The sequence below is a fragment of the Cyanistes caeruleus genome, chromosome 1, assembly GCF_971803275.1.
Source record: "Cyanistes caeruleus chromosome 1, bCyaCae1.hap1.1, whole genome shotgun sequence".
Taxonomy (NCBI): Eukaryota; Metazoa; Chordata; class Aves; order Passeriformes; family Paridae; genus Cyanistes; species Cyanistes caeruleus.
Genome location: NC_141701.1, coordinates 44,741,954 through 44,814,042, shown reverse-complemented (window position 1 = coordinate 44,814,042; position 72,089 = coordinate 44,741,954). Strand labels below are relative to the sequence as shown.

At 35.6% G+C, this 72,089-nt stretch overlaps 1 long non-coding RNA gene across 2 annotated transcripts; it reads left to right on the top strand.

The window, feature by feature from the left end:
• Window positions 1-34,646: 34,646 nt before the first annotated feature.
• Window positions 34,647-58,094, top strand: LOC111925019 (uncharacterized). Of its 2 annotated transcripts, none has more exons than XR_015286938.1 (5): window positions 34,647-35,009; window positions 35,641-35,722; window positions 53,470-53,571; window positions 55,376-55,485; window positions 56,416-58,094. It is a non-coding gene; the product is annotated as an uncharacterized LOC111925019 (long non-coding RNA). The 2 variants fall into 2 exon arrangements; XR_015286937.1 differs by lacking the exon at window positions 56,416-58,094 and adding an exon at window positions 55,602-56,172.
• The last annotated feature ends 13,995 nt before the right edge of the window (window positions 58,095-72,089 follow it).

The window sequence follows — 72,089 nt, the reverse complement described above, 5'->3', positions numbered from 1 at the left end:
GTTTTCTAAACTTTCTTTTAGAGATCTGTGATTTCTAAAAAACAGTGTATATGAATTCCTGTTTTTTCTTTCTCCAGGTTTCCCCTAAATCCAAACAAATAATCATCCACTTCTTTATGTGTCTTGCACCTTCATAAAAGTTTGTGGGAATACAAAAGGCCTTTAATTTTTTATACAGTTATTATTTGCATTTTCATTCCTTGATGCTCTAAGAGTATTGGGTTCTTTATTTTGCTGAATATTACATTACATATACTTTATAACACCAGTACTTGAGTAATCTAACCTATAAAAAGGCAAATAACTTTTTTAATGTATATTATATTCCCATTGGGCATACTGAAATAAAGGTGGCTCTCTTTTTTAAATAATTTGCATAATTATTTTGAAATAATTTTCTGAGCTTAAGTACCTTTCTGTGTACTACTTTTCTCACATCTGTCTTCTTTAAGTGATTTGTATTCTTTACTTTCAATGAAAAATCTGGAAGATAATGAATATCAGCTCATCCTTTACTCTTGTTAAACACTTCAAAATATTCCCTCAGAAATTATTCTACTTCCATTAGTAGAAATTTTGAATCCTCAAGAGAGAAAGGATTATTGTTGCTTTCAAAGATTGCTGCTCTCTTACTTCCTGTAGTGACACTAGACTTGAAGACGAAAGCTTAGGAAAAATAATAAAATAGGAATAATGAACCACAAAGGAAAAAAAAAGAAATGACTGGGCCAAATAATGTGAGTAGGATAAAGCCTGTGGACCCACAAGATGCTGGATGAGGAGACTAGCTACTGGAGTGTGGTGGTGCTTCTCTCCCTTGCCTCAAGCTGCCTTATGATCTGAGAAATGCTTGTTATTCCTCAGCCTTTACGAATTGCACCTGGGCTGAGTTCCTCTAGAGCTTATCAGACACACAGCCTGCTCCCAGGGACTGGTGCTGTCTAACGAGCTCCTGGTTTTTAATGAACAGCCTTGGAGATTTATTTTTCTTTCCTGAATAGCAACCCAAATGAAACAACATTTTTATTATCAAACTTTCAAAGAAAGTTACTGATCTGCTTTGCGGCCAGGATGGAAAATCACTTTGACTGAAACCAAATCACTTGTGTCCCTTATAAGCAGCAGTCCTAAGTGAGATCCTTTGAGCTGTCCTGCACCACAGCAGGATGCAAACAGCAACCTCCCTCAGAGCAGGATGCCTCTGAGGGCTAGTGAGTTCTCAATTTGCTGCACTTGGGTGATCACTGCATGTTGATGATGGATCCTGAGCTGACACCTCCACTCCTCCACACTCAGCCCTTCACCTGTTAAGATGCAAAAGTGTCTAAAGTGAGCACTTCATGGAACTCAAAGGGAATTTCTCACCCCTACCCCAGCTCCCAAATAGATAGTTTCGGGCTAATTTTTATTTATTTATTTATTTATTTATTTTATTTTGGATTTTTGCTTGCTTTTTCTCCATGTGATTTACCATCTAACAAGTAGTAGAGTGAACCTTGACAGCAAACTTTGTTGTGCTTTCACTTTTACATTAAACCTGTTTTTTCTGATAACTTTGCTAGTGATTCTTTAAATGACCGTAAAGAATGCATTCACCACATGGTCCAGGTTTTATATTTATGTTTTGGATGTTTCCTTCTATATATTGGAGCATAAATGCCCTGTTAACAGAGAGGCTTTTTCAGTATTTTTCACTTTGTGATCCTGCTCAAGTCTTGTTTTTCTAATCTTTTAAAAGAGCGCTTTAAGTAGGAGATCTCAATGTTTTCTAGTAAACAACTTCATTCTTTAACATCTACTTCTGACCAGGGCAATTTATGTTTCGCCTGAGTGATATAAATCTATGAAAATTGCCTTTTTTGGATAGAGAGAATAGTATGTATGATTGCCACTGATGAGACATTATCAGAGCAGAAGATTCTCAAATTTCATAAAGTTACGGTGCTAGTGAAAAACATCACTAGCAGAGTGTGTATAAGATTTTTCTGGACCATGTTCATACTTGATATCTCCTCACCTATAATTTTCAGTTAAAAATGTATATTGTGGAGAGAAATCTAGGAAACAGCTCATATTCAGCTGTAGACATCATGACCTCTAAGACACTATTCATTTGGTAGGTTTTCTCTCTGAATAAGTACAAAAGGTAAAATAAATCATTATGATATTTCTCAAATATAGTGTAGAGTGAAAAATTATATTTCTGAGCTCCTCCTCATATGATACTATCCTGAGGTTTAATACAAGAATGTTCTAGTCCTGAAGTCAAATGTGAAAACATTCTGAACTCAAAGTGGTTAGAAGAACAGTGGGAATTCCTACATTGTTGTGCGATTTCAAAATACGGATTAAACAAAGGATAAGCAATGAAAAATGCAACAAGAAGTGTTCTTGGGGACAGCAGTGTGGCATGGATAAGCAAGAAAGCAGAAAAAAAATAATAAATTTAAAAGAAACATCAAAGTGTTAATATTTTAGAAATGTCTGTATTATGACTCTCAAGATCTAGCAGTAAAAGAACATCATCAACAGGAGACAGTCTAGGGTCCAGTTATTTTATCAGTCTTGGAAATTATAGTCTTATATAGGACTTTATAAAGAACAAGACTTGGTTAGGTTAATAGAGAAAATAATTGTTGCAGTTTCTGTCTGGGCTTTGTATATTCCAGTTCTGTGTCCCAGCAAGCACATCAAACTCCACCAACCCACTCCAATCATCTTCTAACCTGCTTCCTTGAAGCTTCCTCAGTTCTTCCACCAGACCTTTGGAGGAAATGTTGCAGGTTTTTCATCTTCACTCTCCCTGGCACACAAACAGGAGAAGGACTTGGAAAACAGGAAGAAGAGGAGAAAAGAGTTGCTACCATTTGCTTGCACAGTTCAGAAATTAAACAAAATTGCTCTAACATTTGGTACTATTCTTATTCTCTTCCTTTGCTATTTGCTTCCCAGAGGGAACTGGAAGGGCTTTATTAGGGGAAAAGGGCTCAGCCTGCTTTTTCATCAGCAGTTGTTGATTGCTGCTCACCAAAAATGTGTGACAAAAAATTAATCAAATGGTTCCTCCAGTCAGGATTAAGACACGCTGCGACATTTGGAGTATCTGTTAGTTGATGCTTATTTGTTTAAAACTGATGCAAATGTATTTACAAGGTTACAGAGAACCAATGAATCATCCACATAATCATAATTCTAGAACAATTTTCCAGAAAAAACATGTCCATACTTATAAGTTTACTTCTAGTCTAAATCCAAAGATTGATTCAAGAAAATGTGTATTTATGTTATTTGAAATATAGGTACTGAAGCGAACCGGAAATTAATGAAGATATAACAGGATTGAGGAAATTTTCATTCAGCCTCAGCATTTGCCCTTTTCAAGAAGGTATAGCCCCCATATTAGCTAGTGTTCTTCCCTCAGAACTAAAGAAATTTTCTTTTTTAGCACCTTTTGTGCATACTTTCTGAGACAGAAAACCAGAGGTAGCAATGTCCCAATAACTGCAGCTGTAGATTTCAGTAATAACTGCAGATTTCATTTCAGTAATATACCTAATTTTCATTGACATGGACATTTCTAAAACATTTCACATAGCACTTTTCCTGTTTCTTACAGCACTTAATTGCTAATTTGTTATTCTTTTCAAAAGAATACTTAAAACTTCAGGTGGTTTGATTTTCTTGTTTTGTTTTTCTTTAATTTTATAATAAATATCTTCTCAATTTACCTTTTTAATAATTTTATATTTCTCCAGACCTTTGAATGTATAACCTAGAGAAAATTATGTTTAGAGAAATCTGGCCTTACTGGATTTTAACTGAAAACACACTCAAGATATAGAAATTCATTCCCACCCTATTCTCAGCATCATAAACTGCACTGTTTCAGTGTGTTGTATTAACCCATTTTGTTAAAATGGGCTAGGATGGAGAGATGGCTTCATGGAAGCATGTAAAACAAACAACTTAAAAGAGGGAGTAATTCTCAAGACCCAAAAGCATTACAGTGAAAATCTTCTGGCACTGATAATAAAAATGTATGGGTTTTGTTTTGTTTTGGTTTTGTTTTTCTTTTTCTTTTTTGGTGATTTTTTTTTTTTGTGTTGGGGTGTTTTTTTTGCCTCCACCCTTGATGCAAAAAAGTTCCAACTATTTTCTCAGCTATCAAGTTTTCTTAGACCTTTTTACTCTTTCATGAGACATGAAAAGAGTAGTTTTTCATAGGTTTTTGTTTTTTGAAAAGCATGGGGTGGTGTGGGAGTGAGTGGGAGGAATTGTTTTGCTTCTGAGTCTTCTGATGGGGAAAATCGCTGAAAGATGAAGCTTTTAAGGGTATATTTACAATTTTCTTCTCATTTCAAAACAAAGACCATTGACAAGCTTGTCTTGGAGGTGTTTAATTGTAGTTTACTTGGTAATGACTTGGTAATTCTAAACTACTTTTTAAAAGAATGGTATTTATGTTTAGCAAGGAAGATCACCAGTCCTGCTAAGGTTCCAGAGATAATAAACCAATGTTATCTTCTAGACATCAACAGCTTGTTTCAGCCATAGTAATTATAAGGAATCTAGAAAATCTGTTATTTGATAAAAGATTTACTGAATTTTCTGTTACTCTTGAGCAGTTATAATCTTTATTTTTACACCTACTTAATATGAAGCATGACCACAAGCAAAAACTTGAATTCTGTTCTGTATTTTAACTCCTGTCTAGCTATTTATCACAAAACAAGAAAGAACAAATTATATCTTTGTGAATCCACCTCCTACTTTTTAGTGTTTCTCCTAGTCCTACAGGCAATTTAAACCTCACATATGCTGGTTACTTCCTTTCTATGTAAATCTTTTGTCTCTGCCTTTCAGAGGAATTCTACCTCTGAGAAACCAGTCCTTAAAGCAAGCATTGAGGTGTAAGGTATCTAGGTTAGCTTCAGGCACTGAACAGGGATTAACAAAGCGACAGCTCTTTGGCTTTTGGACTAATACAGGATCCCTGCAAACTATGTGTCTGAGAAATTTCTCTCGACTCTCTGCTTGTGCAACATAAATGTCTTGTTCAGCAAGACTCAGAAGTCCCATTGTCAGTGATGCTAAAATAGTTCCTTAGGTGGTCATAGTGCACTTTGTTTGCTCATCTTGCTCTAAATATATCAGAACACGTGAAGTAACTCCCTGTCTTTTTGCCCCACCATCCCAAAAAAAAACCAAAAACAAAAGCAGGAAGCAATTCCAGTGGGGGAAATTCTTGTGCAACCTCTTTTTTTCCATGGTGCCCAAGGGAAAAAAAAATATTTTTGCTCTCTTCTTTAAAAAATAATTCTCCCAATATTTTTTAGTCTATCTCTTGTCATATTTAAGAATCATCATCACTGAAAGCTCCAATACAGGCTTGACATGGAAGAACCTCCCAAAGGCCAGCTGGGGTATTTCTGACTAAATAACATGCATTTAATCTGCGTCTTTGCAACATGTATTCTCATGGCTGCTCTCTGTTAATTCTTCACTTTCACACTTTGTTGTATTTCTATCTGAGATTCTACCTGAATGACCTTTTAAAAGTCCAGCTAGTGAAAAATACAGTAGTTCATCAGCTGGAGAGCACAATTCCAGTACGCCTTCACACTAGAGCCATGTTGTTTGTCACACAGTGGTGCTTAACCTTTAAAACTCTGGGATACAGTATGGGGATTTCTTCTTGCCTTCTTTGGTTAGTTCCTAACTGATATTAGGCAGAGGCCAGCTGTGAAGTGCTGAATGAACAGCACAGTGATATAGTAAAGACAGTTCGAGGAGGCTGAGGGCCCTTTGTCAGTTATGTGACTTAGAAGGATATGATCTCCCCTGCAACTCCCTCCACTAATGGCAATGCTAACAATAAGCACTCTCAGCAAGGCATCAGAGTCTCTTAATTTTTACCTTCTCTCCAGGGTAATTGTGACTGAAGCTAGTGACCTCCCCAGCATGCTGCAAAACATGTCGTTTCAGTCAGAATTTTATAAAAAGTGTATAGGAGGGAAGAAGTACTTTAGTGGAGGTTAAATCACATTGGTGGAGGTTGTCAAAGTCACTGTTGTGTTAAATGCAGGTGCAAACCGCAGGCAAATGCCATCAGCCAAAACAAAAGGAATTTGTGAATCCAAATCAATTTGAGCCTAGATGGAGTGACTCTACCCAGTGCAGTTTTCAAAGCTGCAAGTAAGAAAAAAAGGCATAGAATATGTGAAAGCAGTTGTTGACGGGTGTTGTATAGGCAATCAGAAGTTGCTGTGCTGAGTTTGAGAGGAAGAACCTCATGTTTCAGGCAGAAACTGCTTCAAATTTCATTGTAAGGGGACATTTTTGTAAGGTTCCTCCTATATTCAGAAGTGATATCTGCACATCTTTTATAGATAAACATAATTGCAATAAGATATCTATTTTAATCATGCAATATTTGCTAACTAATTACTTCATTGTATTAAAAAGCTAGCAAAGAAAAGGATAAATTATTCAGTGAGTTCATCTTTCAGTCAAAGTTTGAGTTAAGTTACTTGGAAAAGCCTGGACACAAGTAATGGCTACATCCTCTCCCCTTTCCCTTCCCTCCTTTCACACCCCTCCCCTTCCCTCCCCTGTCCCACTTTTGAATAAAATTCATATATTTATTTTCAGCTGTGCTATCAAACTGTATCTTCCATTGCTAACCCGAGCTTTCTGAAAGAGCATCCTCAAAACTCTATTTCTGAAGGTTGAAATCAGTCCAATTATTTGCTTGCCAATAACATTTTTTAAATGATTATTATTATTTTGTGACCCAAATGACTTAGAGGCAAGAAATTGTTAATGCTTTTTCTATGTTCTCCTGTCACTGGGAGAAAAGCCAAGCACAGCTGCTCTGTTTTATCCTTTCCTACATTGGATAGCAATACTCTGCTTGGTGAGGAGGTCTTTGCTAGTGATCTGTAGAGCTGTAAGATTATTCTTAGTTTCTGGATACATCTCTGATACAAAGAACTCCTAATATAGTTTGATGTCCATTCAGATTAATTTTGAGGTATGTCTTTGTCAGTGCACTGTATCTCTAACAACACAGAGGCACTGCCAGACTATCAAATTAAGTTTAAATGTTTTTTAAATTCTTTATTCTGAAAAATAGAAAAGTTATAGAGATGGCTTTATCACTGTTGTTTAACATCTGAATATATTCTACAATGTAATTTTTTTTTTTTTTAATTAGAGATTATTAAAAAATATACATATAAATTTCACAACACAGTCTCCTCCTTCCATTGAGAGGAGAATCACCTCTATTACTGGGAAAACACACTAAGGATGCTGCTTCTGTATATTCAAACGCAGAAAAGAAATAATGAGGTCATTTAAGATGATAAATGTCACACTAAATGCATTAGACAGCACTCAGTTTTTATGTAGAGCATAAGCTTAGTCAATAATATCACCCACAGACACAAATTACACTATGTGACACCTGGACTTTTTAGATCTAGTACAACCAATTACTTGGAAGATTTGCACTGAGTCTTGCACACGGGTTTTCAGTTACAAGCTTTTGAAGACTGGAGATGAACACATAAATGAACGGATAAACCTTTCATATTCCTTACCACAGTACCTGTTTTGGGCTGCTAGTTGCTGAAGTAAACAAAGAAGTAATTTAAAACTGCAGAAGCAGATTTTCAACAGGTGCAACTTGGCCAAGGTTTGTTAATTTAGGTGCAATGTTGGTTCGCCCATTGCTTGCATGAGGACTAAATCCTTAGAGTCACTCACACTAATATGTAATCAGGATAGATCCAATAGGTCAACAGCCTTTAGGAGAGGGAGTTAATGCTGAAGACACACTCTCATGAGGTCCCAATAGCTTCAGGAGTGACATACTCAGCACAGAGCCTGTCAAAGCCAATATTCTGTGAGTCACTCACTGCATTGTCTGTCCAAATGTATGCCTTGATTTTCTTGTTTTTAAAACATTATATATCTCTACTCTTTCCAACACAGATTAACATTGTTGATAAAATACATACAATGTTTAATATTTTTAAAGAAGCACTTTAGTGGAGAATCACAAGGCTTTCACTGAACCTTTAGCTTACAGTTAAAGATGCTATCTAAAGAAAAATGGCCTACCAAAAATTCAGAACACATTCATTTTTTTCCTTTTAAAATATATTTAAATTATGAGACATTTTCCATCAAATTTAAATGACCTGGTTGAACTATTTTGTGATTTTTCTGAATTTACACAATGAGTACATTATGAAAAGGAAAAATATAATCAGTGAAACATTTAGTTTGGGTGTTCATACCACATGCATTGGAAACGACAGTGACACTTATCTCAAAGGTCTGAACACGGCCTAGGTCCTTGTCCTGCTTTCAGCTGGGATAAAATAAATTTTCTTAGTATAATGCTGATAGCACACTGATGTTTTAGCCGATGCCCAACAGTGCTGACTCTAAGCCAAGGACTTTTATATTATATATATAATCCATACTCTGCCAGCAGGCAGGTGCTGAGGAAACCAAGATGGAGCACATCCAGGCCAGCTGACCCAAACTGGCTTCCACAGCACAGAGCACCATGCTCAGTCTATGAACTGGGGCAGTTACCCTTCTTAGGGCCAGTCATTGCTGCGGGATGGACTGGGAATTGGTCAGCAGGTGGTGAGCAATTGTGTATCGCTGATGTTTCTTGGGTTTTATTCCTCTCTCTCTCTCTCTCTCTTTACCTCCTTTTCATTACAACTACTACTATTTTTGTTGTTATTATAATAATTATTATTATCATCATTAGTGTTTTTAGTTTTATTTTATTTTGCTTGGTTTCAATTCATAAATTGTTCTTATCTCAACCCTAAAGGTTTAAGTTTTTCTTTTAAATCTTCTTCCCTCCTGCAGGGCCGGGGGGGAAAATGAGCAGCATGATGTGCTGCTTAGTTTCTGGCTGAGGTTTGACTGTGACAACAGGTGAAGGCCTGTGTTTATTTTTTTTTCCCTTATTCTGCAAAATATTTTTAAAATATTTAACAGGCTCCCAAACTAGCAGCATTCAAGACAAAGAAGCCCTTATTGTGCCAAAGGAGTAAGTATAGAAGGCTAAATAAAGTTGCTCAGATTTCATGTCAGATTTGTAGTGTGTTCCTCTTCTGAAAGAGTAATTATTTCAGTAATTGTTTTAAACACTGTAGTGTCACTTAGATAAACTGAAATATTTTGAATAATCACCATATGATACCAGAGTACTTTATTTTAAGACTGGTTCTGTTCCCAGTTCCTAGAATAACAATGCCTCATTGACAGATTACTTTGGATATGTCCACACTGGGAAGCTGAACCAAGAATCTGCAGCTACTGTGATTAAATATATACACATTTGTTGTGATTTTACAGCCTAGCTCTTATCCTTTGCTCACATGCACTCTCTGTGTTTTGGTTAGTATGGTGTAATTGCCTTACATCAGAAGCTAAAGGGAAATTCCAAAAGAGACTTCTGATGGAAGATGATAAATGGATTTCCTGAAAATCTTCAGCAATTCGATAGAAATCATTTATGTAGTTAACGTGAAGTCTAGAATAGAGCATCTTTCCATGTTTGTCAGTACAAATTTCAAAGCAATGTTCCAAGATGCCTGAAATGGTTTCAGCTAAACAAGGGCTTCTGGTTTCCCACATCATCCACAGCAAGGAAGACTAATAGGTCACAGAGTCACTGAACCAATGTTTGCTAGTCCATTCCCTTAAGTTCTGTTTGCATAGCTTTAGAAAAAGGCTTTTATCAGGCTGCTTCTGGCCTTGGAGCTGCAAATTTTGAGGCCAAATTACTACGGGGAGAAAAGACATAAGCTTAATAACTCAGTGCCTCCAGCACATTTAGAACTTTATCTGCTTCATCACCCCACATGCAACCATTCCTCATATACAACCAAATTCAATCCTGGGAACAGCTCTTCACTGATACCTTAGATTACTTTCAAGCTAATGCTGTATTTTTTCCAGCCATAACATCCACTCTATCTCTTTCAGGTGTAAACAAAACTGTGTCTGTTTTTTCGCCTATTTAATCAAAGCAGTTTTTCCTTCTTTTCTTCTGAGTCTGGCTAAATTAACTGAAATGACCTGCAAGGTTGTTGCTATCTCCAGACTGGATCAGAGAATGTAGACATTGCACTACAATCTACCTTAATCCCATTACAGCCATGTCACTCCTAGGCCTTCATTGTGATTAGACAATTAGATACCAATGGCTTTCTAATGGATTTATTACAAGGCATTAGCTCATGAAAATTCTGCAGTGCTAGCTGCTTGCCTTTTCGTTATAATGAGAAATGAAACACTGTCATGGGAATCTGTTAATTTAATAGCTTCCATAACAATGTTAGGAGTGGTAGTGGAAGAAATTAAACATGATTTGCTGCCGAGGCTAACCTGCTCCATGAATTGGCCTTGTGGCTATTTGGAGAAGCATTTTACCTATTACATAAGCAAAGGTGACTGACCAAACTTTAAAATTAATGTGTTTTGTTGCACCCCACAAAAGAGTAGCTGAATGTTGTCAAAGTACCTGAAGGATTAGTCAGTAGTTTAGCAGGGACGGAAATAAAGGGAAGGTGTTAAGGCCTCTGAAAAATACTATCTAGAGTTTTACTTTTCAAGAGGAAATTTGTGGCATTTTACACCTGTGTGCAAGTCACTCCTGTTTTGTCACAACAGTCACACTTGCAAAAATGAGACCCAGGGTGGTATGGACTTTCCTCAGCACTTTCATCTGTTCAAGCTTAAATGTCTCACATCTTCTGTGGGACAGAGCACTCCAACAACTACCTTAAACAATCAACCAGGCGGTTGATTGATTAACAGTAAAATATTTACCTTAAAAAAATCCTAATTGTGATCTTGATTGCCATGATGTGTATCAGGGTACAAATGGTCTCAGAGTGGGAAGTGGGTAAAATCCTCCAAATGTAGTAATGGCTATTCACTGGCCCATTTTTTTATGAGACCAGTGGGCAGACGTATATCACAGTAGAACCAGTACTCATTTTTCACACTCGTTGGCAGGTGGAGAGGAGCCAAGGACTGAGTACGCCTCTGAGATTTTATTACCTAATATTTCCTCTTCCCTGATCCCTGTCAGGCAGCTGTGAGATTCCCTGGATGGCTGATATGTGTGAGCTTGAATGGCTGTGGTCATGACCACAGACATTTTGTGCATAAAGGGTTTCATACTCTAATCCTGTCTCTTGAGTGTTCTTCACAGGCATTTAAAAGAAAAAAGGATGATTTAATGTATATTAACATCTGAACCCAATTAGCTAAGCTAATGAGAAAGGTAAACAAACAAGATATCCAATAATTCATCCCTTCTCTGGATCTACAAAACTCTGACATTTGATGAAACATTGAGATTTCCCCATGATTTAAAAGTGATTGGTAATGAGGCAGATTATTTTAAAGCGAGGCATACTGACTCAAAGTGTTGAATCTTTGTTCTGGGTTTCACAGATGTAACTGCCTTGCTGTTTACTTTGTTGCAAGGATTTTGCCAGCATCCACTGCATTAAAAACTTGACTTCTCCAGCTCTCCTGGCCAGTTTCACAATTTACAATTTCGAGGAAATTGTAGTGCTCCAAGAAGGAGCTAACAATATTTTTTCCTTCTCTGTTTTTTTAAGTCTTTTCATCTCCAGCATATAAATTCCTGTAGACAATATCCCATCTCTTTGTTTTGATAACACAAAAATCCTGTAATATCAACAATTCAAGTAAAATCATATTTAAAAATATGTAATCTGTGTATACATATATTAGTGTATAAACAGTGTCTTAAAACTAATATTAACATTTAATCTACATGTCAAATTAAATGAAATAGGGTGATACATTTGAAATGAAATGTTTTGGCATTATCAGACTGAAACAAGAAGGATGAAATGATTCATTTTGACACTCTCCTGTGGAAAATTTCTTCAAAATTGAAATGTTCATGTAGAACAAATCAATTTCAACAAAACTGAATTTCTGGAGTTGTACGGTGTTCTGCTGAAATATTTTTGAGCAGCTGTAGGTGGAGCCTGTCTGTGTGTGTGTCTCTGTTTGTAAACTTACCTTTCAGTGAGGCAAAGGCTAGCAGGCATGTTAAATCCACCATTCACTTTGGAAACTGTTCATGAATTATGCAACTTCATCTGAAGCCAGAGTCACACTGTGACAAGACAGGGTCAGACCACAGCATGAAATATTTTGATATGTGTCCTCCACTAACAAGACTCCCACACAGAACTAGGACAAACATCCCTGCACCTAGAATGATATTAGTATTAGGAATTTTTCCTCCAGGAGGTATTTGGGCATCAAATGTGCCTGGCTATATAATCCAAATGGAGAATTTGGCATTTCCCAACAGCTTTACTAGAGCATTTATCTGGTACAGTCAAACATGAAAGAATTCTGTTATGTGATTCATTATCAATTTAATTTCATAATATGGTGGTGGTTCTTATTGTGGCACTTAGTTTGCATTGCAACACAAAAAGATATTTTCTGAATATAAACTTACCAAGATACAAAAGACATTGCAGGAATGACTTCATGTCCTAAGTCAGACAAAAATCACACTTGTAAACTGCAAAGGTAAAGATGAAGAGTGCATGTAGATCAAATAAAGAAAGCTGTGCCCATATTAAAGATGACCAACCCTAGCAGGAGGAGAAGCTGCAGCCCAGATATGGTTTGGCACCAGCATCCATCACCCTGTGGCACCAGGGTGGCAGCTGGGCTGGGACATGGACCCCACTGGCTGAGGGGCAGTGCAGAGCATGATGCTGTGGTCCTGAGTGCGGCCCCTGGCAGGTTCTGAAGGCAGGGAACATGCACTGCCTGGGGAGGAAGGATGCTGGAGTGCTGCTGGGGGCACAGGCTGCCCTTCAGAGAGGGTGTGGGTGTGCAGTGCCTGTGTGTGCCACCAGTACCACCCGGGACTCGCTGAAGATGGGCTTTAGAAATTCATAAGTGTTTGTTAATGGTTTGCATGTCTAGCATTGTGGTTTATCTGCTGAATTACATTGATCCTGAATGTGCAGTGTACTGATTGCTTGTTAAGTACGTGCCATTAATAATTCAAAAAACTGCTTTGGTTTAAATTACATGAGCAGTTTTTGTCTGTGACAGATATAAATTGGATAGTTTGAATCTAGGCAGCAGCTTTGAGACACAGTTTAAAATTTCCTGTACTTTCATTTATCCTCAAACCACCAAGGATTGATACAACTCTTCAATTTAACTATATTACAATGTGGCTATATTATTGAACAGATTATTGCTTGATTGAAGTTTGAGTTATGTTCTGCAGCTTATATGTATTGTTTCCATACCAATTAAAATTGTGATTTCAAATACCATTTTAGTTATAATGGATTCTGAGAGAAACCAAACCTTCCTTTTGATTAACAGTAAATCTTAATATACTGCTATTTTTTCTGACTTAGGAATTTTTTTGGTTTTATTCTGTAAATTTATTCTCTGCCTTCACTATCCAAGGTTTCTGTCCATGCAACATTAAAATAAAATTTAAAAAATGACAAAAAAAAAAAAAAAAGGTAAAAAAGAAAGGTGGCCTTTTTTAGCTAATCATGTTTGGTTTTTTTAATAAAAATAAGGCTTGATATCAAGATTCTTTCTGCTATTTTTGTATCTTAAGGGGGATCTTATAGTAAGTCTTATAGTAAGATTTAATATTTGCACATAGATGCTGACATAACAAGACATGACAAGTTCATATGAATGGTATAAAACTCAGTTTAATTTAATTTTTTTTTACTTTTATTTCTTGTTTTGGAGATTAAAAAGCCTGAAATGAAAGCAAGACAATATCAGTTTATTGTCTATGGCATTTTATGGTCAAATAAATGCCCTCTAGCTTTCCAAACTATTTGCCAACAACTGTCAACATCAAAAATAATGTCACAATGAGGGTAAATCAAGTTCTATGAATAAATAATGAAATGTATTTTCATTTTAAATTCAGTATCCCTATAAAACAGTGACAACAACAGCAACAAAACCCAGCAGCAATTTCTCTAAAGAGTAATAATAAAATAAAAAATATTTGGATTCAGAAGGGTATAAATCACGTCAGGAAGTACTCAACAGGACTTGTAAAAGATGAATAAATGGAAATTTAGAATTGTTCTATGCACTAATGAAGCAGCAAGTAATTATGGAACTTATTTGTGTTTAGACAGAGAGGCACAAGTAAAATGCTAGCTAGACTGAGTCAGCATAGCACTTACTCTTCTGTCTAGGTTTAGAACAAACAGTATTAATTTTTATAATGGTGTAGGAGAAAGGTGTTGATAAACTGCAATTTGAAAACTCCATGAAAGCTGCTGATGGACCTCCAAGTATGTTTTTTCCAGGGATAACAATGGAAATAAGGAGCTGCAGGTAGAAAAGACATAACTGGGGAAAAAGAATTTGACTGGAAAATGCTTTTTTTTTTTTCATTTGTTTTGGTATCAGCCATAACCATATGGAATAACATTTAGTGCAATGTATGTATACAGAATGAAACTCCTGTAGGTTTGTAATAACATGAATGTCTGCTAACAGACAGTAAATAATTGCTTGGTGATTCAACTCCTTAAGCAGTTTTATCAAGGTTGTTTAAGCCTTTCTTGTTAATTAACTTTAGCGGTAATGAGTCTACTTTTCCAAAGTCCTTCAAAATGTTTCTGCTGATTTGAGCTCTACAGCACAGATCTATCAGCCTACCAATAAAGTAAAATATTTTATTTTACTTTACTGGTAAACTATTTTATTTTATTTAATTTAATCAGTAAAATAAAATAAATCCTTTTTGGAAAGCAATGGAAATGAATATGAAATACAGAGTGCAGGTCTATCTACATCTGTTTGATGTCTGTTGATATTCATTGAATTATTGTTTTTCTAAAATGGCAGAGAAGGACATTTTTGCTGAGATAGACTGGGACTCCTTGGAAAAATATAATAAGCACACCTATGGATGGTTTGGAAAGCTTTTCAGTTCCAAATAATAAAACAATTAGAAATATTTTGAACTGATGCACTTCTGAGCTGCAACTAGTTTATGTGAATATTTCATATCAGAATATGTCTGTGAATTTGAAAACTGTCTTCCAGTTTATTCTTCCAGTATTTTCTTTAAATTAAGAGTTTCATGAAATCTATCTCTTTTCATGGAAAACTTCTGATTTTGGTGAATTGGGTTAACATTGTAGCAATGCAGAATTTGTTTGCAGCAGTCATGATCACATCATTCTGATTATACATACATTGCAAGTGTAAGGACCAACTGTCTTCCAGATCACATGTTTGTTATCAATGCCTTTTGGGATAAGGTCTTAAGAACTAGTTCTCAGAATACATTTTTTTATTTAGCACAGGGATAAAAAGTTTGAGTGAGGGTTTAGGACTTGTATGTTCAGGCAGGGAGACGAGAGGTTCAAACTAGGATGACAGCACATGGCTTTATTTGGTGAGAAACTGATGTGGGTGTAGAGTAAGAAGGTGAAAGAGGGGTACATAAGGAATATGAGGCCTTGGTATGAGCAAGTAAAAGGTTTTATTAAATTATGATAAATACTTTTTGCTTATGCTTTTATTTTCTTGAAAAGGTGAACATTTGCAAATCTATATTTAATCCCAGAAGTGTAACAGTTTTTCTCTTAATGGTGTTACGATTTGATCTTAAATACTAGGAGACTAAGTTTAAAATTGCTTTAGTGCAGATAAGTACCTTTAGAGATAATTTACAAAGACAGAAGAAAAAGCCATTGATGAGGTACCTCTGGGGAGTCCCAAAATCCATGGAAAAGGCGTTAGGCTCCAAATATGTAGGAACACCTCCAGCTGCTAGTAACAATGGTTAAAAAACCCCACTGTCACAGATAGTTATCCTTGCATTTAGTGCACAGCAGTGAAAAAAGCAAATCTATGCCTCAGTGGATCATTTTCTGTGAAATGCTATCAATTTCTTAATGAAATCTTTGTATTATGTACTACTAGAAAGCTTGAATCCTTAAAAGACAAGTATGTGAAACAAGAAAGAAAAAAAAAATACAAAACAAAAAACAAAACAAAACAAACCCAAAAAAACCCAAAGAAAAACCACCAGAAAAAAAAAAAAAAAAAAAAAAAAAAAAAGAAGGAAAAAAGAACTGATTTAATGTAGGGCTAAAAGTCAATAATATCTTGCAATGACATCAGGTATGAAGGTACAGGAAACATTATGTAATATAACTTTGAGACAAACATTGCTTAAACCTCAGGGATTTTTTGAAATGCTTATAAGTGAAAGAAGAAACTGATATCAATTAATAGGATAATAGAGCAAAACAATTTGCTTGTGATTTAGTACTAGCATTATTGAACCATTATGAATTGAAGAAATGACATCTAAAACACACACCAAAGGTGAGCTATGAGCCTTCTGAAAAGAAGATAATGAATATATGTTATTCTGATACAGCAGGTTTGATTCAGTGTAAGTACCACAACATGTACTCACAGCAAATTGCATGTTTCTTTTAAGAAACTGAAAGGGGTTGTTTAGTGCTTGAACACTGAAAAGATTCTAATATCTGCTATAGTATCCCTTAAAATGGTGTCCAGCTATTGTAATAGAAACTAAAGACATGCATGAAGGAGGCCCAAGAAAATTGCAAGCTTAGCAGTTCTGTGAAATACAGAAGAACACAACTAAAAATGCAGCCCTATTATCCAAACCACAGTGAGAGCAGGAGAAGGGAGAACAGAAGCAACCTAGAAAAACCCTGAAGGCAGTAAATAAAGAATATGAAGATTAATTTTAAAACAACACAGTCCATTTTTTAATTTTTACTTTAAAAAAGTTATGTTAGACAATATTAGATAATAATGATAAAAGAAAAAGGCAATTTGCTGAGCAGCAAGGTTTAGTGGGGTTATCTTGCACTTGGAAAGCTGCTCTAATTCTGCTGTATGAGATTTATTCTGGTCACTGGAATGGTTCAATACAAGTAGGGGAATTTCTATAGACTTAAACCATTCTTGTTATTAAATTCTCATCATTGAATCAATCCTGGTCTGGGTTTTAATGAACTTAAAAAAAACCAAGCAGAATATTTACTGCAAAACTATTAAACATTAAACATGTCACACTTGTTTTCTATGTTCATATGAAATCATCATGCATGGTTCAGACAATGAGGCTCTGATTACTTAGTAGCTACATTTGAATATTTTATTCTGTATTTTAACCCGATGCCGCATTTATAATAAAGTGTTGATCAGAGTAAAAATAAAATACATTTTTTCCAAATTCTGTTTTGAATAAGGGCAGAGTCTTGATCAAGGAAGAGTAGCTATGGTCTCCCATCATAATAAATGAAATGAGACTTGCCTTAAAAATCTTCAGCATCTGCTTATTAACAGACCCTTCATTAATATGGGTCACTGGCACTTTGCCAAATTTGTAAACCAACCTCCCTCCCTCTCTGCCTCCCTTGGCTTTTGCATATATTTTCATATATTATCTGATTGATGACCCTGTGCCATCAAGTGCCCTAATACCATAGAGATGTCTCCAAAGTGGCCAGCAATCAGACTTGTTCCTAGTGAAAAAGGTATTTTCACTGAGAAACTGGGTAGCTGAATGACGTTCATGCCTCCATATTGCTAAAATTTGGAGAGGTCTTGCATGGATTAATCTACAGGAGATGACTAATATCAGCGACAGTGACTAATATTAAAGTTAGTTCTTCCTGCTGCTTCTTATGGTAATATTTGCAGTACAATACCACTTTTTCTTCAATATTTTCTCCTTTTCAACAGGCATTTTCATCTTCTTAAGTGTTTATGCTAATAATCTCATAATGTACAATCACTTCAGTCTGGCAATTATCAAACTACAAAATGTTGCTTTACAGCAAACTGTACACAGATGATGTAGAAATGATTAATATCTCTAGTATTGTTCATTTGTTACTATGGAAATACTGTTCCTCTATAGAGCTATTAGTAAACATTGTATTAGTGATGCAGCCAATGACAGAGAAAGCCTTGGCAAACACCATGGTAAAATTAAGATGTATATTGTTAGAGATCTGCAGTTTCAGCATAAATACATAGAAATGCATTTATTTCCCTCTCCTTTCTATGCTAAAAATATCCAGTTCAAGTGCAGCCTATTTGGACATAAACTTTACAAGTCAGTCATTGAAATACCTTATATAAAGGCATTCTAAATCAAAAGAGATTGGGAAAAAATAAGAAACTTTACTATTTTTGTTATCCATGTAAGCAGAAGTTTATCTTCCCTACTAGATATACCTGTGGGTTTGGTTTTGTTCTGTTTGTTACCAGAGTTAACTGGTTCAGTTCTTCTGCATTTATGTGCTATAGGAAAATCCTTCTGTATTTATCCCAATATTTCTTTTCCCTGTATATAATAACTGCATGGTTAGGAGGGATAGAGAAATCTGGAACACCAAATAGTTCCTCTAAGGTTTCACTGTAAGCACATTTGTTATTTCTGATGTCTGAATTTTCCTCACCTAATGTTCTGAATGGGCAAATTATTTTTTCTTCTCTTTCTCTCTCTCTCTCTATATATATATTCAGTGTGAAAATATTTTTTTTTTGCTTTAATTCCCAAAGTCTTTTATGGCTTGGTACCTCCTTATTTGCACATAAACATGCTGGGACATCAATGTTTAGCCCATTCTTCCAGCTTCAGTCCATCAGGGTTGTCAAATATATATCTGTAATATTTTCCCAGAGCATAACATGTTCACACTGTTTATGAACATCATGAAAGCTACTTACTTCATTGCTCTCTTTCAATTCTCCTATAGGACACTTTTGCAGAGATGACCCAAACAAAACTCAGCATACATTGTGGTATTGCTGGGAGTGACTGCTGCCTATTCTGGTCTTCTGAGCATCTCATGTTATCCTCTGCGCCACATTGCCTCTTGCTCGTGTTTCACACATAGCCATCTTAAATACATGGAGAAACCTGGCTGGGGGTAAATGGGGATCAGCATGGGCTACTTTATGCACATAAGTGTATCAGCTCACCAAATACTTATTGTTTGTTTTGTTTTTCTGATTTGTTTTGTATTTTCTGACTTAGAGAAGACATAGCTTGTGTCTGGCTCCATAAACATCAATAGCAACTGATAATATATAGTGAGAAATTGATAAACATTTTAGAGAGATAAAGTTCCATTCTCTTCTGTAATTCCAAAAATACTGTGATTCTAAATAATGTGATTTCTATTTATAATCAAACATCTTCTTTATTAAGAATTGGAATAGAGTTATTATTCAAATAGAATTATTTGAAGATAAAATTTAGTTGCATCATGTGGCATTATGTATGTGGCTAGCCTGGACTCTTGTCACAGGGCAAATAAACAGAGGTTTTGTAGGCTTTGGAAACAAGATCTGTATTCTATGCTGTGATGGAGACATCTTTGCAAAACACATTAATTTATTTCTTCTGGAGAGGACTTGAAGATACGACTGGGCAAAAATTTGTCCATGACCTGCCAATATGCGCTGGCATCACAGAAAGAACCAAGTTCTGGGCAACACAAAAAGAAATATTATCAGCAAGTCAAAGGGAGTGATCATGATCACTCTACTCCTCCATTTTGAGACATCACCCTCAGTACTGTGTCAAGCTCTGGAAGACCTGGATGTGTTGGAACAAGTCCAGAAGAGAGCCGCAAAAATATTGAGAGAACTGGAGAACTTCTGCTTTGAAGAAAGCCTGAGAAAGATGAGATTGTTTGGCCTGGAGAATAGAAAACTCTGGGGAGAACATATTGGAGCCTTTCAATATATAACAGAGAATTGTCAGAAACAGGCAGAGAGGCTTTTTGCCAAGGCCTGTAGTGACTGGACAAAGGGCAGTGGATTTCAACTAAGAGAGAGGGTACGTTTAGAGTAGATATAAGGAAAAAATTCTTTTCTGTGAGGCAGGTGAGGCACAGGAACAGGTTGCCCAGGGAACCTGTGCATGCCCCATCCCTGGAAGAGTTCAAGGCCAGGCTGAATGGGGCTTTGAGCAACCTGGCCTAGTTGGGAAGTGTCCCTGCTCATGACAGGGAGTTGGAACTAGATGATCTTTAAAAGTCCTTCCCAATCAAAAGTATTCTATGATTCTATGATTTTTGGGGGTGGCTGAATGAGTAGGTGGGTAGTGTTCTATAAAATTTATGTTTGTATGAATGAACCATGGAAATACAGAGCTCTAATAGGTACTCAAAATTATTTTTATGTGTATGATTTCAGGCACATGTTTTTAAGTGTGAGATAATAAAAAATGCTCACTGCGACATTGACCTGGAAGAGCTCCATAAAATCACTTAATGGTCTACATCACAGCTTCAAATGATTCAGTTCATTAGAATTAATGAGGGGTGGTAGATCTGGAAAAGATTTCATATTGGATATGGTCATAGTCATTTGTTCTGTTCACTAAATAATTATGTTATCTCACTGGCATAAATCTTTCAATTTTAAATTTAATATAATTTTTAAGCTGCTTTTTTTAGAGTTTGTTTTGATAACCTTTGTTGGATGTAATATCCAAAATAGTTCACTCTGAGGAATAATATATAATTTAAAAAGGCATAAAAATACACTGTTCCAGTTCCCAAATTACACAATTTTAAAATGTTACATAATGCATAAACAGCTTTGATGAATCCATTTAGTCATTCTTATTGTATTATGATATCAACATTTCATTAACTTCAGGGTTGCTGTAGAACTTAGGGAGAGAAGTTAACTAATTTTTAAAAGTTTTACTTAGTAAAATAAAAACAAATCAACAAAAAATCTTCTTAGACCTAGCGTTATAAAGGAATATCTTCATACAAGGTGGTTTTGTACAATCAATGTTAATGCAAGAAAAACTGTCTAGATTCCTGTGGGAACCTGAAACACATTTCATCTGGCTCTATCATTATGGAAATTTTGACCACTGGCTCTTAATTAGGTGTTCTCATTTGCATGATGAAAGTTCATGAATTTGACTAGAGACCATTCATAGCTCTACTTTATTTAAGTTGCTTTGTGAAAAGTGATATATTGCACTGCAGTAAACAGGGGAAAAAAATCAAGACCTTGACACTTTTATTGCATATTTAACTTGCAAAAAGGACTTCCTCAGGGCTAGAGCAACCATAGCTAGAGGTAGCAGTTACCACTGTGCTCAGCTGAATTAAAGTCTTTATGAGAAAATCCACTGCTGGTCCTACCAGCTAAAATATTGAGAATGATCTCATGGTTGATGAGATAGTGGCAGTTGTGACCAGCCTGGGGTACTAAAGATAGAAGACTCAAAAGGGCAAGGATCTTTTGTAACAGTGCAGTTTTCAACTCTGATAGCTATGAAAGAAGGTGTTCAAATGATCACAGGTATTGCAAAAATTAGAGAGCCATGTCTCATTTTATTAAAACCAAACAGGAAATCATCTTCCTTTAATCTTGTCAGTGCTCAATTAAAAACCCATGTACACTGCAATGGAAACTCAGATGAGCTAAAATCAAAATTAGAATACAAAAATTAACTGTTTCTTAAAAAAAATCCTGCCACCTCAAAAGAAACCTTGAGGATGGTGATCTGAATGTGTTAGACTGAATACAGGTTACAAGTATTATCCACACTGAGATTACTGGTCTCTGACCTTATCCTGGGGCTAGCTGTGAAGCCTGACTGGATATTAGCATATGTAATGAGAAAATACATCATATCATTGACTTAATCAAAATATGATAATTAATCATTGCTGTATCTGCCTTTGGGAATAAATTTTTTCTAAATGTTAATTAGCCTACAAAAGTAACAAGTGAGCTTTTTAATCTCCTTTACCTCTTTATTAGCCTACCAGCTAAATACCTCAAGAGAGCTTCAACTTCTGCCTCCTCATTTTGACTCCATGTATTTTGCCCAAGTATCAGACAACTGGGTCTCTTTCTTGAAAAGTATGTATTGAACTCAGTGCTCTGTGAAGAACAAAAATTAAAAAATTATTGCAGAATCCAAAACCAGAGTTGATATTCTGCTTGAAAAGTATGTCAAAACTATATGATTTGTGTTTTAATTCAGTTTATGTCTCAGGTAAAATTATTTATTTAATGTTACAAATCTGATAAATTCTTGCAACTAATTTTTCACTCTTAAAATACTGTAATAAGCATTATTTAAATCACTCAGTGTGCTTCAGACTTGCTATCATGAAGCAGTAAAAACTAACCAACCAAATACACAGGCAAACAAAAATCCTGGAAAAAACAACCCCCAAAAAAGATAGGAAATGTGAGCTGGCTCAGTGGGGGTTCCTTGAAGTTCAGGCTGTGAATTACTTTGACAAAGTAGGGACAAGGGAGATAAAAATTAAAGATATGTTATTATTGTGAAATAAAATTGAGAATTTTCTAAATTTTATTTTTCAAAGGATAATGAAAAATTCTGTCCATGAAAAAAATTTCAGAAAGTAGCTCTAAGAAAATATCAGACTTCATATGTAGTTTCAGTCATTAAGGTAAATAGGTTCTCAGTTCTTTTTGGTTTTTTGTTTTTGTTTTTAAGAATGCCTCTCAAGAGGTTCATAAAAGTAGAGCTAAGAATCATGTTTTAGACAGATGAGGTTTACAAATATCATATCCAAATATGAATCCTGTTTTTCTTCCTTCAAATCTCCAGGTTCTTGAGGCACAGATTCCAGGCATTTCTTTCCAAGCTGCAAGATTCTTCTTCCAGTTCTTCCAGGACTGGCTATGTGACAAAAAGTTTCAGAAGCTCTCTCACCCTGTCATATTCAAGATCAGTCATTTCACACTGCCAGCAGGCCCTTTCTTAACACAGAACTAAAAGCGTTAGTAACACTTGCTTTTGCTAGAATCCCTTTTGGGCTGTGTGATAGGACCAGGAAATGTGTGTATGATGAGATGCATTCTTTTTGGAGATACAGTTGTCATTTAGAAAAATGTGAAAACTAAATATAAATAAAAGTATGACCCCCTCCTTCATATACATAATGTATATATTTATGCACACATGTAGATATATACACACACACACATATATATATACTTATACATATATATATATATATACACACACACACACTCATTTTTGTGCAATGCCTGTGTATGTTCATAAATAAAGCCTCTAAAGGAATGAAAGAGATATTACAGAATCACAGAATCACTAGATTGGAAGAAACCTTCAAGATCATCGAGTCCAACCCAGCCCAAACACCTCAACTAAATCATGGCACCAAGTGCCATATCCAGTCTCTTTTAAACACATCCAGGGATGGTGACTCCACCACCTCCCTGGGCAGATCATTCCAGTACTTTATCACTCTTTCATTAAAAATATTTTCCTGATATCCAGCCTATATTTCCCCTGGCACAGCTTGAGACTGTGTCCCTCTGCCTGCAGAAAGAGACTGACTCCCACCTGACTACAGCCGCCTTTCAGGGAGTTGTAGGGAGTGATAAGGTCACCTCTGAGTCTCCTTCTCTCCAGGTTAAACAACCCCAGCTCCCTCAGTCGTTCCTCACAGGGCTCGCAGCAAACCCATGCATTGGGCAACATTCCTATGGAAATATACCATTAATTATGATGAATTCTCTTGGTATTCATGGGGTTGCAATATGTAATCCCCTAGGAATTCTGTTGTAATTTAGCATTAATTAATTTCCACCTACAACAAAGCATTCTTTAAATTTGAAAAATGTAGTGCTTATTGCCCTTCTTGCTAACATTTCTGAGTTTTTCAAGTGTCTTTCTCCTTTTACCTCTAGTAGTCAGAAGGTCATTCTATGTATTTTTAGACAGCAATACACAAAACTAAGATCTCCCTACTACCAGTCAGACCCAAAAGTAATTTTAATGCATTATTTATCCCTTGAGTAATTTGCCACAACTAATCCTCACAAGCAGGTCTAATGCTGGATCCTCTGGGATATTCCTCATTTCTGATTAATATTAACTGTGAATGCACGTCTTAAAAAAAATACACCAGTGGGGTTCTGTTTTTAAGCCTCTTCAATGGGGAAACTCAGGATGCTGTTTCCCAGTACCAATGGAGCTGTGTCAGGTTTGTCAAACACATGAAGCCCTGTGTCACAGCTGGGAGAGTGCTCTGACCTCGGCCTCCCAGGTGGGCAGCAGAACAGTTCTGAAAGGTTTTGAACGTGGACTACACAGAGTGATGCCCACCTGGCACTCTTTGATCCCAGACCTGAAGCTGCTGCAATATCTATCCATACTTTGTGCATCAGGCATGTGGATAAATGCCTTGATTTACCCTCTAGTAAATCTGTATTTATGTGGTGGTAGTGTAATTGGAGTTCTCTCTCTGCAGAGGTGTGTCTTAGCCAGGTAAATCTATGATGATCAAACCTAACAGGGCTGCTACATTCTTTTCAGAGGGTGTTTCAAGTATTTCAAAGCTCAGTGAGATTTTATTGTCTCTTGAACATTACAGTAGGATTGCAACTACCATATTATGAACCCAAATAACTCAGTATTTTGGGATTCAGGAGATTGTCTTTTTTGAAGTGTTTTCATTTTTTTCTTTTCTTTCAGATGAAATGTATTTGAACTGTCACATTTTTCAGTCACATGAATGAGAAGAAAGAATTACACAGAGCTTTGCTCTTCTGACAGTACTCTTAAAACCTCCTTTATACTTCTTAAATGCTGTTATCAATGCTCCTTAAAAGAAACATCTTCCAGTTAGAAGGCTTAAAAAATACACATATTTTTTAAAACAACAGCCACTGATATTTTAGCAAAAAGACAAAGTGTTTATAGTACACCAGAGAACAATAAAATTTCAGTGGTAATAGAAACAAAAAATATAAACAAAATATGTTGCATTAAAAATACTAAATGTCAATTTGAAAAGTAACTAGAGGACATTACCAGCTGTTTTCCAAGATACATCCCTAGTCAGTTTGGTGGGACAACAACATAGTAACAATAATTTCAATAAGATTTTAATGCAAGTATTTAATGGAGACCCTATTATGGTACCATTTACGAAGTGCACTAATGATGGCAAGATGATTTCAATATCACTCTAAAGGGAATCCATTAAGAAGCCATTACAACATGAAGCTGAAAAAGCAAAATACTTTCAGGAGAAATCCATAGAGAGAGTGGGATGGTTCCATTACTGGTTCCAAAGTGATATGATGGCACTCCAAGGATCTCGCTACAAGTCTGTAGGGACCACACCAGCATGTAAAATGATGATATGCATGAGAAGCTTCTTTGCAGATAGACTTGTATTTCCATTTTAAAACTTAAAAATTTAAATAAATTTTGCTCTGAGATAGCAAAAAAAAAAGTCATCTTTAGAATCATGGCTTTTTTTCCTGCTTGCATTCCAAGAAATGTCCACTTGCCTTAGCCTTCAAAGACCTTCAAGCTTCCTTCCTTTTTAACTTTAATCTTGCTGTCATGTTTAAGAGAGAAACTGAGCTTAGTTCTATTTCTTTTAGGTCATGTTTTTTTTTGTCAGAAATGTATAGTTTACTTCAACACTCACCTACTGAGCTGAACATAGGAATAGTCTGAGGTCTTTACTATCATGCAATAGTCCCTTCAACTGACCTCACTGACAGGAACTGGCAAGACTGTAGGAGATTAACTAATTTGGGAAATATCCTACACCTATAGAGAAAGTTCTGAATTGAAATGGTTAAGTTTGGCTGTCTCTCTTCACTTTTAAGGCTGAATTCTCTTGTAGTTTCTTATGAAAGGTCCATGTTAGAATTTCTTGTGAAGGTGTTGATAGAACCCTTCATCAAGGGTGAAAAGTTCTACAAAAGTGTGCCAAACTTACCACAAAACATAGCTAAGTGTCCTTTTGTGACATATTAAGAATGACATAGTTTACTGGCTTCTTATGGAAAAGGTTCTGAAACTTTCCCCCTCCCTCTGCCCATTCTGCTAAATTATGGAATTGCAATCAGAATTGGGGCACGGGGAGGGGGTACACCTATGTGTATGATGTGTGGGTTTTTTGGTTTGGTTTAATTTTCCTAAGGTAAGCAGTCTGAATGGACGTTCATTTCCAGAATCATGGAAAAGTTTTGTTCAGATTTAGTGTTAAGTTTTATTTCTAGAATGCTGGTCTTCTATGAAAGTGAATTAATATATTTGTCTCAGCTCTGTAACATATACAGAAAGTTTCACTTGCCAAGCAGCATTCATCTTCCAAACCCTTTGTGGATATTAAAGTTTATAAATATAAATAATTAAGTATTTCAAATACAGCACGTCTGAGACCCCTTTTTACATGAGTGCTTGCCATTCAGAAGTCCGGATTTTTAGCAAACTCTTGTTCTCTTCTTCTACAGTGCAAATACAAGCATATTTCACTGCACATATACCAGAAAAACACATTTTTGAAAATCACAGAACACATGGGGGTAGATTAAACTACATGTCCTGTTCCTGCTAATGCTCTTTGTCTGACATCTTACTAATTAATGTGTTCAGCTCAACAGATCAAGGGCTTTTAGCTGAAGGATCTGTTATCACAGCATATTCCTCCCTTTTCTGGTTTTAACTAGCAAGTTTCTGCAGAATCTGTGGAGCTCTATCCAAGTCTGAAATGTGCTCTTTATCTTCTCAAGTTTCATGGGGTTTTTTTTGCCATTCTGTTAACTGTATTTCCTAATTTTAAAACTGAATCCAGAATTTTAGCTAAATTTCACAGCAGGTTAATAGTTTTAAAGTTGTAGAGTTTCTGTAAGTTTCAGCAACATAGAACACGTTAGAAGTAAGCAAAATAAAGTTATTAGCGCCCAGACAAGAGGAAGAACTATATATGAAATGCTCCTTTTTGTACTACTGCTGTATCCAATGACTTCTCTCTGCACTGACACTGCTTACAAGAGTGAAAGAATCTTGACTCAAAATTCAAAATATTTATGTTCAAGTATCATGAACTCACATCTTTGCTGCTTGCATATTGTATCTAAAGTATTTAGAGGAAACTTGGCTAGAGTATTTCTATACTGCCAAGGTAGTAGCGTAGGTGTATAAAGCATGAGTTGCTAACAGACCTGAATGTATTTAGAAAGGGAAGGTCAACTACAAGATGGTGTGAACTATTTCTGAACAGACAGTTTCTCCAGTCTGGAAACTTTCCAAACCACATAATTTTTTAACCAAGAATATGAAGAGCACTGGGCTACACTGCATTCTTTTTATGATTTCTAACCTTATAAGAGCTCAGACAGGCATAGCAAACTTTATTTTAGCTATGTTTCCTTGTTCGACTAAGAGGTCGAATAATTTTTCTAAGTGGAATAAATTGAAGTAATTCTCATCCCAGCTCTTCCATTTACTTTTGTGGTGTATATTTGGAATCTGTTTAGCAATCATTTATTGGCTGTTTACAACCCTTTGAAATGCTTGAAAGAGCTAATATTGCATGTTTGTTTTATACGCCATGTGGAACAGGCATGGAATCAAAGCACTGGTTGAACTTCAGTGCTGGCATTCCCAGCTTGCTCTACTCCAACCACCATGTCAGCAGTGCTCACAGAATCAAAAACAAGAGCAGAGCAGTCTGTAACACAGCCATGTGTTCTGTTGTTTCCACAACTGCAGGCTCTGCAGCCCACAGAGCTTGTGATGCTGTCCAAAGGATAGCAATTTGTTTGCAATTTGAAAAGGGGTTTTTTGACATGATGTACTTATTTGACACTATAATACAATAATAGAGGTGGGGTAGCATGGCTATTGCAAAATAAACTATCATTGGGAATAGTTTCTTGTCTGCAATTAATGCATGGAAACTGAAAACAGGAGAATTCCGACTGACAAAATGATTGCCTATATAGAGCTTGACAAGATGCATTTTAAGGGAGCAGTCACTTCCTTTCCAAGAATTCTTGAGATTCAAAATAAAGTGCTCTTCAAAAGAACTTGACTCATCTGGCTCTTTTGTGAGCACTGTAGATGCAAAGAGTTTTAAGGTGTCTGTATTTATGTCCTTTTGTATTTGCAGTGCATACTGCATAAAAATAAGTGATGCTATTTTCTCTGTGAGATCTGGGAGAAAAGCAGCCAACTTGTAGCTATAACAGGCAGCAGCAATAACCATCACTACTGGCAAACTCTGGCAGACATTTCTGCTGTCAGCAGGTCTTCTTAAAATAAAATCCGTTTTTGTTAAAAACTGTCTTTGCCCTCATGCCACTTTGATATCTCTGCTTTCCTCGCTGTCTTGGTTAAGACCACTGGGAGTGCAACTTAAGGAGTTCCAAATTTGATATGGATCCCTTGTGGAGGTACAACCAGAGTTCATATACATCTGATTCTTTCAATCCTCCTTTGTCTCAAGGGGAGTGTAAATATAAACCTACTTGGCCATCTCTATAGATTTTTGAGTTTTTATGATTTTTCTCAAGTCAAAATTGATAAAGATAGTTGTGCAGGCAAAAGAATAAACCATGCAATTTTAACTCAGAGAGCACAGAAGGTAGTAATCTTCAAGAGCTGTGACTTCTGACATTACCTAGAATAATCCAGAGAACAGCTGACAAAATTTTGTTGTAACTAAAACTAACTAAAACTAGGGAAATGGATGGCTAACCTTAAAAAGATAAGCACTGGAGTAATTGACAAAGGAGGAAGAGGACTAGATGGAAACAGTGACAATAAATTGCCACTTTTGCTGTCACCATTGCTATACAAAATAACAACTGGTGGTGCACTGCATTATCTCCGTCTTCAATTGTATCCTCTGATATGACCCAAAGTTCTTCTTTTATGATAGGTATTGCATCATAGAGTTTAGAAATTGCTATTAATCTTGTGTGGGGAAAAGGGAACACATCCAAGATATTATTGTTAGTCTAATAAGGTCTGAACAGTCTAACCAAATTGCCTACCATTGGTTATTAGTGTACTTGCAATAAAACTAACTCTTGTAGCTAATAATAATTTCAAGATTTCTACATGCAAGCATCTATAAGCTAATCTTTTATCCCAATGTTAATTAACCCTTTAAATGTCCCTCTAGACATCAAAGACAGCAGTTTCAAGGAAAGGTAGGATTTGAGCTACGGCATGTTATCAATATCCCAAGTTGTTTGCTGGGAGAAATATGACAGGGATTTCTTCTCCCTCATGATAGGGTCCATGCATGCTCACTGGCTCGCAAGGCTAAACTTTATTCTTGATCAGTAACTGGCCACTGTACTTTGGGGTCCCTGGTATCCTCAAGCATCTTTGCATTCCCTCACTGTGTTTTGTTCTAGGTTCATCAATAGCTTGCTATGCTCCCTATAGTTATATTATAGAAATATAATTTTTATTCCTGTCTAGTAACTAACAAGATATTGCAACACACAAGTGTCCAAAGTTAAAAAAAGTTCAGGCTGGAGAATCTTACCACTGCACAGCGTTTATCAAAAGAAAGATAAAAAGACCTCAGCTCCAGATAAGCCAAACAAGTCCTGACACCCTGCTACAGTAGTAAAAGCCTATGACCTTTTGCTAGCAATTAGAAAACTGTATTTATTGGATTTACCCTGGACTGTTCTAAATTTCAACCTGACCTTCCACTGGTCTGTATGATTCAGCTTGAGAAAATTTACTATAGTTCCTGGGAAAGATAGATCGCAGATATGAGAAGCTGTATCCAAAGACTGCAAGGGAATTAAAACACAGATAAAAAGTGAACAGCAAATTCCAAAAGTAAGGGTTGTATGGTATGTTTCTGTCTGTTGCATGATAAGGACACCTCTCTTGACACTTACATAAATAGGATCACATTCACTGTTGATATGACTCCAGAAATATTAGCACAGTCATAAAAGGAATTTATTTGGCTTAAAGACTTGTCTCACAGAGATAACTTGGTGTTTGTCAGTCCTAAAATTCTACCACTCACAGACACATGATAAACTTTCTGTTCTGTTATCATTAACATGACAATTGTTCTTCCTCTGCGTCATGGCTTTTGAATTCTTTTGCTGTGAGTACTCAAAGTCTAATGCTTCTTTCCTTGTGGGAAAATATATATAATTTCTACATGTTAAATATTTAGCTACCCCATAGAGATAAAAAAAAGGAAAAAAAAAAGTATTTCACAATATTTACAGACCTTCCAGATTTATTATCTTCAGTAATATAGAAACCCATATGGGACTCTACAAGATGTAGATATTTCTCAACTCTCTCTTCTACTTTTCTCTATAACATGGAAACATAAACAACTTCTCCAACAAAATAATCTCCAAATGCAAACTGACTTAATAAGAAAGAACTTTTTTTTGTCTCCTGTCTTGGGAAATGTCAGACTGCTGTGTGTCCAGTGGCATCAAAATTTGATATAGGATATCTTGAAACCATTTAAAAAGCTTACCTAATTACAGAATTGTTTCCAAAATATCCCCAGAAACTATGATTGATATTTTAAAAATTAATCATTTTTAAAAAATGGACATATGCCAGAAAGATGACAATGACATTTTAAAGAAATGTTGTATTTTCATTTACTAGTATTGTTTGAAGAGAAAAGAATACTAGTGTGTATCACGGACCTAAATGTCAAAAAGTCATCAATCAATTGCAGAGAAATTACTCATTTTTGTGGTCTCCTTAATCCTTAGATGTTTGGGCAGTAGAACAAAGACTTCAAAAGGAATAGCAGAAAAGTAATTCCAGTAATTTGGCACAATGAGTGACTGAATCATTGGACTGGGCTGACTTTCTGTGGCTCAAGGAATTTTCCAGATAACATTTTCTCTGAACACAGGTCTATGTGTGTGTTTCTGCTCACTGCACTTCTGTTCACAGGGTATGTCCTTTCATGTTAAAGGTTCCATTCAGATGTTTTTGCCACATTTTATGAAGGTGCCAGAGAGTCTGGGCAACATAACAGAAGCTGTTATACATTAGATCTCTTTTTTATTATATTTTTTTTTTATGTCTTAACAGAAACAAGGAGTAAGAGAATGCCTTGGTTATTTTTCATGAACAAGCCAATTTTGATCTCATGGAAGATAACTGTTTTGTAGTGTACGTATTTTTGTCTCATCTTTAAAATATTTTTACAAATAACTAAGAACTTATTGAACATTTATTGTTTTCTCCCAACAGTGTATACTGCGGTTCAGAGCAGGATGCTGTACAATACTGAAGCTTTCCACATGTCATTGTGAATAAAATATTTATATGTGTATAAAATATTTCTTCCTATGGTGAGAATTTACAAAAAGTATATGGATAGAAAATGAACTTATTGGTTGAAAAATAAAGTTAGCAAATTTCATAATAAAATCTGCCTGTCAAATTGAAATTATTATCCTTTACATACAATCAATTTTTAAATACATGAGCACAAGCTAGCATTTTTCCACGTAGACTGAACCTCTAAATTTTCAGGATCTTATCATCAGTACAAACCAGATCAGCTTCATTGACCTCCAAGTTTAATAGCATTTTAAATGTATCCCAGTATCTATTCCACTGTCTAGGATGGTTTAAGTACAGCATAGCATTGTTATACCTACATGAACTGGAAGAAACTATAAGCGTTGAGGTGGAATAGTTACCTGCTCCTTAAGGACCTCTATCATTGCAGACATGTTTCCTAAATACTTTTTTTTTGGTCATATTTTTCAAGTTTTTCAAGTTTTTTTCAATTGCAGGATTGGATCTGTTGCATTTAATTAAATGCTGCCCATTGAGCAGCAGTAATACAGAATATCTGTTTTTTAACTACCTGGTAAGAAATGATCCTTCTACACAGCCCCACTGATCCCATAGGAAGGCAGCAGCCCACCCATATTCACTATTTACACACAATTTAAGATTTTCAATGTGGCATAATCAGGCATTAAACTCCATGAACTGCTCAAACTGTCTAGGAGATAAAAGTTATTTCCTTCTCATTCCCTGTACAAGCACAAATATAGAGGCCTAGTTTAACATTAACTTGCAGATTAGGTTTTGCTTCTTGAAAGAGAAAGAAAAAAGTTGATTTTCTTGCTCTGCAGTAAAAAAAGAAAAGAAAACAAACACACAAACAAAAAGCAGGTGGGAAGCCTTCATTAAAGAAAACCACTGCAATTAATTAATGATCAAAAAGGGCAGTGCTGCCAGCCAAGCTTTTAACATGTAATTTTCTAGTATGTGAATACACTCTAAGATCCTTCCTTTGTGAACCAGAAATTGAGTGCTTAGTAGTGACATGCATCATCCTCCCAGACAATAAGCAGCATGTGGCTTCACAAGCTGGGGGTCACACCAGCTTGTAGTAACTGGATGTCAATTATTTTCCCTGGAAACAATGACTACCAGCAATATTAAGCTCCCAGGCTTTTGTGAGAACACAGAATGTTACCTTGTGAAGGTGTCAGCGATACTGCTTATTGCTACTGCAGATAATGTGTCTGTCTAATGCAGTAGGAACAATGCTTCTGTTCATCTGCCGCGTGTCTAACCTTCTCGGTTTGATCGACGGTCTTGTGTGGGTGGAGGAGCCAGGATTAGTGAATCATTCCTGATTAATTGTGATATCATCAGCAGCAATGTCTTAGGCTTAAAGCATTGGTTAGTGCTTGGTACTGAGAGGAGCAACATTACATAGGTAGGATCACAGGATGCAAATCTGTCTCCACTAAGACTGAGATTTATTGCTATTTCTTAAAGATCAAAGATATGGAGACACTATTTATGAGGTGAATCTAGTGGAGAAAAAAATGTTTTAGAAAAAGTTTTAAATGTTTTTCTACATATTTCTATTATCTCTGTAGTCTAAAAAATATTTTATCAGCCTAGTCCTAATTTTTCAAAAGCTTATGTTTATGAGGAAGCTGAAATGTTTCTATTTCCTTCCTTAATTATTTCCACCATCAAGGATATTTGCTGCACTGATCATTCTAGTTAATGGTGACTAATATATTGAGAGAAGGGATTGCTCTGGACCTTAGGTAATCTGAGTTCCCTTCTAATTTCATATTTTAAATTATACCAGTATTGAAATGCCAGTGGGAAGCAAGCATCTAAGTAGCCACTGAAAATTACTTAGCTTCTTATTACTTATTACTTTGGATAGAAACCTTTTAAGTATTGGTAATGTATTTTCTAGGGTTTTTTTGGTTTGTTTTTTTTTTGTGCTTAGACAGTAAAATCTTTAGAATACTCTGTTTCTTTCCCATCTTTACATATAGGAGAAAGGAATCTCCCATCTCACCTAGGGTAATGCAACAAATACAAAGAAGAAAGTGAGCAAAAATGGAATACTGCAGGATAGATTTGGTCTGCAAGTTTTTTTCAATTTCTACCCACCCCATTATAATCAAAAGAGTTATTTTCAGAGGAGTTTTCAGAACAGACCCAACAAGCTCTGAAACTTGTAATGAAAAAGACAAGTGGTAAACAGATGTTAAAGATGACTCAAGTTTCTGCACTCACTGAACCAGTAAGTAACTTGATTTTGTTGCTCTTTTGATAAGAGCAGGATTTCTGGACCATGCCTGTGTTTAATAAATACATACCTCTGTTTCTTTTTTCAGTTAATGAAAGTAACCTCTAGAGAATAAAACTTTTCCATTGGTAATTAGACCCCTTTTCAATAAACTTTTTGTGATATATAGAAGCTTATAGATAAATGTTTTATATTTGTGATCAGTTTTAATGGATTGTGCCTGTGTTTTCTCTAATTCCTTTCAGAGCAGTTAAACTCAGGAATAACTACTGGGGGCATTATTCTTTTGTAAATCCATTAATATTCCTCACCACCTATCTTTCTATGTTAATGTAATTTTCAGAAGGTTCATAATGTTGGCAATCCCAACATCTCCTAATCATTTTCTATTGCCTAAAATTTACATAGTTTTGCAGAGGAAATGGAGAGATGTGCTTCTGTGCATCAGGTGAATATAAATGCAGTAGTTTTGTTTTAGTAGAAAGTCCACTGAGTTATTAGGTGCTTTCTGCTTAGCTTTGACCAGCATTTGTAATGCCTGGATAAATGTAGACAGGAACAGCACCATTTATTCTACAGAGCAAGCATACTACCTATAATACCGTGATAACACAGATTTCTCTAATTTCTGGTCAATGTTATTCACACTTGAGAGGAAACTTTCCATTCTGTTTTAGGCTGTAGCTTAGATAGATAGATATGATGAAAATATTTCCACTGTCACAATATGATCATAGAGGCATTTTCATAGTGGACAAATAAAATTAATTAAATTGGTGGTTGTTGCATCAATGATTGCAATCAATTTGCAATGATTTGGATGCAAGGTGACAAAGACGTGAAACTTTCACAAGCCTGTGAGAGAATGTTTGTTAAAAAAGAATCTAGATTCTGGTGCCTTAGCAGGTCTGTGTGTGCATCAGTTATCCATGGAAGGAGGCACTGGCAACATGAACGAGCAGCTGCAGAGCAAAGGTAAACAGGATAAGGAAAACTGTGGAGAAAATCCTTTTTATTTACTGTCCTGGGGTGACTTTATGATACCGGTATCCCAAATCATCTGGTTTATGTTATATATTAAGTTCTGCACCTTTAAGACTGGCTTTGAGAGCAAGTGTGGAGGGAAGAAGAAGCTGCAGTTTGTGTTAAGGAAAAACATCACTCCCCCACATCCCGCTCCTGGACTGTGGTGTCTGCAGCATGGACAGACAGCGGGACAGATCTTCTCTCTGGCTTTTAGTTAGTTTTAGCTAGCTGAGGCAGAGGAGTTCCCTGGACCTTTGTCTTTTTTTCATCCTTTTTTTCTCTTGGATCTGTGCAAGCCTGCTCTGGACTGAACACCCAGCCAAACCCCAGGAGCTCAGGCCTGTGGCCCACCGGGGCCTGGGCCTCGGCACTTTCCAGCGTTGGAGGGACTGATAAGAACCTGAGCGAGCCGAGCTACACCACATGAAAAAAGACTTTTCTTCCTAGACTTACCATCCCATCGAACAGCAAGAGGTTTTATTATTTAATATTATTCAATTTCTGTTAAATAAACAGCTTTTTCCACTTCTCTCCAAGAAATTTTTTTTTTTTTTTTTTTCCCAGACCAGTTGGTGGGGAGGGGGCATTTCCCTGGGGAAATCCCCATTTGGAGTTTTCCTCCCTAATTTGCCCTAAACTAGGACATTTACTATCAAAAATTCAGTCCCAGGACAAGACCTGAATTTAGGGAATGATCCAAAACTTGCTGCCTGAACATCATTTTTGGTCATGTTAAATGGTTACTTGAAAGTAACTTAAATAAATAAATAAATAAATGGTGGAAAATATATTTGAACAATTTAAATAAATTCTTATCTCAGTAAATACACCATTTATATTTTTTTTGTAATCTCTACATTATTGTGACACCATTTCTGTAAGAAACAGGATAAAGGGGATTTAAGCACTTGTCTTTACATGCTTCTGAAGGTAGCTCTAAGAAGGCTAGAGAGAAAACTTGTTTTCTTCTACCATAAACTATAACACACTTTTTTAGTCAAGAATAACCTTACCTGGAACTCTGGGCAAAATCTCATGTCATGTTAATTTGCTAAATCAAATCTTCTACTTACAGCTTGCAAAATCAAATATTTTTTTCTTGCAGGTCCCAACTTTTAAAACACTTATAAGTAGGAAACCTCTTCTCCTTTCTCTTCCCCTTCAAGGAGTACTAAACGAGTTTCCAGGTAAAAATCATTTTGTTTTACAAGCTGATAATTTTTTATTCTATATTAGTTCTAATTATGTCTTAAAAACATAAGATTAATTTTGTCCTAATATATTTTATATTTATAAACTGTTACTTTTTACTTTTTTTTCCATGCTTGATATCATTACTAGAATTCTTAGTTAAAACTACACATTTATTACACTGCCCCTCAGATTCTAAGGGTTGTTTTGTATCTTTCCATGTATTCAAACACGACAGAAAATAAAGAAAAAACAAACTTGAAAAGTTTAGTGGAAAGTCTTCCAAATTCATAGCAAGAAATTTACAAAATACTTAAAAAGATGTAAAGAACAAATATGAAAATGTTCTAGATTGCCAAATCATGCACACAAGTTTCACACACAGATACACATCTGTTCACTAAAACTATTTAAAAGTAAAGAGAGGAATTTAAGCACACAAGTAAACCAGCTGAATAACATACCTATTTTACACTCATAACTGTGTAGACAAACATGGAGGATGTTCGTATTCAATGCTTCTCTAAGTGTTATAGTACTTTGCTATACAAGACTTAAAATATCTGGGTTTTTTCCCTAAAAATAAGTAGACAATAACATAGCAGTAACAGGGGCTAACCTTCAAAAATACTTAAAAATATTATTAAAGGATACAACTTTCAAATGATCAGCATGTTAAAGTAAACAATAACAAAAACTGTTTTTCCATGGTCCTATTACATTGGGGCCCTCCCTCTCTTCCTCTCCCTCCCTCTCTCTCTCTCTCTCTCTCTCTCTCTCTCGTTCTCTTGTTCTCCCTCTCTTTCTCTCACAATTGCTTCCCTGTGAGAATATATAAATTCCCTTCTCAAGGGTATATGACTTGCTAGTTTAAAGAATCCTAAGTAAATAATTCTAGGTCAGGAAAGACTATTATCTACTTTATGACAGTAGCTGATAACATTCCTCAAGCAAGAAATATAAAACATACAGTAATGCTTATCCATCTTTCAACATTGTGGCTTAGAAGCTTCTCAAGATATATGTGTTATCCTTTTGTTTAAAACTTTAAACAATTTCTACTTCATTACTGTGTTTAATTGCTCTTTATATTTATTTATAATTTGATGCTAGCTACTTCCTTTAGCTACAAGTCTCTTCCACAGTCTGACTTCAGTGTGGAAAAAGCATATTTTTTTGTTTTAAAGTGCTACATAGTGATTTCTTTGCTTTAATTTTAGTGCTTTCATTATCACAGATATTACACAATCACTTGGTTTCTGCACACCGCATGTGTAGTTATTTTCCCTTCACTGTTTCTTTTAAAAGTTGAGGTCTATTTTTCTTTACTCATGAAAAATGCATCTGTTCCCTCTGTAACTTTTTTGAGTTGTGGGGCCCAAGTTCTCACTCAGCAGTCAATGTAGATTTATTCAGTTTGCAATGATGCACAGTGTTTATTTCTCTATTCTTTTTGAATAATTCCTCCATTTTGTCTATTTTTGGGGTTAATGCTGTTCACAATGATTCTTATATCTCTTTCCTATTTAAATTAGATATCTTAAAGCATACCACCCTGTACATATGTTTAGAATTATTTTTCATCATGTATGTAATTTTGAAATTCATTCCTGAATACCATCTACCACTTTATCACTTAATGTCTTGATATCATGGTAATCTCTGTAGCTCTTTAGACCCAGCTCTTTTTATTGTCCTCTGGAATTTTGAATCACCACGAAACTTTGTCATCTTACTAATTACCTCCTTCTACATATTATTTTTCTATATGGTGAACAGCAAAAGTCCAGGCAATCCCTGTGATATGTCTGAAAAGTGATCATTTATTTACTCCTTTCTTCCCAAGAGCTTTATCTTTAAACCCACAAGTTCTTACTGTGTGATGTTGTCCAGTTTTCCACTGTTAAAATATGAAATACTTTTGGACACCTGTATAAAACTTTATTGTGTGAAAACTGACTCGGGATGATAACATATGACAGTGGGGAATTATTAATGTTTCTGCCTACCTAAAATATAAATATGTCTAAAAACCATAGTAAATACACAATATTTTTTCTTTGCCTTATGGGGTTTGATGAAATGCTGCAGTCCTGAGCATCTGTCTCCTTGAAAATTCTCTAGCCAGGAGGACACACTCTTGTCTTTACAGGGTAAAAGTTGAATTCTCAATATCTTTGCTGTTGTTTGCTCATATGTTTGTTCTGTTGTTCTTTCTTTTGCTGTCCTTTAAAATTTTCTGTGATCTGGAACTGACCCATTTACAGAAACAAAAATTCCTGTTTAAAGTGCTGCAGAATCCAGAAGGATGAATGCATCATTTTTTCATAGCAATTCTACTGGAAGAAGTCACACAGGATTGCCTCTACTTTTCCTTGAATAGTCAAAAATAACAAAATGTGGTCCTTGTTATAGATCAATCATGGTTAATCTTCTAAACAGCACTTGGGGTCTTATTCCTTCACACTGCATTCAGTATATTACTTATTGCTTATGCTGTGTTTATCTGCATTCTAAATCGTGTTTAATAAGAAAGATTCTTCCATTTCCCCAAAAGGCATTTAATTGAAGGTGACCAGCAGGTGCTTTGCATAAAATTTCATTAGCCTCTTAGATTGTTTTTGACACCTTTATGAAAGAATGCTTCATTACCATGCAAATGGTCATTGGCCCTGCTTCCAAGCTAATCACCATATAGCATAACATGCATATCACAATGTTATATTCTGTATGATTTATATGATTGCTTCAGCTAATTTCAGAGTTATAATGGCACACTTAAATAACTGTAGAATGGCAAGCATCTCATATAAGTCATATCCAATTATGCCATTAAGAGTATCCAGTACAATCCAGATAAGAGAAGAACCAAAGAAAATGTATTTGTTTGATACTCTTATCCTTCCTGATAAAGAAAATTATGATTTCTTTGCAGCTTTGAGATGATATGGAAACTCAATACAAGAACAAGTATTAGCTTTCATTTCTTTGGTTATCTCTCATGAATATGAATAAATGAAGGTCTATTTTGCATACAAGTTTGTAGCCCAATAATTTATACAATTTTCAAGAACTAAAATTTTGAAAATATTTGAAAATAAAATTTAAAAAAACACACTTTCTTTTGTTTTGTATTTTTTTCATGTTGCTGACTTCTTTAAATATCAGATTTTATTTTTTTTTTTTTCGTTTTTTGCTATAATTTCCAGCTTGTACATTAAGCAATAGAAAATTTCAACTCAATATCCACAGTCTGGTTGGGTTTTTTTTCCACTGCATGCACACATCTTATGTAATATTATAATTATTCTGAATGCTGATCTGAACATAGATTTTGAATATGGATTCAGGTAATTTCAAATAATACATGTTACATTTACAAGGAAATGCCGCAAAAGTAGTGTGATTTTTACTGAAAACCTTTCCTCTTGGTAGAACTTACTTAAAGAGACTATTTGAAGTTAAAGACTGGAAGTTTTTTGTTTGTTTTTTTTTAATAACTGGCATCCACTTTTTTTTTTCCCAGCAAAGCATGAGAATGTGCATGTTTTTGTGGCTTTTTCTTTTTGTAATTAAAATGCAGCTTGGATTTGCAGGTATCGCATATTAAGACCATTGAATGTTACAATCCTTTTTAGCAAGTACTTAAGTATTAATGCCTGGAAACTGACACTGAAGTTGCATGTAGGCAAAAAAAGCCACACTGACATGATTGTTACCCTTTCCAGCTTTATGGGTGTACATTTACTCACATTTACCTTTCTTTGGAAGAGGACTCTTGGCAGATTCATGGCTATGCATATCCTGGCCCTGCCTTAGTGACCCAGCAGGGTTTGAAGTGAGAGTAGCAGATTATTAGCATGAAACTAATTGAAAAGTTTCAGTGTTAGCAGTCTTTAAAGGCAGTGTTATCAAGCCTTTAAGCACCTATTAAATTAGCTAGTTGAAAATATTGCTGTCATAACAGTGATTCCTGCAACTACTCCTACTACAAACAATTTCTGACTTCAACAAGCAATGTCACTTTTTCTGAAATTCATATATTGTTATGATAAGAAATGAAATTATATGACTTATTTTGACATATTAATTACTCAATTACTGGCATAAATCTTGCTGTAGATCGTGGAAAAGAAGTCTCAAACCCAAGATTTAAGCTTCTGAATTTTTTGACATCTTAAAAAAATGCATCAAATCTCCAGCCTTTTTTTAATTAAGTTTAAATATTTATGTCTTTGAGTTGTTTACTTACTATAATAGTGAAGACTAGTTAGACAGTATGGAATAAGTGTAATTAATATAAATATCAGTAATACAAATACAACCTGATCTATATGAACTTCATTTTCCTTAATTAATTATTTATAAACTGACACTCTTTTTATACACACACACAATTTTTATTTTTTTACATATTTTTTTCTGAAGAACCACAGCATTGAGATATGGTTAAAAAAGAGGACAGTTTAAAAATTCCACAGTGTGCATCATAAAGCTCCAGCTACTGACCTTTTATATTATTAAGAAATAATATAATTTAAGGCATTTCTGCTCACCCAATGGATAACACAGAATATGAAGAATGAAGTCATTTTTCCTCATAGGTCATTTCAACTTTCTGTACTTCATAGGCAAATCTATAAATTCCATGAAAATATAACTGGGCACTGTCAGACTCCAAATATGTGTTTCTCATTTTAACATCTTCACCTGTTGAAGGCTACTAAAATATGGTACAGTTCTGTGTGAGTTTCAGTGAAAGATATTGATATATTTCAAGCAGTCTGTTATTCTGCTACTGATTTGTGTTATGTATAATAACACAAATAATAATAACATGTGCCATCCATATGACAGACCATGTTAAATGCATGGTATAATTTGTACAATGTTGGAAAAAGAACCCCTATGTGAAACAATGGATCTGTAGCATGAACTAACTGCAGAAGATAAAAAGATGACTGCAGCACTAGCATAGCAATTTGAATGCCAGCTGGAAGTCTAAAATAATACCTCAGTTGTATGTGCCAGTAGATCCTGATGGTAACTACGGCATGGTAGTTCACTATTAAATCAATGAAAGCAATATTGCTCCCTCCCAGTCTGTTTCTCCAGCCTCAATTTTCTGGCCTCAGACTTGCTTTTACTGAGCTTCAGGAAACCTGTTCACCTTAGAGAACCTATCTTACATAACTTCTGCTTGAACACCACTGCCCAAACCAAACACAACGTACAACTCTCACCTAGTGCTTTTCATGAGAAAAGGCTGCAGTGACATCTGTTACTGAAGCCTCTGTTTTGGTTTTCTCTGTTAGTTCTTGATAATGAAACTCTTAGTCAGTTTAGGCATGTCATATAGTATGGATCAACACTGTGCCTGGAATCAGATGATCAGGATAAGCACAGAAGTACAGATACGAGGTTAAATTTTATTAGTTTCCCTAATGTTTGTTTAAAACTCCTAGTTTCCACAAATATTCATTCCAACAAAATCATGAGTGGGAACAGTGCCAGAAATACAAATGAGGGCAATGTAGAGCCACAGTAATTGGTTTCAAGATGTGTGTATTTGCAGATTTTTTGAGAGTAGAATAAAGTTTCATTTTAATTGTAAGAAAAAATTAAATAATATTTGTATAACATATACCTTGCATCCTCCTCACTTGCCTGCAGAAACATCATGAGATATAAATGATACACAGTGCTTTTACTCAAACTTCTCTCTTTTTGAGGACCTTGAGGAATACAGTATTCCCAGAGTTAGGAGCATGAGAAAAGACAAAAACATTTCATATGGGCTTAACTAATCTGAGAAAAGCCAAAGTCTCATCTCCCTTCAAAACCAGCATAAAGCATCTCAGAAGTGTGTGTGAGAGGAGAAATCCCTCAGTACTGTACTTCTAAATCAGAGGATTCTGATAAGAAGTTCTAGTCTTATTAGCTATAATTTGACCTTAAACTTTTTTAGGATCACAGCAGCTGTACACAAACCACAAAGTTCTAGCTAAATGCTGCAATGTAGCCTTTGATATCTTTCTGTGTCATGATTAATTTAATCTATTAATTAATTAAGCATTTCCATATTTATAATTGAGTGGTTACGCATGGTTAATTATCACATTACTACTTAAGTACCATAAACTCCCTCATTGAAGATTTTTTGTCCTCTTTTTCCCTTTTTCAAATGCACTGTGTCTGTATGTAGCATTATTCATCAAATAAAAATAGTGAGATAAATATTTATGTCCCAATGTTCCTTAATTTAAATGACATTTTCTTTTATATGTTTAAATTTGCATTTACTGAATGACATTGAGTAGCCATTATTTCCTGATAAACAACACAGTAGTAGTCATGGTTGATGATGAATCCAACTTAATCCTTAATTGCTTTAAAGTTTGCAGAAAAGGTTACAACCTTAGAAGTTAGTCAAGATAACCAAATTTATAAAATTCATGATATGTCATATTTTCTATCACAACATTGCCTTTATCTATCTTGTATTTCCTAGGCTGCATTTCTCTTTTCTGGGCTGAGATTCACATTTGGTGGCTCGGCTGTGTATATCCACCCTATTGCCAGGCAATTTTTCCCAACATCAATCTGCCTTCTGTGTTTGCTGCTACCCACAGTTGCATCCAGCTGTTTATATGGCGAACTGGGGAATTGATCCAGCTGTAAAAGAACTCAAACATTTTTTTTCAGAGATAATTTAGGATAAATCAGTTCATCAATCCAATCCATTCTGTGGCTGTATAAACACTTGTGTCAGCACTGAGCAGGGGCTCCTGCAGCCGGAAAACCCAGGGAATGAGGTTGGGTTTGTGAAGCTTAGAGCACGGTGGGTGCTGAGGGATCATAGCCACAATGTCCAGTACCCACATTCAACAGCAGCATTTCTGAGATAAATAGTTAGCTCCTTCTGATGAAGGCCAGTTTTCATAATTAGGCTCCATACAGGCATTTTGCAAGGACCCATTTTGTTAGCTTTATTTACTGAAAGCTTAAGGCTTGCCTTTTTCTCCCAAATGAGAAACTGGTAGCTGCAAATCTCACAGGCCCAAGAAGTACCTGCTTTTCTTACATTTATTTATGAACCAACTTGTGCCCTGATCTTGCCTCTGGATCTGCTAGCTTGGGCTTCTGTGCCTGTCACTTAAATCAGTAGTTTCACAAAGGCCCAAAGGGCCATGACAGTAAATGAAGATGAGAAGAGCTTTAAGCAAGGCAGAGTTAGAGAAGTAAAAATACTGTCATAACTTCAGCATCTTATTTATTTTCAGCCATTGAAAATACTTTCCCATACTCACTTCTCTTTAGAATATATTCTGTTGAAATTAAAGATGATAATTTTAATGGTTGGTCTTTTTGTTATTCTGCCAAAGCAGCTGAATATCATGTTTGAATGCTAGATTTATGTTTCTGGAATAAACTTTTAGGAAATACATTTATTTGTTCCTTTCTAGTTTTGGAAGAAGCATAAATGCAGTCCTGTAGATTCATCTTTTGCTGAGAAATATCTAGCTTGTAGCCTTTACTGCTCATTGTCCATATTGCCTATCAACAGTTCAATTTCATTATGCTGTTTTTGAGCAAAACTGAACACCAGCTTGTCACAGTAATGCCTTCTGTAAGCAGTAAGGGAACTGGACTCAGCACTTCAGTGTCTTCCTTATGCAGCATCAAAGCAATAGCTCTGGAAAGCTGAATTAGAGTTGGTTGTTGAAGCAGAACACATTTCCCATTCTCTCTACATTATTCCTGTAAATGATATCTTTTACAGAGGCAGTGCTCTCTGGAAGAAAAATAGTATACTGTTCTTGTGTCTGGCTTATGTATTTGTAAAGCTACTCAGGCAGAAAGAGAAGCTGAATATTTCAGTATCTGTCTAGCTCTACTCCATGAATACAGGGGGAAAAAAACCTACTGAATGAAAGGTGCTACATTTCTTTCATATGTACTAGTGCAGATTTCTCAGATAACCTTCTAAGAAGAAGTGAAGGTGCAGCAGTTGTGTTTGAAAATACTTGCACATCTGGAAATGGTGAATCAAAACTCCTTGTTTGTTAACCCAAACTCTTTGCACTGCAGTTTTTTAAAGAATCAGGGTGCATGACTTTGCTGGAAAATACTTTCCCTGCAGATATGCAAAGTGCAATCTGAATAAATCAGCCAAAAGAACCCAGAAATATAAAAATGTAGAAAGTGCTCATTAATTTATATTTCAATAGCTATGTCTAAAACTGCAGAGTAAGTTGTTCACACTAAGTAACGATAACGGTAAATACATCATGCTATCTTCCAAAAGCTGAACCAGAAGAGCTAAGAGTAGAAAAGTTTTAACTTATTTGTAAAATCCAGCCATATAGAGGCAGGAGATATGACTTTTCTAATGCATTTTATATTAGATTCATATTTTGTGGATGTAGAAGAAAAATTGTGGGAGAGCCCAAGGTCCTCTCTGATGCTAAGCAGAGTGTTAGAACTAGCATTTATATACAGGATAGTTACTAAAGGTAGAATTTTGTCTTGACACAAACGGAGCTCTTTACTGTAGATAGCAACACAAATTTATCTAATAATTTCTCAGTGTACAGAGAAATGATGTCTTACAGGGAGAGAATGTTAACAGTCTAGCTGATTACTATTTTATGTATAGATCGTAATATACCCTAATGTTGTTACAACTTCTAACATGTCCTCAAAATACTGGCTATTTTGTAGATAACTTCAGGACCTGAAGTTAAATTGTTAACCAGAGTATTTGGAGTTTTCTAATCATGGAGCTCTTTAAATTACTCTTTGTTGGCAGGGGAAATAAGCTTGGGAGGATTGAGGTGTTTCTGTCTTTTGTGCTCTGCTGGCTCTGTAGCCATACCACAGGGACTGGTGCATTTCCTCAGCACAGCATGTTGCAGTGCAAGCTAACAAAAGAGATTCAAACTCCAGAACTGGAAGATGTATAAATGCATGGATGACTGTGATTGCTCTAAGTGAATAAGCCCTGCTAAAAGGCAGCTCTATTTAGCTGAGACACAGCACTGTGCTGATCCTGCCTGCACTTTTGGAAAATTCGTGTGTTCCGTACCCCAGTTCACTGTGCGTTTGTACCAAGTTGCTCAAAGTTCTCTAATGCAATGCTCTGAAGACTTATTTGTTATTGGAATACTCTAAAGAAATGTGCAAGAAGCTTGTTGAAAGGATCATATCCCTATCTGCAGATCCTATCGTGTTCCATGTAAATAATGGGAGTAACTACCTCAGAAAATGAGAAGCAATGTCTGCCTGAGAAATAAGAGATGCATTTTATGTTATTCACTCACTGAAGATTCAGGCAGCTACTGATAGGAATACCTGTGGTTACCTGTAGATTCAATTCTGTGAATATTTCCTTGAGTAGTTCCTTATGGTTAGACTTTGATTTAAATAAATAAATAAATAATCAGCAGTATCATTTGAAGTTCTCAATTTCTGAAAAAGATTGTTCCCTTTTAATAAAAATACACAAGATTAAAATAATACTAATACTAATACTAATACTAATACTAACACTAACACTAATACTAATAATCTCTCATTATCTTATGTTTATTTTTCACTTTATATAGAGAGTCCGCGTTTGTGACTTGGGAGCTGATGCCCTTGTCATGCATGTCTGTGTCCTAAATGGGTGTCAATGACACTCTGATTATTAGCAGTAAACATTTTACAGGCATTAGCATAAGAAATGCATTATACCACTATTCAAAGACTACACTGACACAAAATGAAGTTTATTAATTCTATTATCATCATCATTATTATAATTTTTATTATCTTTGTGATTATTATTGCTCAAAGGTTTGACAACTGAGCTTCAACATCTGATGTTTTCTTTCTGATTGCTTAGAAGACCTTTTTTCTACTACTCTCCACATTTCAAAACAATAAGTAATTTGGTATCTGTGTTTGAACTAATCATCATCCTTTTCAACTTGTGATAAATGGTTTATGGAGATTGTCGTGTCTTAGAGTCAGTTTTGTGATCTGTCTGATACCCAGTACATGTTGCAGTCCATCTTCAAAAATCAATAGATTTGGAACTTTACTGCTCTGGGACAGTACATGTTTACTTTGTGGTGAAGGATTGTGTGATTACATCAAGTTTCATCTTCTTTACCCCCATTTCCACTCCATTTTCTTTTTATTCCATGGTGGATAATTGGAAAAACAAACAGCAAAGGAAAGTGATTTTTTTAATTTATTTTTTTTTTTTTTTGTCAATAAGATAAATATTCTTGGGATCTGTGTCCCAAGAAAACTAAAAAAATTACTCCATAGAAGTGAAATCATCTCTTGGAATGTGACAGATTTTTTGAATATTTTATTATCCTTCCACCTAGTTTAAGCATAAATAAAACAAAAAAAAATTATGCCATAGTAAAACCCAAATAAATCTAGTTTTACCTCTTAAAAGACTGTTTTCTGACAGTTTTGGTCTGAACAATCTAATACTAGAGCACAGTTGTTACCCTTTTAAGTGCTCCTCCACTCTCCTTTCCCAGCACCTCATCAACCCAAATTAAACATTTAGGGTGATAACATTTGAATTTCTATTTATGTATGTATTACAGAGTAAAAACAAGTAAATCAATCAATCAATCAATCAATCAATCAACAAAGCTTCAGACATTCTCTTAACATAAATTTCCTTAGCATTTACCAAATAAAGGTGCTGAAAATACCATACTGAAGTGCATAAGCCAGCTTTGTACAATATGTTTATATAGTAAAGATGAGGTTTTTATGTACGTATATTAATATATATCTAGTCCATCTGGGTATCTAGACTTCATCCTTCTCTGAAATCCTGAAAGGTCACAAGGAGACAAGGTTGTACATAGGAGCTATAATTCTGAGGAACTGGTTACAAGAATTAAACTCTAATAATTGAGATATATAAATTTCAAACCAAGTAGTAAAATATTCTTTATTTTCTTTCTACCCTCCATTCCTGTGGTTTTCTTTAGCATTTTTTGCCTTGCATAATTATTAGGTGTTTTGTCTGTATTTAGACTACAGTTTTTAAACCACTCTAAAATAGTGATGATGCCAACTTTGCCGTATTCATTTAGGCAATTTATCATCCCAAAGTCATCTTGGTAGCTACTCTTTAGTTAACCTAAACTTAATCTGATCTCTGAGTAGATTTACAATGGAGTATTGCTCACAATTCAGCAGAATAAATCTTGTCCAGTACTTGTCACTAAATACTTCACATTCTTTACAATTTCAAAGGTCAAATTTCAGCATTTCTGGAGTTTGTTTTGTTTTGTTTGGGTTTTTTTAATTCAACTTTAGAATTCTTTTTCAATGTCTTACTTGTTAGCCCATTTATAAGAAACATTTAGTTATTACAGTTAAATACTGGGGTATTTTATATTTTTTAGTGGGTGAATGTTCAGCATCTTAGGGAAGAGAGAATATTTTTTAATGGCATAGTAGAATTTTCCTTCATCTCCAGATCTCCAGTGCTCATTTACACTACATGCCTGATAACTTCTCAACTTACCTGAAGGGTACTTCTGCTGAGTAGAGGCACTCCAAGGCAAAATCAATCTTCCTAATGGCAGAGAGAATTGTGCCACCTTAGTTGGTACTGCAGGTTATTTAGTATAAACATATGTGTTCCCATTAAAGGCCATCCGCATTCAACTAAAATGAGTCACTTGTGTAAGAAGTTTTGTTTATAAATCTGAGACTAATTTCCCTAGTCTATTCTGTATGTGCCGTGTGGTATAAAATTGTACAAATGTCAGTGTGCAGCCTCACAAAACATTTCTCTGAGAGGAGTATTATGCAGTATATTTCTCAGCAGAATTATAAATAAATAGAACACGGAAAATAAAATAAGTTTGAGGTGAAAACTTCCACTACTTATCTCTCAGTTAAAAATGCAAATATTTCTTCCGTAACAATAAGCCACTCACATGATGGTTATATTAATATGCAATTAATGCAAATTAAATTAATTATGTGCACAGATATTTAACCTGTTGGTTGGAAGGATCCATTCCCACTGGCTTTTATAGATGACTCTACATCTGTGACCACACACACAAGACTGTATGTACCGTGGTTGTCTTTGTCTGAAAGAACATTCTTGCACAACACAGTGGGATGGAGTCAGTCAGCTTTTTCAACTTTGTCGGAGGTCCCCTCTTTCAAGCTAGAGTCACTTTCATCTGTAATAGTCAGACAGGAGAGTTTTGCATTTCAGAAAATGTTTGGTCTATATTTTTGGTTGTCTTTCATGTACTAAAATCTGTGGAATTTTCCGCCTTCCTGAACCTGCCTGAGCATCTTTTGGTGCTCAGTGTTCACCTAGCTACAACTGTGCCATCACTACATGATGAGAAGGTTGGAGAAGGAAAGAGGAAGGGGATGGAGGGATTTATTTTCATACAGGCATGAAAATCTGGGCTTCCCACATCCACTTTCCTTCAGACCCCGCAATGTCCTTTGTGACCTGGCTGGAGCAGCAATGCCCCAGTGCCCATTCATGCTCTGGCTGCAGCACATACAGAGTTGTCCTCAGCTACAGTACTGGCACACAAATCATTGTTCTGTCTCCTCAGCTCATGAACTCCCCCTGACCTATTGGCATGAGACTGTCCTGGAAACTACCTCAGGACACTGCCTGACTCCTTGTATTATCAGCACTGCATGCACAGGTTTACCAGCATTAGCTTTGCTAGCCCAGGGCTAGGGCTTTGGCAGCAGCGACTGCACAGCCTGGAAGGAGTTTTCCTCTTCCTTTTCACCAGATCATTTCCTACTTGTATTTCTGGTGAAGGAGAGGAGATTCCCGTCGCACATGGGGGCTGTTTCTTGTTAAAATTTAACACATATGGGCTGTCCAGTATTTCCTAGCAGGGAAAGCCTGGGCTTGGACAGGTATCAACAGGGACTGAAAGGGGGCTGCCACGGAACTCAGTGGTATCTGGCATATGAGCTACAGTATTTCTCTGTGAGGCTGGCTAGCCAGTATGCTGTGTTTGATTTGAGCTGTCTGGCAAACTTGAATCTCTCAGTACTTGTGGTTACAAGTGCTGAAGTGTGATGTCAGATCATAGGCTCCGGATGAAAGCACCTCTCAGAAGCAAAACCACTGGGAAAGGGATTGTAAATATTATTTTACAATATTATTACAATATGAAAATACTATACAATAGCCTCTGCTGAGGGTATGAATATCATCTTTAGTGGGTTTCATAGAAGAGTTTTGGAGAACAGAAACCTTTAATTGTTGTGACAGCAGAGGCAGTGTAGAAAATGGAAACTTCTGGGCATACACACTTTGTAGTGAGGAGTTTTAATGGCATTGAAAGTTAGACTTGGTAGATAAACCAGGATCATGTACTAAAAGAAGGTGAAATGTGAAGATGAACTGTTGTAAACCTGTACCATCTTGGAATAAGTGTTGACTGCCCAGGAAAACTCCTGCAACTCTCAGTCCCAGCTTGAATGCACCCATGAAGTCTGTGGGTCAGCACAGTCAGGAGGTCCAGGGGGAGCAGCTAAGTCACTTTTGTTACCCCACTAGGTAAACCTTCAAACCTAGACTCATTAAGCCAATGAAAAAACTTGGCTTCTATGTGCTGATATAACTACTACAAGAAAAAAGTGCAGGAATATCCAGTGAAATCCTTCTTTATTTCTGGCACCTCTGTTTAAATCTGATCACATCCTACACAGATTTCCTTATATACTATCTATTCTGCAAGTTCATACTATTCCTGCAACTCATACAAAACTTAATATGACAGTATTTTAAATCAGTCTTGAAAGGCGAGTCAAATAAAGATAGGACATACCAGAATAAAGTTGTTAATTGTGGCACTCAAGGTTATGTAATCAGTAAAAAAATGAAATGTTTAAATTAGGGTTGTACTTTTGTTGTAAACCGTATGATATATTTTTTAATTACTTTGTCACACTATTTTTTTTTAAAATATGATTTTATCACTGAATAAAGAGGCCTTTTTTACAGATGAATCAGAGTAATATATTCAAGGCATTTTTTCCCCAGAGTAAGGTCATACTGTAAAGCCCCACTTAGTGAGTTTATTTAAAAGGGACTTAAAGTATCTGTTTTACTTGAGATAGTGCAAAGAAAAACTTGAAAAAATTTCTCAGGTGGTTGGAGAACCAAACTGTAATGGCAAACTTTAAAAGATCAGGAACTTGATCTTGATATTTCAGGAACTTGAAATGTAAAACAAACATTCAATCAAAATAAAGCATTTCACAAAACATTAATTTAGCAAACTCAACTCTTCCAACATTAAATTTCTCAGATTTCAAGAGGAAACTATGAGAAGGAAAGAACAGAAAAAAAAAGAGAGATAGGTATCACCCCTGGATCCAGAATTGTCTTAGCTACCATAAAATCCAAGGTAAATAGGAACAAACCATGTGACTTTTTGTGTAATGTTTTTGTATCTGCTCTGGTCTCCTGTGGTCAGTGCTTCCCTGCAGATGGGGCTTCTGATCATCTGGCCACTTTGGGGCTACACTGAGACTCCAGAGGCTGACTGTGGGGCATTGCTCCAGGTTTGCCAGTGACTGAGAGCTGCTCTGGAGGCTCCAAAGGGGACAGGGTGTGGGCCAGAACACCACCCCACTTTTACAGAACTTGCCTTGTCCCCTCACACACACACACTCACACATGTTCACTCTCTTTGGTTGTTTTGAGCCACTAATCACTTTCTCCAGTTGCTCATACACACAATTAAAGACCGTCATAAAGCATTTGTTGAAGATGCAACTTTGATTATGACATTTCTTTACTTTCTACTGTTAAATTAAAAGTTTCTAATGTACTCATAAAATAGCTTTTTCTGTGCACTTATTTTCCACTTTAGCTTTCTCTTTTTGTTTGGTTTACTTTATTATGTAGTCTAAATTAATTTAGTTTGCATAATTAGAATGCATACAAACCTATATCATCTTTAGAAATGGAGAATTTTCAGTTTAAATGTGCAATAATTAAGAGCAAATGGGACTGAGTATTTAAAATAGTGACAGCTCTGTATCATAATGTGTTAGTATGCAGTTGTTTGGTTATAGAGAACAAGAAAGGAAAGCTGGAAAGGTGCCAATAAAAACATACTGAGAATATTACTTTCATCTCAAAGATCAAAGGAACCCAGGATCTTCAGGAAGAATTCAGATTGAAAGTGATGAAATTAAAATGTACATTGCAGATGATAAGCAAAGTAATTGTTTAGCAATTTGTGGGAAGGTGGAGAGCTTTTGCGAGAGAGCAAATGAAGACATGAAGCCCAACCACATGTCTAGAGTCTGTCAGAGGTTATATCCTGAAATGAGGAAGGGTAACAGCCACTAGATATATGCTTCAACTGAAACCATACCCATATCAAAAATAAAGATACACTGTTGCATAACTGGCATAACTGGGGACATCTAATCTTACTAATGTCTCCATAATTAGTACAGACTGTAAAAACAAAGGAAAAAAGAGCACCGTTTGTATAATGAGTTAGACTGTTCAACCCTGACACTTGGCAAGAACTTAGCCAAATATTTCCACTGTGTACTCTCTCAGAAATAATTAATGCATAATAGAATGACTTATTTTTTAATGACACAGTTTGACCATTTCTAATATTTATTACACAACTTAGTCAAGAATGCCCATACACACAAGAGAAAGCCACAGTTTTTGCATTTTCTCCCAGTTTGTCCCAAATGAAACTGGAACAAGAAAACGCAATACAAGGGCCAGTAATCATCTCTCCCCCACAACATTATCACAGTGATAGTGATAATAAAAAGATGGAAATCCATCCTAAAATTTACAGGAAAGATTTCTAAAAGCAAGCCTTCTGCATGTGCTGGAAACAGAGGTTTAAAGTAAATCCAGGGCTCTGCATCAGCAAATGAAAATGCTGTACTTCTATTGACTTGGAAAGCTGCTCCTACTTATGCCAAAAGTTAATTTGTCTTCAAAGTGCAATTCAAAGGTTTGATCTCCCACTGTTGAATGAAGAAATGGAGTTTAAAGATTAAATTTATTTTCCCTTTACACTGATTTTTGTGTAGCTCACTAATTCTGAAGGATTTTTGGTTTGTTTATAACAGCATGAGCTTTTTTACATTACAGGATGTAATATTATAGCCCAAAAACTTCAGAGACTAGATGAATGACTTAATCTTAATAGTGGCTACTGTCCTCACAGTAAGAATACACATATTATTCATAAACTGCTCTCACCAGATAGTAATTTTGTTTGTGGTTTGTTTTAAATGAGCTGTTTAAAATTCTGTAATTAATTCGGTAAACATGACAAAAATGACAGATGGTTATGATAAAGGAACTTAATGCCTCATGGAAGCAAGTCAAACCACAATCACAAACAGATGTTTTCTGCAAAGCCAGATTGTTTGTGTGTGTGTGTGTATACACATTACACACATAGATATGTATATGGTAGAAATATGGATTTATATATGTACATTTATGTGCATGTCTATCTGTATGCGTAAATGTTACTTGAACACTTTCCCCACACTTAGTTCCTTAGTGCAGTAATGACCACATTCATTCCTGTAGTCACACAAAAGACTCCTATCAAGAACAATTCCTTGAATTTTCATTAGTTTAGGAATCATTTACAGATAGCACTTTTGGAATTGTTCATAAGTTAGAAATATATGGTTCTCATTTTCAGGACAAAAAAATCAAAGCAATAGTTTCAAAAATTGTTATAATGCTATATAAAATTGTTTTCTGAAATGCAGCTACTAGAGGACAACAGTGGAACTCAAGTTTAACATTAGCCAGTTTACAGACATAGGGTAACACTAACACAGAGTCAAGGAGGTGACAGTACCATGGGCAATTATGGTTTTCCAGCATAGTCAATTGAAGATCAAAGCACATACTTCATACTATACATAAATACACATTTTTAAATCTAATAATGATAATCTCACAGAGCAAACTTGACATGTAAAACACAACTAAAGAGCAATTGTGCATTTCACGACAATTTCTACTTTACTGGGCTGTAATCTCCAGTGTTAGTAATTTTCATTCAGACTTGAATTCTAACAAACCCCTTCCCTTGAAGGGGAATGCCATGACAGAAGCAGTCCTCAGTAGATGCTTGAGACCACCTAAGCGTGTCATGAACAAGCAACACAGGTGTTCAGGGACTGGTGATTTCATCATAGGCTTTGTCAGTGTCAAGAGGCTGAGAATATGATCTGGGTATACACTCTAGGCAAAATGCAGATCCATAATAGCAGCATGCTTGCCAGGCCTTCTGCTTACACACTGTTGGAAGGAAAGGGTTAAAACTGGAAGATTTGGAAAAGAGGAGGGAATAGTTTCACTCAAAGTGACCTTGCAACTGGGAATACTAAAAGTATTGGCGTGGGAAAACTCATTTATTATACCTAGAGCTGATCGTTCCCTGCCTGTTGTGGGAAGCAGAATTCCTGTGTAGAGATATCACACTCTCACAGATATTCTTGAGCCTCCTGCTGGGAGAGAGTGAGGGCAGAAAAGCCCAGCTTTGTGATAAACTGTGTTTGTGAAGCCTTTTGCTGCACTGGGGCAGTACCCTGCTGTGCTCCAGGCTGAGCTGAGCCTAACGGAGCCGGTGTCCCCATGCACCTCTGTCCACAGGGATGATCCTACTGGAGCCTGTGTCCTCATGTGTCTTTTTCTCAGGATGGACTAAGCCTACTGGAGCCCATGTGCCCATGTGTCTGTGTCCACGGGGATGAGCTGAGCCTGTGTCCCCACTTGTCTCTGCTGCCTGTTGTTAGCAAGGTAATTAAGTAAATCTGAGCTTTGCATTTCAGCGGTGGCTTTGGGGTGGTGGTCTGGTTACCTGCAGGTGTCAATTCACACACACACACACACACACACCAGCTTCTCTTTGCAGAAAGGTGTAGGACTAAAGTCACATTAGGGTGCATGAAGTTTCCTGGCTTGGAAGATCAGAATTCCAGAGGTATGTAGTGACTGGCTGTGCTTTGCAGACACTAAGGGTTCTGAATTGCTATGATTTCGTCTGTGACTCTAGACTCCTCCAGCACAACCAGGGTTCCCTACTACCTATAAAAGATATTTTTATCCACATACACTGACACTGGATAAGCATTTGTGACAGTGGAGAGAAAGGAACATTTAAATGAATGGTTTCATTTAAATTCTGACACATCTATATCTGAAGAACTCACTTGAGCTACAGATAGAATACAAGCTCCAGCTGTCAGAGAAAAATACAATCAGGTGGGAAAGGGATTTAATCAAAAATCCTTTTGAGGATCACAACAACAATTAAGAACTCTTTAAAAGTAATTTCCAAATATGTAAGTTTAAAAAATACATGTCAGAGTAAGGGTCTTCAGGTACTTTAGATTACAGACATTTATATAATTTGTTCATATACTCCAGGAAAGTGCTCAGGCTTTACTTCAGAGAAAAAAAAATATCTTTTAGTATCTTTATATTGCAACAATGCTGTCTTTATATCATTACCCTGCTTTTTTGTCATTTCTGTGATGCACAAAGTAATCAAATCCTGAATGAACTGAGGAGGGTTAAGTATCTGTAAATTTATTTGGTGTCCTAAGATAAGAAGCTCACTATCACAGAGAAACAGTGTATAAGAGCACAGTGAAGTTATGAAGTCAATAGTTTACATGCAATAACCTCATGTGTAGTAAAATCAAAGGAACTGTTGTCCAACTTGAAAGAGAAATTTAATGGCAATGCTCAAAACCAAGGGCTACAAATCACAGAATTATTGCTGTAAATCAGCAGCAGAAGTGGGATGCTGAATAGTGAGAGCTCATTGTCTCTGAGCTTGCATAACCAGCTCCTTCTGGCTCTTAGATTAATCATTAGACCAAACATTATACTGTTTTGTGATGTGGATCCTGTCTGGATTTCTAGCTTAGTTTTTGTCATGCAAAAGATGCTGCAAGGCTTGAAGTAATCTCACTGAAATGAATAACTCATTTGAAAGTGAATAGAATAGAAACCTGTCTCGGAAACACTTAAAGATTTCAGAAGACTACATTAGAATACCACACAAAGGGTCCTCCCAGTCGTACCAGCGGTTTTACAAGCATGTAGGCTCTCCAGATGGAATGCATTAGACTCAAGGAGATTTGAATCAGAGATATAATCATTCTTCTAGAGAGTTTCCACAGTAAACAGACAATACTGACAAGAATAACAGTACCTCATATGTGAATACCCATGAATAAATTTCACAGACATTCACTGATGAGACTGGATTAGAACTCAAGACCTGACTCCAAAAGTGTTTGCAAATGTTTTATAACTTGAGATCATTGTGAAAACACATGTTGGTATTCCATAATGTACTTTATAGAGGCTCAGGCACAATATAAAAAGCAAAATCAAACAAAATCACATTGTAACATTGTACAGAAAAAAAGTGGGACTAACATCACAAAATAAGAAGCATTACCAATTTAAAAGTTGCATTGGAAAGTGTTAAACTGGCAATCTGCAAATTGCTTCATGGAAATATTTAAGCAATCTACTTCTAAAGTTACAGGAATATGCTGACTTCTCTCTCACTTCAATATTCTCACAGAAATTGCCTGCAGCACATCCTGTAAAGACATCCTAATTTCTCTTCTCTCAACCTGTGAGACCTCAGCACTGGACCATGTGACAAGTGGTGAAACTCAGGCATATTACATGGTAGGCTTGGAATCCTGCTGTCTTGACCCTCTCCAAGGCTCTTTGGACTAAACCTTCCCATTAAGGAGCAGACCCCTAGCTGCAACCCCACATTTCTCTTCCATTCAATGACCTAGGTGTCAGCTGGACCCAGCCAAAGGATGCCTGGCAAGCAGAGTGACAATAAGCAGTATCTCAGTGCAGCACAACAAAGTGAGAGGAGAGCTTGGCAGATGGGTAAAGTGGGAGTGGGGCTGGTGTACTGATCCCTTCAGTGTCCAAGAGCTGGCAGGCAGCTGTTTGCCTGATGGAAACCAAGAGAGATTTTTTCTTATTTTTTTTAAAGGCATAACTGTTGGCTAATGAAATTATCATTTAAAACTACTCCTACTGCTCCTGCCAGTGCTGCTCTCAGTGCTGCTACAATTACCGCTCCTAACAATATTAATCTTCATTTTCTGATCACATTCTTGTATTTTTACTACATCAGGATAGTTATTGTGCTTTGAAATAGCGTACTTCATCAAGACAATGTTTTTTTTTTTTTTTTCATTTGGTTAACATGTGTTTCTCTTTGATTAATAACTGTGCAAACTATGTCTTACATAAAAATTTTAATTTCATGAATGGTGTCAGTCCTCTCCTTATCTATCCTGATATGCTAATAGAATACAGAGAAAATTAATTAAATTTGATATAAAATTTGAATCTGTGTATTTTAGCTTTTGTTCACTTCAGAATCTTTTCATTCTTCAGATACACTAAGTTGGAGATTACCACAAAGTTCAAAAAATAACAATCAGAGCATATTAAATGAAAAAAAAAATAAGAAATTAAAAAGCAAAAAAAATTATTTGGAGGATTTGAAATCCCTTGTGATGCTTTTCTTCCTTTCTCATTTCTAAGAATGCTACAAGATGTAGGAGATACCATAATGCTCTTTTCTTACAGGTTTTCAACACATCCTTTAGAATTTACCCTCCAGGACAGAAAATCCTCTCTTCAATAAAAAGAATTTTAGAACTTATGGGTGTTGGTTTCTTTTTTCCTTTGAATTGTTATCTAAATTTTAAATAAGTCTCTAAATTATAAAGCTCACATTCTGGGTTTTTAGTTAAATAACTTTAATATAATTATTTTGGCTAAGGTAAAATAATTTAAGAAGTCTGAAAATACCTTCTGTTCCAAGGGTTTTGATATAAAAGTTTAATTATTATCTATATAGCCCAGAAGGATAAAATTAATTTTACATTATCAATGACAAGTTGAACAAACAGTTCAGAGTTTATATTAAGAAATTAACATTATATATAAGCATAACCACATACCTATTATCATATATATGTATGCATACATAAAATAATGAATGCTTAACTATATTTATATCTATGTAACTGAGATTTCTTTGTATTTTTCTTCTTTTTAAAATATAATGACCAGACAGTTGGGATATTATTGAGTATCAGAAGAAGATTTCCAGGAAAAGAAACTGTAAACTTGAACACAGGTAGCAGTATAATAGAGATTAATTTGTATTTTAAATTTTAAATGTGAATGAAGCAGGTCTTTACTCAACAGAAGACGCAATTTCTAGAGGAATTCATTTATCTTCAGCAGAAAGATAAGGATGACATAAACTCACATGGAGTGATTATAAAGAAAAAAGAAGGTTCATTACAGTTATAGTTTGTACTGCAGTGGCTGCTGATTCCTACTAGTGCTAAAAGGCAATAAGGATGTCACAGAGACATAGGTGGACCAAAGCTTGAAATCCTCAAAACAACCACACCATGGGCAAACTGCTTCTACAGAAACTCTATGAGAAACCAAGAAAACACAAAAAAACCCACAAAAAAACCACAGTTTCATCAGAATGGAAAACAGACACAATATTATTTCTGCTATTATAATGTCCCTTATACTGCATATTCTCTCATTTGGTTCCTAGGCTTTTTCACAGTTTGACTCTTCTTACAGTACATAATCCTTCCACAAGATTCAGTGCTTACAGTACAATAACCAGGATTTTCTCCATATTCCTCCAAGTTATTTTCTTAGCGTGTGATCAGACTCTGAAAAACTGTTGTTGTTTTGTAGATGGTTTTGTCATGTAAACTTTTGCATTTAGAAATAGCTGGTGTAAGCACCAGGAGAATCTGTTCCCTGGCTTGGTCTCTGATTAGATTCAACTCTTGAGGCAGAGATTCTTCCTGGATGTTGCTGTGTAGGCTGAGATTTCTGAAAGAAGAGATTACCAGTTTGGATGATCTGTTCTAGAACTGGTAAATTGTGAGGACAAAGCAAATAAGACAGTGTTTATCTGAGCTTCCTGACACTGAAACCACTATATATGGCAAACTGGAGCCAGAATGCCATACTAGTATGAGAAAAAGGAAAAAGTAATTTAATTTCTCTAGAAATAATTTAGTACTGCAATCAGGACATACTATTCCCCACCAAGGAAGGAGATAAAAAAGGTTACATGCATATATATATATTTATATATATGAAGTCTACTATCATTGGGAGTTAAAAAATCCACAATATCAATAATCAAGCTCTAATTAAAAAGAAAAAGTGAAAAACAAATACAAATCAACTGCAACAACAACAAAAGAAATCAAACAAAACCCAACCCATTCAAACAAGAGCTATCAAACACTAAGAAGTAAGATTGCACCATACCTCCCTGCCCCCAAACCCCAAAACCAACCAAACAAAATCACTAATATGAGAGTAACTTAAACTTCTTCCTCTTGGTGCTGAAATCCACTTCTCCCTAAGCCAAACCTTTAATCTTAAACAGACATAGAAACATTTCAGTCTAAATACCAAATCTGTTGAAACCTCAGGGGTTGCAAATCAAAAATATGCCAGCTAAAGTTTGGTAATGAAGGTCTCCTATTTTGAGAAATTTAAAGTACACACTTCATGCAAAATAAAGCATAGCTTTTAAAAGGAAGTGCATATGATGGTGGATTTACTTGTGTAAAGGTTTTATCTTTAGTTTTCTTGCACTCACACTGTCTTGAACAACACTATTTTAAAAAACCCTACTCCCTGCTGATCTTATTGCTGTGTGCCTATAAGAAACACAGTGTGCATGTTGTCAGTAGCTTCTCTTAACAGCACTAAATTAAAGTCTTATGCAAAGTATCAGGGAGAACTGTAGCATTCTTTGTTCTTAATAAAATGCCAGATAAATCTCTTAACCCCTTACCCTCTCTCCAGAGCCTCTGATTAGAAGCATAAACAGTTTTCTCAAGTTTGAGAAACATTACTTAGAACAAAACCTTAAATAATTTCTCTCATCCCCTATAAATATGTAAATTCTTCTTCATAATCTCTAATGTTTTTCAGACAAGGTGTGATTGATGCAAAAATTCCAACTCCCAGCCTTTTTTGGGGGTGTGGGTGGGTAGAAGGGTGGGAAGTGGAATCTTAAAAGCACAGTGGTTGAGATTACTGTAATGTCAAGCTGAGAGCCTACATAGCTAGCCATCAGTCCCAGTCCTGGCACTGGGCTGTGTGCCCCTCAGGCATGCTAAGTGACTGTATCTTCCTTTTACCTTTGTGAGGAAGCTTAGATGCAAGCCAGAGCATCTCTAAAGATAAGGCTGAACGTCACAGAAAGTCAAGGGAGACAGGTGGTTTCTGCCTGAGGGTGACTCAAAGTTGCCTAAACTGAAATGGTATTCACAATTTTCAGAGGATTAAAAGAGGAACTGTGCAAAATAAAATCTACTTCCCTATCAGAGATAGAAGCTTCACTGTATGTCTCTTTCAGCTGTCAAACCTCCATCTTATACTAGATAACTTCTACACAACTAGTTCAGGTTTAACAAAGCAACAAGGCTCACCTTGAGTCACAGAAAAACACACTGGCCAAAGCAATCACTCTGGAACTCTCAGAGCACAAAAAAAAATCAGAGCTGAAAGACAGTTCAAGTTCTGTTCTTAACCACCTTTCCACAGTTAATTGTGGAAGACAATAACAGGCATTCATTATTTTGACCTCTAGATTCGGTTAGAAAGTTGCTGCTAAAAGGTCTCAGGATTAAATCAGCTGGTTTTTTTTTCTTTTTTAAAATATTTTTCTTCTTGTTTATGAGAAGCCAATACCTGTTGAGCAGTCATGCTGGATTGGTTCCACCTGCCTGCAGTTCCAGGACTTCCTAAATATAGCAGTAGAAGGCACCCAAGAAAAATTTAATATACAACAGAAATGGTATATATAGAAGTGCTTTGTAAAGCATAGAAATTTAAAACACAGCTATTCTGCATCAAAGCTTTTCCTCAATAAAAGTATCTTTGCATCCGTCTTAAAACAGGAGATTCACGTTAAAAGTAGATTTGGTCCTTTGCATCTTCTCTGGTTAGAACACAATGCTTCAAGCTGAAAGCCTGTTGTGTCCTAAGTGAGCAATGACTATTTAGACTATAAAGAAGGCATCTTCATTTTATTAATGGACTCCTTTGACATGTATTAGTCTAAACTGTTGTGTGGTTTGGCTTTTTTTTTTTTTCTCTTTCCTGAGTAATGACCGGCTGGTCTTCCCTTTCTGAAGTAATTTTAAAATAAATTTATAAGATAGTAAAAAAAATTTACTAACATCATTCCAGCAATTTACTAGTGTGCTCATTTCTACTATTGTACTTTGAGAGCAGCTGTTGGAAGTGATGGAATTGTTCTGGCATAGAACTGAATTGCCAAATGAGATTCTTCTAACTATAACTATATGCCAGAACAATCTTAAGGTCTTCTACTGAAAAACAATTGGCAAAATGCAGAGAATACATTTCCTGAAAAACTTGTTTAATGGATATTTAATGTTTCCATACTTGCTTCCTCTATTAAGACCTTTAAAAAGGTTAATTTTAGATAATCTGTAATTTTTAGTTTTCTGTTTCTGAGACTGAACCCACAAAAAGATTTATTTAAATGTAGATCAACTTTTTTTTTTTCTTTTTCCCCCTGGAACCACTCTCAAAAATGCAATAATACATATGCAAGTGGGATGACTATTATACATTTAGTAACATAATACTAGTTCTTTATCACTTCCTTACTTTTTGTTGAGACTTGTAATTATTAAAAAAAAAAAGCTATCCAGATGTCATTTAAGTCTGCTGCTGAAAAAGAATGCATCAAAATTTTTAGTACGTTGTTCAAATTATTTATTTTAAAATGTTAATTTTATACCTACTCTGAACCTCATGAGCTGTGCTGTATTCTTGGATTTTAAAACATGCAAATCTTTTTTTGGGAATAAGTCTTGAACTTTTTTATATTTGATGTGCTCTTTTTTAGACCAAGTGTGTTTTTGTCAGGTGTTCTACTTTTAACAAAACTCTCTCCCAGTTTTGGTGACTGGTAGATTAACATAGATGCAAAAATATGTAAAATACAACACAATTTTCTTTTCACATGCAAAATTCCTCTAGAGAAATTAAGTGGTTTATCTGACCCTGTACCAAAAAAATGGAGGACTGTAGAGTAGATGATTCACTGCTCGTTTCTTGCAGCCATGGATCAGACAAACTGCAAAAGTCATGACATATTAAAGCCTTCTAATTGAAATTTACTATGAGTCAACGTTAGCCATTGTCTTGGGAAAAATGACACTGACTTATGTCATCAAAAATGTACCATGGTGTATTATCTACTTATTCAAATGCAATAATTGGGTCACATTAATGCAGTGTGCATTTTGGATTTTGTGGGAAAGGTTATTCAAGGCAGCAAATCTGAAAAATATGTTTCTTTTTATTAGTGCTCCTGACATGTTACATTTTATTAAATTAGTTGAATAAAACTAACACCATCATGAAATTCATGCATTGTCTATCCTTTGACTAGAAAAACTAATGGCAGATGCAAGGAATCCTGCAACTCTTAAAAGGAATCCTGTGGCATAACCTCTGGAGAATTACAGGAAAATATCAATGATAGACCAACAGTTTTAGATGAAAGAACTTTTATAATTTCCCTAATTGTGGCACATATGCTGTGGATCTTCCAGGAAACCTAGTCTCCACTATGTCAAATTTCCCTGCAAGTAAGAATGAAAATAACTTGATCAATGGCACTGAGAGGGATGGACAGCATTCAGGAACCATTAGAAACATTATGTCAGACCTGTAGAGGCAGTAAATTTTAACAGAGCTCTCCTTTGAGAATACTCGGGCTTCTGAATATTGTTTATTTCAGCTCCTGCTTTTATGCATCCTGAAAAACTGCATATCACCTCTGTGGCATGGAGGTAGTCCCATGACATATGGCATCCCATCTCATGCTCTTTCCTTTCAATTGCTACTCAGTCACCAAATAAATTTCATTACAGTGAGAACCGTTTTTCTTATAGATATGTTCATTTTTTTTTTTATATGTCTTGGCACATAATCATCTTCAAATTCAAAACCAAGGAATATGCCATTGCATGATTCACTGGCTAACAGATGCGCTATCCACACCTACATCATACTAGGTACCCCTGCAAATATGCCAAATACAGATAGATTTCTTGGCCTTCTTCCCATTCAAAGATAAGACACACTTGAGACCCTTAATTTTCATAAAAAATAAACCATTAAGTTCCTAAGAAGTAAAATACAGACTCGTCATGAGCATTAGCAGGAGGTTTGAATCTCATTTATGTAAGAAATAGAATCTCAAAGAAGCTGACTGAACAAAACATGACATTTTAATTTCCTTCTTGAGCTTCAGTACTTGCCTTTATGATATTCTTTTTTTTTTTAGTAGGAGCACAAAACTTTAGCTATAGAAGCTTTTTTTTTTTTTTTTTTTAATACCATGTTCATTCAGCTGTTTAAAAATTCACCTAATTTTCAGTTTCTTTGGAGGTCTAGAACTCTTCTGTTAGCAATAACATTTTGAAATTTACAGAAAATTGAATTAGTGGACACTAGCTACTTTATTTTAGTACCACCCTGACCTTGTCTGAGTAGCTAGAAGCATGAGACATCCCTGAGAAGACACGATTTACATGGATCAACCTTTTCCTGTAAGTAGGCAGCAGCACCTCTGGAAAGACAATACAGAGTTGTCATTGACAGTTCCCCAAAATCATCATCTCAATGCTCAATAGTAGTCAAAATACCCAATCAGATGTTGGACAGTCTTAGGAGGACTACTGACAGCATCATAGAAGATGATGATAGAAGAAGCATCGTCTACACCTCGAGTGCTGGCTGCTATTCTTGTGCCTGTATTTCATGAAGGCTATAACAGACTTTTCTCTGTGACTGCACAGAGAAAATTAGATAAAATTGACTAAAGGTGTAGCATCACACAACAGCGTGGCCTGAGAGTGACCAGCTCTTCTTGAGCCTGGAATGCACAACAAAATTCTCAGGTGGACAATAGAGACAAGGGATGGGTCTTTGTATGGTGCTCCAGGAAAGGTCCATTTACTGAAGAGGGTCCAGGGCCAAAGACAAGGATGAGCTGAGGGCACAGGATTAAATACAGGGTGACAGGGGTGGAGCTGAGGGTCAGGGCCCAATCGGAACAAGGGAAAATGGCACAAAGGCGTGGCTAGGGACTGGGAAAACCAATAGGGTAATGGGGGTGGGGCAATGCAGCAACTAGGGCCAAGAGAAATCAGGGTAAGGGAGAACATTCTAGAAGGAATACATAGATGGCAAATAGAGGCTGAGCAGGGGTGACGTCAACTTGGGAAACCAATAGAATACTGGAACCCAAAAGATATTGACATGTAAATGCCCATGGGAGGAAGGTTTTCCTCACCCTGACTGCAGGGTGTTTCTCCTTGCCTGCTTTGGCCCCTCCAGGGTTGAGGTATTTTGTTAATAGGCCCTTGGGCCTCCACATAGATGGATGGAGCACATGCACATGAAGGGCAAAAATGTTGAGCATCAGTTTGGAGAGAGTGTTCACAAAGTGCACAAAATCATGAAGGCAATATATGAGAAGAGAGCAAAATTAATGTTCATGGAATGTTGCTATCATAGCTGGTAGTCACAGAAATTAGTAGGAATTAGTCTTAAATAATAACTGGCATCTTTGTAAGGTGTGATATTGGGGGAAAAAACCCAAGGAAGTGTGTGAGGACAAAATAAAATGCTATTAAAAGCCATTGAAATGAAGAAAAAAATTCTGTGGATATTTTTAGTGATTGGGAGGCGTGTGAAAACTACAGAGCTTTGAGAATATCTGAGATTCAGAGATAACTGATGACAGAAATGGCACACACATAGTTGATTCTACTTCAAGACAAAGGAACAAGCTGAATGACATACTGAGGATCTATTAAGACCTATTATTCTATGATTCCCTATGTAATGAATTTAGTTAATACAGCCCTTATGAGTATTTAATTTGGGTTCTTTCATTTCAGTTGCACACAGGGAAACTATTTATCAAATATTGGCCATCAATGACCAAAGCAAAACTTTGTCAGACTTACCCAGTCTGGTAAGTCTGGTATATTCTGTATAAGTAATGGTATATTCTGTATAAGTAAATGAACATTAGGATTACTTAAGCCTACTTTACTCACTACAGTATTATGAATGATTTCCATTGATAAGTAGGACCTTACTGTGTCTAATTGAATATCTAGTTAAATCTGAAGATTCAGCTAACATAATCAGGTAGCTGTTTTCTGCAGGTCCAGCAGAGGGAGGTTTGAATTCCTTCTTTTTATTTTTTTTAAGAATTAGTGAAACTTCCAAGGCCATAAAGTATATAGTCTGACATTAAAAGGATAAGACGTATCAATATTTTTCTATAAATGTGAGTAAATTAGATATAGTGTTTCCTATTATTAGTTAAAGGAAAATAAACTAAAATTACATGAACCTCAATGATTTGACATGCCCAAGTTTTATATGCATGTGGATGCAGTATAATAGATTTTCTTCTGTTTTGTTTTTAATGATTTTTTTTTTCTGCATGAGAAAATTCGTCATGTACCTGTGGCAGGCAGACCTCAAGTTTCTCTATGAAAGCTGAAATAATTTATTGACCATATTTGACTTTTTACATTTTTAACAGTATATCTCACAGATTCATTTCAAGTATTTCAGCAATGCTAAAATAGTGTTTGAATTTTCTGTAGAATGGCAGTGACTGTTTCATCTTTTGTTCAAAAATCCATCTGATTGCTGGCATATTTAGGAATGCGCAGAGGCAGAGAGCATTATTCCATGGAATGGCAGTGCAGTTACCACAAATTGTATTCTTGTTCTAAGTATGTGACAACATGAAAAAATGAGAGATTTCTTTCATATGATGAATACCATGAAACAGCATATTTGAATATTGGTTTACTGCTGACATTTGTAATAATAAGCAATCAGCTACACAATAGAAAAAAAATGCAAACACAGATTTTCTAAACAATACACACTCAATCTATATTTTCTAGGTTGCTGTAATGGATATAAATGAATATTGAATGGTTCCAGGGTTTTCTTGGGTACTAGAGTGCATAGGAAAAATTTTAGCAAGTTCAGAAGTCGATAGAAAAGAAACAGATTTTTCACAACCTTCAAAAGCTTGCTCTAATTTTGCAAGCACATCAGTAGCCCTACTGAAATCACACATGAGACTATTCACACATGTAAAGCTACTTGCAAGTGTAAATATTTGTTCAAAGAGACAGGGAATTGCTGTAGGTAAGTATTCTTCATGTAAACAAGCCTGATAAGAAATGTCTGTGTTAGGAATCTTCTGTAAATAGCAAAGAGACTTAGGATGTCTCCACTGCCAATATCAGTAAACCTCCTTTAGCCTTTTCAGTGCTGAAGGATCTACAAAAAGACAATATTGTGATAGTTCCTTTAACATGATAGAGGCCATTGCTTATTTCACCAAATCAGAACTTTGTTACCACATTTCTTCCTCTTTTCTTTTTTTTTTTTTTTTCTTTCCCTATGGACTGCCTTGAGTAGTCTAATCAAGATAAGATTCTAGTTGGCAGTAAAATGTTAATGCTTCCAGAAATTGCTTCTTCATGCCTAAATATACTGCAGTGTAGTGATAGTCTAACCATGCCTCTTAGCCTTTTATTTTTTTAAGCTTTCTGACACATGCAGCAATATGTGCAAATTCATGAACGATTTTCTCTATGCTATCCTCTCAGTTGGCAAATTCAGTTAAGAATCACACAGTAGGGCAAAATGTTGTTCTGTGTAGTAAGAGTGTTTTTTTCTCACCACTGAGAAAATAGGAACTTGCATCTGTCTAGGTTATTCTGCATTATTTTTATCAGCACATATCAAAGGGTTCTTATCAAAACCGAATCTTTACTTCACTATCATTCAAATCAATGAGGAGAAAAACATGTGGGTTTTGAAGCTGTCAGATCTCATAAACTAGTTTTCTCTCTGGAGAGCCACATGGAATAATTCCAAGACCAAATATGCCTCTTTTTAATTAGGTTAGGTCCCAGATATTATATTTCTATCATATTTTGTCAGAATGCTGGCTTCTGTGCCTGAATTTCTTTGCCACAAAAAATATATTTTTGTGTAGACAGGATAGTCAGTAGGGAATACTTTAGCTGCAGAATGAAAAATGTCCTTACCTAGTCCCCTTGAGAATGAATAATGTACTCTCCAAGAGGCCACTTGCTCTTCCAAGAAGGCTTTGTAATTTGAATGAGATGCTTTCATCTCATAAAATTTCTGGATATAAAGAATCTGAAAGAAAAGTGTGGTATGCTTTCCTTTATTTCAAAGGCAAGAATGCTAAGAAAATATTAAAACTCAATACCTTCTTCAGTGACTTACTGTAGTTATATAACAGAATTAGGGTTAGTTATGAAAGAAATAGGTATCAATAATTCTTCAGGGTCTTGCTTAGTATTTTTCAAAGATGGTTATATTTCTGTGCTGGGACTCTGCCCTATAATCCTGCTCCTGAGATGAAATATGTAAGGCAGGGAAAAGTTAGGCTAAGGCTACAAGATACTGTCCATCATGTTCTCAGAGTCTCCAGAAATTTCACCTTAAGTAATTTCACCTGTGAAATTTCACAGGTGTCACATATGGCAGTATTTGGTAACTCTCAAAAGATTCTCTGTCATGTATTTGTCCAATTTCCTGTCTAAGCCACCTTTTTTTTTCTTCTTTTTTTTCTTTTTTTTTCTTTTTTTCCCATATATAGTAACTTTTGGTGTAGGGTTCTATAGATCTGGTATGTGCTAAGTACATATTTCAGTGTTCATAATGGAATATAGAATCTTCAAGAACATCTAAACAATAAATGGGGAAAAAAACACGAGGTTTTTTAACATCTTTGCAGATCTCTAAACTAGCAGCAATATCATAGCAGGTGTAGCATCCTGTTTAGGGAATTTTATTATTCCTGTCTTCCAGTCAGCAAATTCAGCAAATGCTTCTACAACTATAACTGAATTTATAATCTTTAGCAAAAAAGTAGTATACCTTCTTCACTAGTCCTTTACTGGTTCCAGATTACTCCTTGGAAAGCCTCAGGGCATTTATATTAAGCAGAGTCTATTGAAAGTTTATTTGAGTCAAATCCCTTACTTTGTATTTGCTATTTGTATATAAATATACAGTCATTGCAGAAATATCCATGTTATTAAAATCAAGTTGGGCACAGAGAAATTGCCTAAGAATCATAGAAAAATTGGACTAAGTTGACTAAGTTTAACAAAGTTAAACAAAGAAGTTTAAATCACCCTGAATGTGTCTGTTTAGCAGAGTTTATCAGTTATCCATATCATAATTTTCTTTATCATATACAAGCATCATCGAGTCCAACTCTTTCCCCAGTACTGATACTGAGGGAACAGAATAAATTCTTGCTGTAGATCCTGTGGCATATCAACATGCTGTTTTGGAATTTCTATGCATGTCTGTTTGTGTATGTATGTGATTAAGTAATAACTGGCAGCAAGGGTTTGGCACGAACAGGCAAGTTAGCTGTTGAGTAACTAATCACAGATAACTAGATACTTTTGAAAGTCTTCTGGTTGTATTTATAGATTTTTGGCCCAAGGACACCATTATAGCCTACCTCTTGAGCATTGGAGTCTGTAGAAATGCTCCAAGTTATTCTTAGAGAAAAGAAAGTGGATAACATCTGAAAGGAAATTAAAAGAAATTCAGAAAGCATTCCACATTCAATTTAAAAGCTCACATTACAGAGAAGCCACACAGATCTTTGCAAATTATTTCAAGCAATACTATGTTTTCATTCAAGCCAACACTTTTTCTAATCCTAAATTTGTTCAGCATTTACTTCTATTTGTTGTCTTGTTATTCCTTTGCCTGAAAAATGACAGAAATTTTCACACAAAAATATTGTGTTAAATTAAGACTGGGAGCAGAGGCAAATAAAAGTGGTTTTTTTGGTTTAAAAAGATGAAGAATTTTTCCAAAAAAATAACCACATTAGTTATTATGTAGAAAGGTGTTAGAAATAGTAAACATGGTATTTTTGTGATTGTGATTACAGTATGCAAAAGAAGCAGGAATGTTAATTTATCTTCTTTGTAAGTATTTAGTACTTTATCATAGAACATGATGTCAACTACCTCACAATGACACACTGTCACTCATTCTACTCCCAGGTGAAGGAAGTTCCTCTGGGAATAGGAACCTCCTTCCCTAACTACAGGGTAATGGGTTCTAATCAAACTCAGCTTCTGAAAATAATTTTTCTGAAACCGAACTATATTGGGGTAAGGCTGCTTATCCACATTATCTCAGCATTTAAGATTTCAGGTAAGAGCATAAAAATCAACTGTAGAGGTGCAAAAACCTTGATCACTCTTGGAGAAAGGTGAAGATATAAAAGTTTAATTAAGATTGATTTTGATTTTGATGGCCTTTGAGTTAATTAAAAGCAGAAACAGATGAAAGGTACATATTAATAGTAATACCTAATCAGAAAGAACTTCAGTCAACATAGGAGGATGAGCTGGGGAGACCTAAACATGTGACTTGGCCTTCAGGCCCTTTTACAGCACTTCTGCCATCATTGCTGGCTGAGAGGAGTGCCTTTCAGGCTCTTTTAGAGCATCAGCAGCATTTACATGCTATTATTACTTCATGCCCTGCTTTTGCAATGATCCCCTTCTTCATTAGGAATGCTCTGCAGTATTGAACCTCTACCAGCTACACAGTGATAATAGCCTCAGCTTGGAGTGGCATGAAAATAGATGACCTCTGGTATCAGTGATTACAATGAACACATGCATGGCTTGAAATTACTCTCATCATATTTCACATCCTATTATATACATTGAAATTGGAACAGGCTCAGAACAGCAATGTTTATGTAATCAAACTCAGTGAATAGGAATAGAGTGCAGAATTGAATTCAGGAAATGTTGGCAGGCATCCTCAAAACTCACCTATCTTTGTGTGTCCTTTGTCTTTAGAGACATATGAGATTGGATGCCTGTTGTTCACTGTTGAGATTATTTATCAACAGAGCTGATGATAAGCCATAATTTTCATGGCTAAGACAATCTGAACCACAACATTCTTTTGCATATCATTATCAAAATCCATAATATTTTATCTGCTAAGAATCCCATTAGTTTCAATAGTACTGAAGTCTGTGTGTATCAAAATTATTTATTCAGTAAATTATTTAATTTGAAATTTAGATAAATTTGATTTTACTGTAAGTCTAATTTCAAATATATTTATGCAATAGTTGTGGATCTTTAGGTTCACAGTATGCATTCTACAGTAAATCAGAGAAATAAGACACAATTGTTTTATGGATTTGTATTGTTTTCTTTATGCAACCATTACATTTTGGCTTTTAGCAATAAACATTACATAGTTTCAGCAAGGAAAGCATATCCAAGGAAGACTGAGAGGTTTAGCTTGAGGCATTTTCAAAGGATGCTCTTCATGAGAGATTAGAAGGAACAAAAAAAGATATAAAAAAATGTCATGAGTACCTGGAAAACAACCAGATATACAGGACAGAAAAATCTCTGCCTAAATGTAGGTTATTTAGAGAATTGGGCATTTGCTGCACAAAGGTGAGGGACTGCCAAAGAAGGGGGCTGTAACTTAGAGAACGGGGCCCTCTGTGTACCTTTGCTCAAAAGTCTTTACCCCTTTTTCATCCTTTATCTGTCTCACTGCTCAGTGAAGAACAAAGCTGTAGATAATTAGCAAGCATTAGCCACAGTGTAGGGTTTATATGCTTTCTTAAAAGAAGGTTTTGTTTGAGGAATGCTGCTCATTTCATCTAAAGAACACAGTTTTTAAACCTGCCACATTCAAATATTTGAATTAATCGTTTCTCAGCTGGAAAAATAAATGCTGTTTGATGCTTCATAAACATATTTAATACAAGTCACTGCCCAAAAGAAAAGTTACTTTCTCATCAGGCTTTTGTATTTGTCCCAAGATATCATAGTTTTTCTGTGTTTGTGTGTGTGCGTGTATGTAACTGCTTAAAAAAAAAAAAAAAAAAGGCAGCTGGTGTCTTTATAATAATATCAACCATAGTGCTATCCTTTGAAATGACACTTGTGCCTTTTAAATACAGCTTATTTTGAGGACTAAGATGCATAAAGAGATATTTGGGCTAAAAAATTTCCTAGACATATGTAGTGGCCATAAACACTCTGCTCTCAGCCTCTACATGTTCCTTGTATGAAGGATGAATTCCCTTGAATGAAGTATGAGTACCCTTCCTTGTATGAAGTATGAATTAGTCCTCTCCTCTCCTGTCAGATTACTGGTGGTTTCTCACCTCTTCTGAATCACAAGATCTGTCAGGTCACCTTTTGAAAAAAACAATGAACCTTTTTAGGTAACAACCCACCTTCCTTTAAAAATCATCTCTGCTGTCTGATGCTAGGTGGCATTCTGCTGTCTTTATCATTTCCATAAAGGATTCTGCTGTCATGACAGTTTTAAACTGGTGTAACAGTGCTAACATTAATGGAGTTGCTCCTGGTTTATGCTTTGGTAAGTTACAATAGATATTGACCCAATTTATTTAAAAGACATGTAAAACAGAGAGCAGCTTATACTATTGGTTTTACCAAATGCTAAATTGAGTGCTCAAACCAGGATTATTTAATTAATAAATGACAAAATTGGACCAGTGTAACTAACCTGAGTCTGAAGTTATGTCCTTCCTTAGAAGTGACTCAATGAACTGAAAATCAAAACTCAAGTTTATAGTTCAGATTTATTAAATATTCTCAGAAGTCTAAAAGGAGAAGATGAATGGCCATTTTAAAATAGTATAACTGTATTCAAAACAGTGGAACTTTTCCAGTTAAAATAAGTGAAGCAGGTTTCATAAAAGAGTTCTGTATTTTCTATTAGACACATATGAACACTTATATGAAGTATACAGAAGGATTGTTTTTAAAATTCTATACTGTAATGGTTTTTGGTATCAGGAAAAATGTCATTGTAATTCACATAGACAGAATTTCTCCAGAGCTTTCTTGCAGAGACTACCTCTAGTAAGGGCAAAATACAAACTGTTTTGCTCATCCAGATCTTAGAAATTGCCCATAGGGATTTTTTTTTTTCCCTTAATATTGACTAAATATTGTGATGCTTTAAATTAAGTTTGGGGTTGATTAAAGCTTACTAAAGGAAACAAAAATACCTCCAACACAAGGGGCAGATGAGGAGAAATGAAAGAGTAACAAAATAAACTCAATTTTCTTCTGTGAACTGATACACAGATAGAATTGGAGATAACCACAGCAACAGGAAAAACTTATCAGAACTATTCCTTGAATTCTCTGTAACTGTGTATGAAAATCCCCAGACAGCTTTAAGGTTTCAAATCAGACAATGCCCGTGAAGGTTAGAGATTCCTGGGAAAATATCTCTGTATGGTGTACCGGCATTAAGAAGCTATCTAACAAAGACAAGCTGATGCTGCATGTTCCAATTACTGAGAGCTGTTATCAGGACTTTCTGCAAAGCTCTTAGATTTCTTGATAAATAAGAGACACACATTGCTGTGTTTTATTGTTATGGTTAATGACAGTGATTTCTTGGCATGACAGTCAGGGAAATACAAAGACAAGCTGAACTCTTTACAATAACTGTTTTTTTTCCCTAATTCTTGGATTTTGAACTATTTTTTATAGACAGAATCAAATTAAACAGCTTCTGAATTATCCCTATCTTTTAACCAAGGTGCAGCTTCCAAAAATGATGGGCATTTCTTATTGGAAGGGTTAGTGTTTAATTTCCTTAATTAAAGGAAAATTTCTTTACTGCTTGGACATTTAACTCTCTTGCTTATTCGAATTATATTCTGGTATGAAAATTTCTTTAACTGCAGAGTAAAGCACAGAGAATTTCTGTCTCCTGCCTAAATAAAACAAATTCTTTGTGTCTGGAATCAGTGATGTTTTGGTCAGTTCAAAATAATCTGATTTGACCTCAGTCCTGTTTAGGTCAAGTTTGAATGCACTGACTTCCATATATCATCCAGCAGTGACATCTGCCTAGCAATGGCTGTTAAATAGAGCACTGAAAACCTCACCAGAAAATGAATGTCATTGTAAAGATTTGTCCTTCACTAGCTGCTTTTTTCTTTTTCTTTAGCTCTTCCTTATTCTTCCAGATGCTTTGTTCCTGTCTCTGCATTCAGTGCC